The 72,089-nt window shown below is 40.5% G+C and overlaps 1 protein-coding gene across 1 annotated transcript; it reads right to left on the bottom strand.

Moving 5' to 3' along the window:
- Positions 1-13,155: 13,155 nt before the first annotated feature.
- Positions 13,156-57,899, bottom strand: LOC148036313 (uncharacterized). The gene is made up of 11 exons (XM_087678307.1): positions 57,472-57,899; positions 53,802-53,889; positions 53,601-53,717; positions 53,398-53,475; positions 53,206-53,297; positions 52,989-53,070; positions 52,811-52,884; positions 43,257-43,353; positions 22,992-23,090; positions 22,585-22,662; positions 13,156-13,683 (listed from the first exon to the last, which is right to left on the bottom strand). Exons 1-11 carry the CDS (start codon positions 57,897-57,899, stop codon positions 13,672-13,674), a joined length of 1,245 nt encoding a protein of 414 aa, XP_087534433.1. The 3' UTR covers positions 13,156-13,671.
- Positions 57,900-72,089: the final 14,190 nt, after the last annotated feature.

Genomic DNA, 72,089 nt, shown 5'->3' with positions numbered 1-72,089 from the left:
CATTGAGGTGTGCTACCACTTTATTTGAGAGGTCATTGAGGACAAGTCCATTGAGCTTGTCAAGATCTCAAATGACCAAAATTCTACAGATTTGCACACTAAAAGTCTCTTAGTGTAGCATTTTGCCTTCCTTAGGAAGTTGATGGATGTTGGATGAGATGACATCTTTTCTCATCCTGTTGTACTTATGTATATTTGTACTTTGTCACTTTTTTCTTATTCTCTTCTTACTAGAGGCACATTCACCTATAAGTGGAAGGTTTGTCAAGAATCGCGTGGTGGAGGGGGTTGCTCAAGATGCTGCGCCGAACACACACAGAATGCACAAGGAGAAGCTTACTCAAGAGACAAGAAGAGAGATGGAGGCCAAAACGTTTTCTTGCTGGTTTCTTCTTCTTCTTCCATACACTTTACAATGTACACAAAGTATACATAAGATACAACATAAAAGGAAAGTGGCCTACTAAGTCAAACAATGCATAACCGACTACACTAGTCGACTGGCGCTATAACTATGCCAGCTGTAAATAGGTGTAACAACCTGAATATAATAAGTAATGAGTCAGTGGCCATGTGAGAGTCATAATGACCACCGACGTGCTAAGTGTAGACGTGTGAACCCATCTAACCAGGCGGTCCATCATCAATGTCCGCATGTGTTGTTGAGCTTGTCATCTCAACACTCCCCCTCAAGCTCAACTGCATCTCTGTAACTCCAAGTAAGCTTCGAAACTTTTGAAGCTTCTCTGTACCCAATGCCTTCGTGAAGATGTCAGCTATCTGATCCTGTGTGCTGACATACACCAAGTCAATCTCACCTGCTAGTACCTTCTCTCTCACAAAGTGGTAGTGTACCTCAATATGTTTTGTCCTGGCTTGGAACACAGGGTTCCTAGCCAACTGTATACTGCTCATGTTGTCACAATAAATGACAACTGAACCTTCCACCTGCACATCCAAATCAGCCAATAGCTTTTGCAGCCATACTACCTCACATGCTGCAACAGCAGCACCTCTATACTCAGCCTCTGTACTCGACAAAGCAACTGTAGATTGCTTTTTGCTGCTCCATGCAACTGCTGCACTACCAAGAGAGAACATGTATCCATTGGTAGATCTTCTATCAGACATACTACCAGCCCAATCTGCATCTGTGTATCCAAACACCTGTACATCTGTACCTGCCTCATAGAAAAGTCCATAATGTAATGTGGACTTCACATATCTCAATATGCGTCTGACTGCATCCAAATGTGGCTTTCTAGGTACTTGCATAAACTGACTCACAAGACCAACAGCGTAGCTCAAGTCTGGCCTTGTAATGATCATGTAGATCAAACTCCCCACTATCCTCCTGAACATAGTAGGGTCTTCTATCTCATCCCCAACATCAGCACTCAGCTTTACATTCTGCTCCAACGGGACTGAAAGTGGTTTGCATGCAGTCATACCATACTTGGACAACATATCCAAGCCATACTGTCTTTGGGACAGCCATATACCATCATCACATCTGATCACCTCAATGCCAAGGAAGTACCTTAGCTCACCTAAATCCTTCATCTCAAACTTCATCTTCAAATAGCCCTTAACTTCAGCAATTCCACTATCACTGTCACCTGTAATAATCAAGTCATCCACATAGATGACTATGATGACCAAACCTGCATCTCCCTTTCTCACATAAAGTGAGTGATCAGCATCAGAAACATAAAAGCCAATATTGACAAGATACTCTCTAATCTTGTCAGACCATGCTCTAGGTGCTTGCTTGAGCCCATAGAGTGCCTTCTTCAACCTGCACACATACGTGGGATGCTCTAAATCTTCATAACCTGCTGGCTGATCCATAAACACTTCTTCTTGCAAATCACCATGCAAGAAGGCATTCTTTACATCCATTTGCTGCAACCTCCAACCTTTGGCTGCTACCAAAGCAATCACACATCTGACAGTTGCCATCCTAGCAACTGGACTGAAGGTTTCATCATAATCTATGCCATATGTCTGGGCATAGCCTTTTGCAACCAGCCTAGCTTTGTACCTGCTAATAGAACCATCTGCATTGTGCTTAATCTTATAAACCCACTTACATCCAATAGCTTTCTTTCCCTTTGGCAATGATACTAGATCCCAAGTCTTATTGGCCTCTAATGCAGCCATCTCCTCATCCATTGCTGCATCCCAATGAGCATGACCAACAGCCTCCTCAAAACATGTGGGCTCAACATCCTCAACTAGTTTCACCATATAAGCATAATGGTGAGCTGCATAACCTTCAAAACCAAATCTTTTAACAGGGTATCTCACCCTGCTAGACCTGCGTACCACTGGATCACTCAATGGAGTCTTTGCATTAACATGTGCTCTCTGCACACCTGGAGTCCTCATTGAAGGAATGCCAAGCTCATCATCCAAGCTCTCTGAGCCACTAGAGTCTCCATCAAGAGCTGCATCAATGCCTTCTGACACTTTATTCTTTCCTTTGTCTTTACCTGTAGTGCTACTAGATGCACTCGAAGATGTAGAGGTACTCCTTAGTCTCCCAGACCAAGGACTACCGGATGATGTCTCTGGTCCACTAAGAGTCCGTGATTCTTGCCTTTCAGCCTGCACATGAGTGTCATGATCATCATCAACATCCAATGCATCACCACTAGATGCATACCAACTGCTCATTTCATCAAAGATGACATCCTTGCTCACTCTGAACTTACATGTGACAGGGTTGTAACAGCGATACCCTTTCTGCTCTAAAGAGTATCCAATAAAGACACACTTTTCAGCTTTTGGATCTAGTTTCTTCCGCAACTCATCTGGCACATGAACATACGCAATGCAGCCAAATACTTTCAAGTGTGAAACATCAGGCTTCTTACCTGTAAAACATTCTTCGGGAGTCATACCATGAACTGCAGCTGTGGGAGTTCTGTTCATAATATAAACAGCAGTATGAACAGCCTCAGACCAAAAATGCTTAGGCATATTCTTTTCAGCCATCAAGGCGCGTGCAACTTCTGCAATATGCCTGTTTTTCCTTTCTGCAACCCCATTTTGCTGTGGGGTATACCTGCATGTGAACTGTCTCTTTATCCCACGCCTTTGTACATTTGCATGTCCAATGCGTTTGTGCCAAATTTCAATGTCTGCAACAACACCTTTTCCTTTGGCATACATAGCAGCATTCATAGTAGGAATTCCAGCATCTAGAGTGAACATACGTCCAACTCTACTTCCCTTTGCTACCAACCTGCACTTGTCATTGAAGTCTTCTACAAAGCAGTCCTTTGCATTAAATCTGACTTGCAGCCCTTGCTCTACCATTTGACCGACTGACACCAAGTTCTTTGTAATAGATGGCACATGCAATACATCTGAAAGACTCTTTGTCTTACCATCATGCAAGGACAAGGGAACTTTTCCAATGTGTGAAATTGGGTGGCATGAGTCATCACCCGTCTGCACATAACCTGCATTCTGCAAATCCTGCATCTCTCCAAACCATTCTGCATGGCTGGTCATATGATTGGATGCACCTGAATCAACATACCAAACATCTTCATGTGTTCCCTTTCCTGTAACAGCATTCACCATATGCTGCATAACGAACAAACGTTCATTTTTATCTTCATTCTGTCGTGAAGACGATGCATAGTTTCCTTGCTGCAACTTACCACTGCGGATATCATCTCTCTTAGCATAACATTGGGCTGCAATATGACCTGTTTTGCCACAGTAGTGGCACACAATACCAGAGTTGTTAGAACCTCTGTTCTGCCATCCACCTCTTCCTCTAAAGCTCCCCCTGCCTCTAAAGTTACCACGACCTCCTGAAACCTGCATATCGCCAAATTGCTGATTCAATCTGTTTTGCTGGTTGTCACTACCACGTCCTGTACCACGGCCTCTTGAAGAGAACCTACCACGTCCCCTTCCAGAACTGGAGTAGAAAGCTTGGACCTGTTCACCACTTCTTTCAGATGTCTCACTCTGCATGTTGATCTCTTCAGTGATCATAAGGGAGACCAATTCATCGAAATCTGGAAATGGCTTTCTGACATATACGGAAGTTACAAAAGACTTCCAAGCCTTTTCATTGTTAAGTCCACCCAAGGTAGACGACACCAAATCATCATCATCAGGCATTGCATCAATCGCTGCCAATGCATCTGCAATGCTTCTTACCTTCAGTGCATACTCATTGATAGACATCTTCCCTTTCTTTAATGTATTCAACTCTTACTTGAGTTGAATCTTTCGTGCCTTTGTATTTACAGAAAACATACTTTCAAGTATGGTCCAAGCTGCATATGAATTCTCTGCATTTCTAATGTGTCCCAGCATATTATTGTCAATTACTGCAGACAACCAATACATGACCTTTTTATCCTTTGCATTCCATTCTTTCCGTGCCTTTGTCTCTTCTGCAGTTGGAGGATCACTCATCTCCGGCTCCTTTTCTTCACCTGAAACGAACTCATAGAGGCCTTTTCCAATAAGGAAGTTCGTGACACGGAACTTCCATGAAGGGTAGTTGTTCTTGTCGAGCTTCTCAATGATGGGGCTTCCACTGTTCTCTGCCATTATCACAAAATTAATACCAAACAGCAAGCAAATCTTCTGCAACCCTTGACCTGTAGTGCACAGCAATACACCAGACAGTCTTTTTCACTGTCTGCTCAACAATACATGCAATCTGCAACCAGTTTGCAGATAAACCTTGTGTTTACTCACTGGTAAACACCTTTGAACTTACAGATCTGAAATCTGTAACCTGCGCACCCACGTTCGGTCAATACAGTCGAAGTCACAACGTACCCTGAAACTGCTGTCTACAACCTTGCGACTCTAAAACGGGCCCTGAAACGGCCTCAGATGCCCAAAATAACTGCGGGTAAGCCCAAAAGGGCTTATTTGCAGAATACACAGCGCTCTTCGCGCACACCAAATCTCACTGCAATCTGAGATTTTTGCTATGCCCTGCTTCCGGTGCCTCCACAGGCACTATCCAAGAGAAAGAGTTGAAGGATGGGAGAGCTTCTTACCCGTGGCTTGCTTGCTTGAACCTTGCTTCTTCTCCTTTGCTTCAACCTTCGAAATCAGCCTCTCTCAATGGCGCGGCTCTGATACCATGTCAAGAATCGCGTGGTGGAGGGGGTTGCTCAAGATGCTGCGCCGAACACACACAGAATGCACAAGGAGAAGCTTACTCAAGAGACAAGAAGAGAGATGGAGGCCAAAACGTTTTCTTGCTGGTTTCTTCTTCTTCTTCCACACACTTTACAATGTACACAAAGTATACATAAGATACAACATAAAAGGAAAGTGGCCTACTAAGTCAAACAATGCATAACCGACTACACTAGTCGACTGGCGCTATAACTATGCCAGCTGTAAATAGGTGTAACAACCTGAATATAATAAGTAATGAGTCAGTGGCCATGTGAGAGTCATAATGACCACCGACGTGCTAAGTGTAGACGTGTGAACCCATCTAACCAGGCGGTCCATCATCAATGTCCGCATGTGTTGAGCTTGTCATCTCAACAAGGTTGTTGGGGGTAAAGATGCCTATGCCTAGTTGCATGTGTATTAGTTACACTAACAATACCCGCACACATGTACACTACAAGTGGTGGGTGCCCATCACTGTTACTTCATGTTGCATTCTTTCAATGACATTTGAATAAAGGGAAGATCAGTCATCACAGATTGTGGCTGTTGGAGTTTCCACATCTTGTCACTCTCCCTCTTGCTCTTACTCCTTCCACTATAGCTCTCACTTTCGCTCTATTGCTTCCATTTCTTAGGGATCGCTCCCTTCACATGATCCATAATAGATAAGTCATTATTTTATGAAACTGATTTGAGCATTGCTCCAAGTATCATATAGCATTAAATCCTCAAAAGTGTGTATTCAAGGTGCCTAATGGGTTAATGTTGGGTCATATTGTGAGTGTGATTGGCATTGTTAATGATCTTAAAAAGGTAGCTATCATGAGCCCACCCACCAGCCCTAGGAAGGCTCACAGCTTTGCATCTTCTGTGGGATATTATTGTAGGTTCATTAATGTATTAGCAAGCATTCACATAAGGCAATCAAGGCATAATACATGGTGCATTTAAAAGCCAAAGGCAAAGTCAACTTTGTGAGCAATGGAGGAGGAGTGTCGAGCCATCATTTTCTCATTAAATCTATGCATTCTCAAGGCAAGATTTAATGTCGAGACACCTCTATATGCATAGAAAAGCAATGAGGGCAACCAAAATTACCAAAATTTGGCTACTGCTGAGAATTGGGCATGCCCAAGATTGAAGAGACACGAACCAAGATGGGAAAGGGCATGTAAAAAAACATGGGAAAGAAAGGAGGAGCATCAATCATGCAGTTTGTAGGCACCATATTCATGTCCTCTTCTTGTTCATCTTGCACACATCTTGCCTCATCCATCACATGTGATTGAAGAAATGGAGCCTTCTTTCCATTCTCTACATGCTTATGTATTCAATTTTTTATATAATGACGAAATGGAAAATCAGCATTTCAATCTTTCTATCTCCTCCAAAAACCTCTCTCTCTCTCTCTCTCTCTCTCTCTCTCTCTCTCTCTCTCTCTCTCTCTCTCTCTCTCTCTCTCTCTCTCTCTCTCTCTCTCTCTCTCTCTCTCTCTCTCTCTCTCTCTCTCTCTCTCTCTCTCTCTCTCTCTCTCTCTCTCTCTCTCTCTCTCTCTCTCTCTCTCTCTCTCTCTCTCGTCACAAACATAAGTGGTTGTTCATATGAGAGAAGAGGAATGGTGAATTGAGAACGAGAGATAAGTGATGGGTGGAAATGAAGCATTGGAACATGTTGCTAAGACATAATGGACGCCCTCCAAATGAACTAGCAGTTGTGGGAAGCATCGTCAACCTTGGAGCATCAACGTTGTCACATACATGTTTCAATAGTGTCTAGCTATACACATAAAATTGTAAATTTGGTGCATAGTTTAAATGATCTAATATTTTCTCATGGATTAAATGAGATGTACTTCTCTGGTTTCATGAGGGTTTTTGGTTAATTATAGGTATGCTCTATTTGTCATGTAATAAATTGTCAAAAAATAAGAAAAACACCTCAAAAGTTATCTTTAAATGCTTTAAAATCAATTAGGAAAAATATCATTGAATCCAAAATAGATCATCTTAAATATTTTCAAATCATACATCATGAAAAACACCATTTTATTTAAGAAAATGGTGATTCAATAGCTGGATGTTGTCCCATCGTAAAGAAGGAATGCTAGAAATTGATTATTATACATTGAAAAGATTCATTTTTTGATGCAATAGCATATTTAGGTCAAATATGTGATATGTGTTTACCTAATGCAGTACGAGGAGATAGAAGGCTCGATACCTTAGAGTTATGTGAAGCAAGAACAAAGCATCATGTAGGTTTGCATGCATATGGAAGAGAAAGGATTGTTTGCTACACACAAACACTGATTTCCATAAATCTAGGGTGTGCACATGGCATACACTCCATGCAGTAAAAGCATTTTCATGCATACACCATTGCATGGCCATTGATTTCATTATGACCAAGTGTGTGAGGAGATGCCAAGCCATGATAGATTTGAGTGTCTAGTTGAGTAAGAGTGAGCTTGAGTGGATATGAAGTGTTGCAATTATGAAAATATACGAGGGCCATGGGGGGTTGATGTGGGAGGTCCAATAGTGTGTTGAGTGTGAGTGTCGTCGTTGAGCCCATTTTAGGTCCAAACACTGACTAATGGAGAAGGGCTAGAAGTGGGTCCTAGTCGATTGACAATAGACTAGAATTGAGATATCCACTAGGAAGGGGTGTGCACATAGAGAACATACACCAACAATCTACAAAATATGGATTGGTTGAGTGGTGGGGATAGCCTATCTATTTTTACACCAATGGATCCTCTCAATTTAGGGTTTGGCAATTTTAAAGAGATAATCGATTTGGGATTTTGCTTTTGCAAAACCTAGCATATCTCCACATGTAGAAGGTGAGCTAATGGCTAAATACTACAACACAAGCGTGAAGATCCACAAAAAAAAGGGTGGATTGAATGGTGGGAAACATGTCTATTCATAGAAAAGTGGAACCTCCCAAATTAGGGTTTGGCTTATAAGACACATACACTCTCTAGGACCATGTTTATTTTTACTAAAGATTTGGTAATCAATATATTTGGGGGCCATTTTAGAGAGCTAATCACTTTCGAATGCATTTTTTAGCTCAACACAAGTCACTCAGTACTTAACTTTTGTTCCCTCGACTCTACTTTCTCTATTAGAGAGAGTTTGGAAGGATTATTTGTCATCGAACTGTCAATGGTCTTGATCACAACAAAAATCAATCAATGGGCTGAAAATCAAGGTGTCGACTAGCATGAGTTTATTGCTAATTTTTCTACTATAAACCTTCATTACATTTTTATGCGCACTAGCAACAAGTGCAAGTGCATCAAGTATGACTATGGAAAATAGTACAATGTGCATGGCTATAGTGAGTTCAACTCTCAAAAAATAATACATGAGTTTGTTGTTGCTGATCAATGGATTGAAAATTCAGGTGTTGACTAGCATGACTTTGTTTCTTTATTTTTTCTACTATAAACCTTCATTACATTTTTATGTGCACTAACAACGATTGTGGGTGCATGAAATACAGCTACAGAAAATAATACAATGTTCATGGATGTAATGAGCTCAACTCTCAAAAGATAATACAACCAAAATAATGGCATATCTATGAAGTAGTATAAGTACTTGAAATAGTATGTTGAGCTCCAAAAATAAGAATCTTCTAAAGAATTAATCCCGCACGTTTGCTTTGACATTTCTTTAACCTTTATTGACTTTGCCTTTCAAATTTCTTGTTAACAAGCATGCAACAAAAAAAGATAGCTTGCCTCAAAGCTTTCTTGAAGTACTATCAACACAACTAGAAAGAGAAAAGAGGATGATAGCTTCTTTCAAAATGACCTTATAAAGATTGAGAATAACCAAGGTATCCTTGCAATCTAAACACCACCTTGATTATGGCAATCCACTAGCAAAGCAAAAAGAAAAATAAATATGCAAATGAAAATATCAAATATGTTGAGAAAATCAATTTGATAAAAGTAAATTAGAGTTTATATTGCTTAGTTTTTGAAGCACTAATGAGGACTATTGAGATGTCAAATCATATTTTTTGAAAATGGACCTACTTAGGAAGAAAGGAAGGAAGAGATCATTCCTCTACTTGTAATATTGTCTATCCCCCCTTCTCTACAAAGAATCTTGATGCACTTGTTCCGCCCCACACACCCCCCCCCCCCCCCCCCTCGGCACCTCTTTTTCCCTTGTTTGTCCCATCATTATCTCTTCATTGACGTTGCAAGCTTTCCCATGTTTGCTATACCTCCTTCCATCGCCTAAACATGGACTTGCACACAAAAACAATGTAAACAATTATCAACATTACATGTTACAACAATAGGCAAGAAGTCAAAAATGGAGGCCAAAATTAATAACAACCTTGAAAAGGCACTAAAGGCACCAATCAACAATATGAAAAGAAGAGAGAGACAACACAATTATCTCATACTAATCCAACCCCAAGTCTACGTTAGTCATATTCAACAACCTATACATCCATCATTAGCAACCTAGAGACCTCTCATAGACTGACATCCTATACATCCACCATCAATGGTTATGAACCTCCTCTAGCATTTCCATCTATTGAATTTTTAACAAGACCATTGTCATCAATGAGTGAGCAACCTACTCAATCACATCCAATATAGTGGAGAGGCAAGAAACATCCTTGCACCCATCCCAATATGCAATGTTGAGGCATATCTCTATTCACCTCATGTTATTGAATATTCAAATATGCCAACTATTTCTACAATGAAGCCACACAATAATGATTCCACTAAAGAAAAGGGAAACTATGGAAAGATATGGAGACGATTATTTTATTAAAGCGCTTTGAAAAGCAACATGCACATATATACAATGGAAATTTTCGCCAATAGAGAATATTAATGTGGAGTGAGTCCTACTTTCATGAATGACCAATTTAAGGACAGAAGTAAAACCCTAGTAAAAAGGACACTAAAGAGAAGGCCTAAGCATCTTCTTCAATAGGGGATCCTAGTATTTTGACATTTTAGACACCTTGTCCTTTTGATTTTGTCGATTATGGTGGGTTATAGTACTCCCATTTTTGGTGATAATGTTGCACTCATGTTGATTTGAGACATTCAAGGTCAAGGCCACTCATTATGCTTACTAGCACAAATACTCAAGGCGATTGCTAGATGCACAATAGTTGTGATGCTTTCTAAAAGGTTTCGATTCCTTGAAAGTTCTTTAGTATAGATTTAGGAGCTTAATAGAACAATAGGACTAATGTTTAGTTTAGTTAATGTAACCTAGAAAATTATCTATAAAGTAGTGTATGTTTGATTTGTTAGTGTGATGAACCTACCATGGCTCCATCTTGGGGCAGGGTTGACCCGTCCCATGGAACAGTCTTCATGGGGTATTACCCACTAGTTGGCAATCCCACAAGCACGCGAAAGCGTAACATGACATAGCACATGTAAATGCCAAGTGACATGAGGTCAAAAAACAAGGGCCCCTCTTGAAGGGCCAAGATTATATTGCAAGATGGCATGAAGGCAAAGGAAGCTTTATAAGATAGCTGATGGGCAAGAGGGCCTTGGTTTCACAAGTGAGGGTGGCAGTATCAACATCCGACGCACTCGGCTCACCCACCACTGATAACAACGCCCTCTCAAATAGCCTCATTGACCGTCCTTACATGATACATCACGACCATCCATGGCACTAGCCACACGAACCTTAATGTGACCCTCTAGCTCACACCATCGACATATGCATGACTGGCCTCAATCTACTATCAATCTTCACTAGAAGTTTCAAATCCCTTATACCCAAGACGGTCTTGCCACATAGATGTTTGCCGCACGGCCCCCCCCCCTCTCTCTCTCTTGGTCTATTGTCGCTAACAATTACTGCACTATCATGTAGATCTAGACATAATTTTGTTTTCTTCTCTGATGAGAGATGATACTAGTTGTATTGGTTTATGGTCTCATAGGCCATCCTAGCCTTCTAGAGACGTTAATAGATCTTTATTTCTCACTCCCCCTTGTATAAAGATCTTGTAGAGCCACAATGGTTGCATGAATGTGGACACGTCCATGACATAAGTCCCATGGATCACATTATACTTAGAACCTTATTACATCTTGTCTCAATTAACAATCACAAATAAGCAATTTTTACTTGGGGAACGTTTACAAAGAAAATGGTTGATTCACTAAGTAGCTTAAAGATGTAAGTAAACATAATGTGAAGCATGTTCCACATAGAGTTTAAGCGCCATATTTGTTGTGTTGTTACAAACCCTTAAATTAAAGCATGTTGAGAGAGCATAATATTGGAAATCTGTCATTTTTAAGCACCACTATATAATCAACCAACAAGGCTTGCACAAAAGATACTACACACCAATAGCGAACGTAGAACCATGTCCAAGCGAAATATGGTATACCACTTTAGTTTAGATGAAAATTTGTCCACATGAGTCAAACAAAAGGCTATCGAAAAACTGTTTGGATACGTAGGGCAAAGCAATGAGTGTTGCAGAGTGAAGCTATGGCATTTCCTTTCCCTCCCATGTAGCAATATTTGAACTCAAAGCTCAAACTGCAAATGCATGTAGACATATGTGCATGCATGTAGGCATACAAAGGTGAAGAGGCACATTTGTGCATCATGAAACAATCAAACATAAGGTGCATGTTACATAACAATTGACCATGTAGACACATTGTAACAACACATTGAACATGTTGATTTCCCACTTTCGTGTATGGCCCAAGGAACTTACAACCAAGCAAGCAAGCATGTGGGCATCATGAACAAGACTTGGATACGACAATGTGGTCATGACCCAAAAATGTGTGGGTACATATAAATATAACATACAATAACCATGATGTCCTAAGGCTCTTCATCTATGGTGTGTATGGGCACATGCACATTTAACATGGCAATCCTGATGTGGTAAGGCTTTAAGGGCAAATTCGCAATGGTTCAAACAAACCTCTCCTAGAAAGAAAGTGGATGTGGTGCTCTCACACACGCTTCATATGACAATATTCAAATATGACAAAGCTCTTAATGTCATTTGCATTGCCAAATGTTGGCACAATGGTTCACCTCTCTCTATCCACATAGTACGCAACATCAAACACTCTGAGCATGCAACACTTTGAACACCCAACATGTATAAAGATGTATGTATATATGTATACATAACATCTACCTACATAGGGTACTTTACGTATAATATCTTTGCATGCATAACATAGACCGCGTATAATATCTTTGCATGCATAACATACACCGCTTTGAGCGCAGGGCTAAGGCGGCCAAATTTATGTTCATCCGAACAATTTTTTCTATGCATGAGTGTGTGCTAGCTATACAAGCTATTCTTTCCTTGTTCGGACTATTGTGAATTCAATCTGATCTACAAGCCAACTAAAAATTGTCTCATGCTTATGGAGATGTTGAGACTGTATTGCCAACTTAGTATAAATACAAGGTCAAGGTGAAGATGAGAGATGAAGCGACATAGGGACTAATGCAAGGGTAAGCTTTGCACTCGAGTATGAGTATTGAGTATGAGTAACAAGAGAGCGATGTTCTTGTGTAGTTTAAAAAGGTATACCTCCAACTCGGCATGAATATGCATATTCAGCTCCCTTGACACGATTGTAAGGCGTTTCACGTACATGATGCATGTCCTCTCTCTCTCTCTCTCTCTCTCTCTCTCTCTCTGTGACGATTGACCCATTTGTGACTTGTTTTGCAAGAAAAACTGAATCAAAACTTACAATGTGAGGGAACGCCCTAATTGTCTTACTACAACCCATTTTCTATTTACATCCTTGAAAATAGAAGCAATCACAGAAACACAAATCCGGGTTATCTCCTCCTCATACATCTTTATAGGAATGCAGACTATGTTTGACAACACAAGAGATGATACAACCCATTTAACAAAACTGAAGAAACCTATTATTGACGATGTCCAATACCAAGATCAGTAACAACTCACGAAAGAAACACCAGCAAACTCATTCAAACCTGTATTCATTCCTTGAAGTTGTTATACACCAAGAAAATGTCCAAATCTAATCGATGGCTAAAGGTGCAGTCATATGAGAAACGATTGCAACATTCCTAGATACAAAGCAACAAATCACTTGTCACCATAGCTTAGCCCTGAGCTCAAAACCATGATATTCAACTGGGCATGTTCCTGAACTTCACTTTCTATATGTAACCTTCCCGGTATAAATCAAAGGTACCTTCCACTTGCTTTGGTACTGTTATGTCATAAAGCAAGCAAGGATATATATGCGCTCAACTTTCCTAGAGTCCTCTGTATTTACAATTGGATCCGCATTTTGCTTCCCACGACCGATCAAGTGAACCTCATGCCCAGTCCTTTTGGTGCTGTCTTGGCATGAGCCAACATACCTGCTCGTCAAGCATTCCAAGCCTAACATGAGGCTGGTGTTATTTTGTGACTTGTTGAACTATATTTTTTGGTTTCACCTCAGTAATTGACCTGCCCATTCACACTCAAAGGATCAGTTCCAAGCGTTACTCTGAAAGTATACCTTTAAACTACAAAGAGATGCATTATCTGGATCGGAAACACCCCCCCCCCCTTTCTCTCTCTCTCTGATTCCTACATTACAACAATAAACACACGAGGACTTCTTGCCAACATGAAAAGCCCATGTATTCTGAATAACTTTGAAGAATCTCAGGGTAACGCTACCACACTATTATAAATCTCAGACAATCTGAATCCATACCTTCTTTTCTTTCACAAAGACTTTGCTCCCAAAGAAAAAAATTGTTAAATCTTAGGGCCTTGCCAGCCATGAGAAAATGTTTAAAACAGATTGAAGATGAAGCCATTCCTTGTCAACCATATACTCCATAAAGTCACCATGAAAAGGGGTCTAATACTCCAATGCACCTCTAGGAGTGCATGTGTGAATGTGTGCGCATGTGTGTGCATGTCAAACCGGAGATCTTCGTCCTCAATGAGGTGCTCCTGATAAAACCAGGGCCTTCCACGTGTGCAGGCCAGTCAAAATCTACATTCCCAAAATTCTCATCTCTCTCATCCAAACTTGGAATCAAGTTTTGAAGAGTCATAATCAAGGTTTTGGGGCAATCTGGAGCTGTTCAGATCATCAGCTTTAGTCAAATTTTGGAAGCAGATTTGCTATTTGTCAGCCCTTTAATAGCAGCTATTCAATGGTTCAGACGTATGCAAGAAGAGATTTCAGAAACAGCTCAGTATCTACTGTATCATCTTCTTGCTTCAGCATTGAATCTGTATACGCTTTCAGCCATTTCTTAAATGACTGAAACTTATCCACACACTGATTCAAAGGATCCTAAAATTGACTAGAATGGAGCTAAGAATGCTTAAGTTATTGTGGCGCATGTAGATGTCAAAAGTCTAGCATATGAGGATTTTGCAGCTTTGCTTAGAGCGAATCGTGCAGGCAGATAGATTGGCCCTAGAATGCAGATCATGTTCCAACGTAGGCGTGCATACGCTTTCAGCCATTTCTTAAATGACTGAAACTTATGCGCACACTGATTCAAAGGGTCCTAATATTGACTAGAATGGAGCTAAGAATGATCAAGTTATTATGGCTCATGCAGATGTCAAAAGTCCAGCATATGAGGGTTTTGCAGCTTTGCTTTGAGCAAATCGTGAAAATGCCTGCTCCCTTGAATGTTGTGCAGTGGTTGAAAGCCGTGCTGAAGGATGCTTTGTCATGGTTGCTACATTGTAATCATGAATTCTATGAAGCCATCTTCATGGATGTGCAATACAAATATTGCTTTTGGAAAGATCGCCTCTATATTATGGACCACAAATGGTGTGTGCATGCTCATGGTCAGTGAGTGACATCTTATTCAACATAAACGTTGTGTTTGGGTGCAGATGCCAGATTTGCCAACCAAATATTGAACTTGTAAGGCAACCTTCTATAAATATGGTTTGAGTCTTAACATTTGGCAGATGCTGATTAAAACAGGTCAGATTATAGTGCCTATATGAAGGATCTGGAGAAAATTAACTCCGCAAAGTCTACCTTCTTTGTCACCTGATTTTGATGTGGCTCGGGATACTTCTATGTTTGGGAAATTCGAACCTTTGTTTTGAATGAGGATTCATTGTATGAAAATTAACTCCACAAAGTCTACCTTCTTTGTCGCCTGATTTTGATGTGGCTCAGGATACTTCTATGTTTGGGAAATTCGAACCTTTGTTTTGAACGAGGATTCATTGTATGAAAGATCAATGCAAATGTTTGATGTCTTAATGTAAGTAACAAAAATGATTTCCGTATTAAAAAGGTTGATGATAACCAGGCTACATGTTTTTCCAAGTATGTACTCACTCAGGCTATTGGCACTGTAATCCAAACGGAAACTTTATTTTGTTGCTATATCATCCTTGGTTATGTGGATACATATATACTACTTGAATGTTATATATCACGCCCATGGCCTTTGTGAAGTGAATAAAATGAAGGTGGTTTCAGAATTACATGAATCAAGAATCAGCCTCGTGTTACAAGTTTGCAAGACCAGAATCACAATGCTTTTGATGAGTGAGGTTTCTTTACTGGATATTATAAATTTCGATGTTGGTCATACGCACAAATCAATAGTTACCATGCTGCTTAGGGAATAATTTCCAGCATCTTTTGTCATATAATGATACTAAGGCCAGATGGATAGTCATTCAATGCACCAATAAACTAAGAGTTTGCTAGTATTTATGCTCCCCCAAAGGAGCTTCTTTATGGTAATCTTTACTTTTGTATCCATGCTTGACAACTGCTTTCCATACGGAGATTATATCATTACTCCAGAATTACAAAATTATATTTCACATATGCTGGCTTCTGAAAAGCAACATTGTGTGAAGAAGACTGTGGAGGCACCGCTAGGGTTTGCACTGAGGGAAACACAAAGTGTATGACCACGACAGAAGCACAACAAGACAAACACAAACACAGAAAGGAAAACTCAAACCCTAAACGCAAAACTCAAAACTCAAACACGAACAAAAGAAGGGAGAGAAAGAACACAACTGCTGTAAATGAATGTAAGAGTATACAGTGTGCCCAAGGACAAAGTAGAGTGTCGAAGAGTGACATCCATCGAAGACGATCCCAAGTCTATGACCACCAGTTGGAGTGTAGGATGAAGAGGATGCCGCAAACGCAAGTGTCAAGAGGGCTGGAGCACAAAACGCAAGCTAGATAGGTGTAAAAGAGGGCTGTCAACTGTCACCTGATGTGGAGGAGCCATCGCCTGATGGAGGAACTGTCACCTAATGATGTTGATGGACACCAAACACAAGCTGTAGAGGGATGACACATGCAAGGTATGCTGTCGGCAAGTTGTGGCAGCTCCAAAACGCACACACAAGAGGGTTAAAAACCTGTCACCAATGCTAATGAGAAGCGCTAGATGCATAGAAAGGTGTGGCAGCAGTCGCTAGGGCTAGAAAGCCACGTATCTATGGACTCATGGCTAAAATCTACACTCAAGGATGAGAAACCTACACAGAAGGGAATTAGACTGAATGGGGGCACCCTGTCTATTTACAGATGAGGATGGACCTTCCCAAATTAGGGTTTTACCACTGAACTCCCTCGAACTGGTCCCTGTTTAGGGTTTTCATTAAATTAAGCTTGTTTTGGGGTTGTTTAAGTGGCTAATAAGCATGGAATGCATTTCTTAGCTCGATCGCAGCAGTTCCTAAAAAGACTCTGTATGAGGCATTTTTTGGCTCTCGACCTGTTATTTTTCAGGTCAAAGTTTTCGATAGTCATGCTTATACGCACACTCCTAATGACAAGATAGGAAAGCTCACCCCTCGACCAAAACTCTTGATTTTTGCGGGCTATTCTTTTGAAGCGAAAGCCTATGGTTTGTATGATCCTCGGATGAAGGAGATCACTAGGAGGGATGTCATCTTTGATGGGACGAATATTATGCAATCCTCTGCACTGGACTCTTCATCCTCCCCTTTGCTCACATCATTCGAGATCGTGCCTACTGAGCTGGGTCTACTGCCTACTAATCTTCCTGCAAATACTTCAGCTCCCAAGCCTCTTCCACAAGACTCGTTACCTCGCTGATACCAACAGACCATACAAAATTTGGGGATCCTTCAATCGGATCTCACTCTAGAGAGCCCTAGACGGTCTACTCAACTTGCCCCTCATGCTTCATATGCACCGCTATTTACACCTGATTACATCGCACGTTCTGAGCCGAACAGTTGGCAACAGACTCCAAGATTCTCTGTGGCGTGAGGCCATGGAAAAGAAACTTGACAATATTGACCGGAATGAGACTTAGACCCTGGTGGATTGTCCTACTCACAAGAAGAACATCGAGATGAAGTGGATCTTTAGGACTAAGCTAAAGACTCATGGTACTTTAGACAAATACAAGGCTCACCTTGTAATGCAAGGTTTCAGACAAAAGCACAGCATTGACTATCAAGAAACCTTCACACCTACTGCTCGGTTGACATAATTTCATCTATTAGTTGCGCTCGCCGGTCACCATGGTTGGCCGATCTATCAGATGGACGTCAAAAGTGTCTTTCTGCATGGTTACTTAGAGAAGGAAGACTATGTGGAGCAACCTCCTGGATTTTCTTCCACTGACAGGACTGACAAGGTATTTTGATTGCAGAAAGCTCTTTATGGGCTAAAGCAAGCGCCCAGGTCTTGGTACCACAGGATAAACGAGTTCTTACGGACTCACTGATACAATTCTACCCCCTATGATCCAAATCTATACGCGCGCATCACTAGCGCGGAGATCAACTATATCCTGCTATATATTGATAATATACTACTCACTAGCTTAGATTATGCGGCTCTTACAAAATTAAGACAGCTTTGCCCTACTTTTGAGATGACAAACGTAGAATTAGTGTCTTATTTCTTGGGAATAGAGATTGTTAGATCCAAGGAAAGTATCTTTCTGTCATAGCAGAAGTTCGCCCTACAACTGGTGGAACAATATTGCACTGATCAGACACGGCCTATGGCCACACCTCTAGATCCCATTGTCCATCTACACAACGATACCTTGGGTTTGCTTTTTGATGCTCATACTTATCATTCTGTTGTAGAGAAATTACTTTGGTTGATTGATACTAGATTAGATATTATATTCTCAATTAGTTTTGCTTAGTTAATATTTTAATGCACCTAAAATGTCTCATTGAATTGCTTGTTTTCGTTGTTAAGATATGTAAGGTGTACTTATAATTTTGGACTAACTTATAGTCATGGTTTATGTTTTTAAGGATATATTGATTCTGACTGGGCCAGAGATCCCGACACTCGACGTTCTCATGGAGGTACCTCTACACGACACCCATCTCTTGGGCTAGCCATAAACAAGAGACGGTGGTGACTTCCACGACCAAGGCAAATTATCGGGCTTTCTTTGATGGCATTATGGAGGCCATCTATCAGAGGAACTTGTTGGCTGCACTTCAATTCCCTTGCGAGTCGCTTACAGTTATCTATTGCAACAACCAAAGTGCCATTGCCCTTGCGGGCAATCCTATCATCTTCCCTTAGACACGACACATGGCGGTTCACTATCATTTCACCAGAAAGCAGGTTGAGCTAGACACCATTCACCTAGAGTTTGTGCTATCAAGCGACAACTTTGTAGATATTTTGAGATTGAGGTGATCAACCGGCCGATTCTACAATATCTACTACCACATATCAACTTGGATACACTCTCTCCTACTTCTTTAGATTGAGCAGGGAGAGGGTACTTTCCTCTTACTTCTCCTTCTAGTTTGAGAGGGGACAATTTTTTTCTCTTGATAGTGACAATGATGATGTTTACAGCTTTTTACTTTCATACATTCATTTATTATGTATTATGTATTATGTATTATGTATTATGGACATTTATAACTTCATCCGCATTGTCGGAATGATAAGATTGTAAAAGGATGCTTGGACAAGTGAACAATTCCCCTATGAGGGCACTGTCTAAGTAGCACCATTGCATCGCATTCTGCATAAGCATGAATATTTGCATCCTCCTTTGTATTATTTCATGCATTGGCATTGTGTTCATGTAAACATGCATCTATACGCACTTATCCCTTTTCGGTCACCCTTGGAGTAGTCAACTCTAGATCCACTATAATCATAGCATTGCACATGGCAGTCTCCAAAGACACTCTTTCCCTATACTTGCATGCTAGCTTTGCTTAGTCTTGCTTGCTTTCCCGTTTTGTCTCTCTCTCCCTCTACATATTCTCCATGTGATTCACACACACACACACACTTACGAATCCCCAGGCACTTACCCTAGTAGTGTGTGGAATTGTGTTGCTTGTTTTCTAAAGGTCATTGGGCTATCCATCCTTATTTTTCCATACTTCGGGACACAATCACTCAATGGAACGAAAACTGATTCAAATCCTTCACTTAAAGCTAGATCTTAGCTTTGGGAGCGGAGGGGAGAAGATCACACCTATTCTTTTTTTTTTAAACGCATACATTGAAAAGTCCATTGTTAATTCCATATGCCTTTGTAGGACTTGGTAGACCCTTAAATAGCCAACGAGTACCCATGATTCAATGCTTTGGCCTTTCTAAGGCAATCGCTTAGGCTCCCTTGATAAGATAACTACCATCTTTGTAGTCTTGGTAGGTCACTAAGCAACCGACGTACACCCTTTGTTTGATACCCTGGTTGCTTTGGGATGGAATGCCTTGGGATACAAGAAATTATATACGAAGGACTTATTTCTCACGGCTTAGTTTTGGGCCTAAGAGGGGATGTTGAGCCAAAAATACATTAGCCTGACTTACACAACCCCAAAGCATACTTAATTAATGAAGAAAATCTTTATTTTAAAAAGAAACGCGATCATAGAGAGTTACTATGTCCCACATGCAAAACCCTAGTTTGGGTGCCCTAAACTTTCTATAAATAGGCATGCATCCCACCCACTCCCCCTCGATCTAGTTTTTGTAAGTTTCAAGAGCCATAACTCTGCTGCCCACACCTCGTTCGCAGAGGATATCACAATCAAAGCTTCCACCATCTACTTGCTATCATCTAGCACTTGATTTCAACCTTCTTCGCGTGTTTGCTGATATCGCCAAGTCCCAAGAGCTGTCACCTACAATTGGATGTCGCCATCATCTTCTCTCTTCTCTGAATGCTACGTTTTGGTTTTTTGGCTGCCGCCCTGACATTCTCTCACCTCTATCTACTGCGTTTGCACCTAATAGCTATTGTGCAGATTTTCTCTCCTCAAGTACCTGCGCTTTTAGTCTTTCTCTCTCTTGTACTGCCATCTGCATTAGATCCATCCTTCCTTGGCTGTGTTTGCTGGTGTTCACTTGGAGGCTGCCTTTGCTGCAATTCGAGATTCATTCGGAGTATGACACACTCTACGACTCATAACCTCTGCCCTGATCCCGGAGATATGAGAGTTCGAGGTTCAATATTCACTGCATAGTATGTTTGTTGCATGAGCAATGTATATTCATTATTTATTCACTTTATTATTCATTGTGTTCACTGTCTCTGAGTTGCCCTAACCCTAACCCTAACTGTGTTCTGAGTTTATCAATCTGTGCTTTGTTGTACGATTGGTTTCATGCTTTTTGTGTTTAGAGCATTTCTTCACAATCTCGTAAAGTGGCACATTCGGATGGGCTCGCAGCAAGTTACTTTTTAATGGAGAGAGTCTTGCAAATGTCGATAGATGCTTCCTTGGCAAAGCTTTGGTCCTCTATCATATACTCCCTTCACAAGCACTAGGAGCAACTTCAAAGGAACTTGATGCATGGACAAGCATGTACACAAGTGTTTTTTCACACTTGGGTAAGTGGTCCTACAATTCTCCCCTTGACTTCTTCCTCCATTTCTCCCAAACCACCCTCAAAGGCCTTGTATTAATGTGATGTAGACATTCTAGCTCCAAGCTATTGAGACCATGTGCTTCTTTGATTTATTTCTATTTGATTCTTGTACTCAACCACTCCATTCTACTAGCAAGATGATAGTGATTTAGAAAACATTGGCATGGATCAAAGGCATGCAAGTGGATACAAAGGCTTTATAAGACAATATATCCTATCAAATTTCAAACCAACAAGACATCATGCCCACTCTCAACATTTCTCAAGCAAAGTGGACAGCATGCTATTGTCAATATAAAGGATCTTCAAAGATCATTGGTAGGATCAGTGCTTAGTATATCTAAATAGCCACATGGAGCAAGTCCATAGAGCAGCAACACACTTCAGACACACTTTCTTGCATCTAGACTAAGATATTCATGCCTATACATATAGATGGAAGAAAGAGAGCAAAGAGACTTTGATTGCATAAGCAAGAGGCATGAGGCCTTTGTGCCTAGGAGACTTGCACTTCCTTCAACCTAGGAGCCCCTCATATGATTTGATATGACAACCCACCCCAGTGCTTATTTCATGAGCCCTGTACTTGACACCTCCTTTAAGCAAATAGCCAAAGAGATGGTGTTTCTTTTGATTCATTTTTCTTACTGTACTCCATGATATGGGATCTTGTACCTCTAGTCTAACATTGAGGGTTTCTACTTGTATGTTAGGGATAAAAGTGTGGCAGGCCTTTCATAAGCACATACTATGTGCCAAAGGAGGCAAGCCCCATACCTACAAAACAGTATCCAGACACTCCGTGATGGTAATCCTGATGATAGAGTGAAAACCGCAGATAGTGAGGATCGTAAAGAGAGCAGTATTTCACAATAGAACTCAAGTTTTGTCTTCAGAAATCCTGTGTAGACTGTCCCTCCATTTACATGCTTTTCACAGCAAAGTGAAATCCTCTAAAATTTTGCAGCTCATTAGAAATGATAAAAGAACATCTTGTTTATGCAATGATACCAAGCTGCAAATAATGATAAAGCAATATGCTGTACATCAAGGCAGGCTGTACTTTACAAAGTCCCATTGGACCCACCTTTGACATTTGAGGGAGTTTAGCTTAAGCAGGGATTGCTCTTTGATTGCCCAGGGTATTTCAGTGCATTGTTTCCACAAACTCTTAACAGTTATTATCCCTCCATCTGGTTTTATGTAAATATGCATACTCTCTGAATGTTGACTGTACATTTCTCAAATGTCATCATGATGCAAAGACAATTGTAGGTCATACACTGAGGTCAAACTTTACACCAGACTTGGCACTTTTAAAAACATTCCACGTCTTGAATAAGGTTAACCTAACACTAACAGTCATGGCAACAACAAACAAACCAACACCACCCAAAACCACCCCCCCCCCCCCCCCTCCAAAACCAAAAAAAAAAAAAAGGAAAGAGGGAGAACCATAATGAGCAACTAAACAAAAATGCATAGCTCACCTTCAGACGACTCATGAGCTGCTTCAATAATATAGAAGGATTTGCAATTTGCTTTGGTACTTCTCCATTTAAATAAGACTACCATACACAAGAAAATGTCAGCACTGAATATGAAACTTATTTTGGCATGAGAAAGAATAAAAGGTAATTCAAAACACCTTAGCTGATGGATCAGATAAAGATACATAATAAACTTTGATTTTGTATCGGATGTGTACGTCTATACATGATAAAATATTTCTACTTATGCACTTTCAAGTGATTAATACAGAATGATTAATGACATGTATTTTGGCTGATTACAGCAACTGGCGGCATCAATGGAATATACAAGTTTGATAAAAATCTCTAGAACTAACTGCAGGTAAGTTCTCTTATTACTGTATGCTTAGAAGTAAAGTGAGAACCTGCTTTAGCCAAGTCTGAAGGCATTTCCAAAGACTCAGGAGCCCTTCATGTTCCCAGTGACTTAAACCAGTTTCTCTTTTACCTCTTTGTTTCAGCAGCTGCAAGTAGTATGCACCAGTATGCCTGAGAGCAATCATCTCCATCTTCAGGCATGTCTCAATTATATCCAGAACTTTGCACTATTAGGACTAGTGAAATATCTTCCCATAACAAAACATACCACATAAGAGATTTGTAGAGAGGAAAACGGAATTTGGATCGTACTTTTAAACGCTCCTCCATTTGCCAAGTTATCTTAAGTTAGGGAAAACAATTTATAAGCTGGGATGGTAGCTAAATCTTCCCTTCCTACATTGCAAAGGAGAACCCAGCTATCATCCCAAAGAAAAACTCAGAAACAGCACATTCTCCTCCTCTCTTCGCACACCCCACCCTACACCCTCAAAAAAAACCAACAAAAAACACCCAAAAAACAACAACAACAACAACATGGCAAAGTCCTAGAAGAACTTTGATAAATGAATTTAATTGAGCAAAATGAAAATACTAATTTCACCCACCAAGATGCAAGGGATCATTGGTCCAAAATCTTATTTTGTTAGAAAATAATTGTAGACATCTGCATCTGATAGAAGTTTCAAGCAATGACAAGGTCAAACAATCCCACATGTAAGAATGCACTGAACTATATATACTTTAGATCTCATAGAAGAGATTTCAACAAACTGAATCCTTAGAGATGGAACTCTTTGTATCAGTACACAGCAGTAGTTCTTAACAAGATACAAGACATATATACAATATAAGCTCACACCTACGAAACAATCCAAGAGCTTAGGTGACGATTCAATGAATTCGATCATTCAAGATGAAATTGTGAAGTAAGCACAGCAGTACTTCATAATGAGGTACAAGACATCTATAGAATAAAAGCTCACACATATGAAACAATCCATGCTGGTGGATAATGTTATAAGTAGAGACCAAGTACCATAAAAGCTCATGGGGGAAATCAGGAGAAGCTAACATTCTAGAGCCAAACATAACTACAATGCAGCCTCATTAGAGCGAATGGGACCATTATAGGCATGATTGAAGGACAGACTACCAAATATCACAATCTTGTCCCATAATTGCTAGTCTAATGTTTAGGACTTGGGCTTTTCCTTCCGTAAAAAGAAAACTCTATTAATAAATCTCCTCGATACAATGCTTCCCAAGGCAAAGTACAGTATACAAACAGCCTTGTAAGGATTTCCTAAACAAAAAATAAATGAATAAGTAGTAAGTCTATTACAAGGCCCAAATAAATAACCAATCAAGAGGTCTGTAGTACCAGATCATTTGTGGCTAAAAGTGAAAGAACATGCCAAAATCCAAGGTTTTGAGAAGAGCATCACTCCTCCTTCTCATAGTCTCCAAGCTACCCTATATCCTCTCCTATCTCCCATGGAAAGTATGAACGATCTAGATTCTTGAGAGAGTCTTCGCAATGGAAATATCCAATAGATGTATAGCATGGCGGCACCTTGCACTTCATATACCAAACAATCATGCTTGTTCACACCCTATTCACGGAGGATGTCTTAGTTGGAGCTGCTGCCCATTATTGTCTACCATCTAACACCTGCTATTCAGCCTTCTGCTGCTGTTCAGGACTCTTCTACTAGCTGGTGACTGCTGTCATAGGCTGGAACACCTTGTGTTTACTACTTCCATACCTCCTCCAGCTGCCATACAACCTGTCACCCTGCGGCCCTGCTGTTCACATCAGCTGTACTGCAGCATTTATCTGCTTCCTGCATTTGCCCTGCCTGCCATGTCACCAAATCTGTGTTTTGCAGCCTGCAAGGTCTATATGACTGCCACATCATCACTATTGACTGGATTTGCAGATTTCCAGCATCTATCTGTCCATCTATCACTAATCCAGCATCCTACTATTGCGTTTGCTGCTGCCAAACATTCATGGAGTTTGCCTACTCCATTTCAAGATCCATCAAAGTAGAACACTCTTTTCCACTCATACACTTTGCCATGGTCCTTGAGACAAGGCAGTTTGGGGGTCAGTTTTCACCTTGCACAATGTGTTTGCTACATTGAGTGTTGTATCTATTCATTCACTATTCAAACTTTATAAAGTTTTGTGTTCATTTTCTCTGTGTTAACCATGAGCCTAGCAATGTTTCTTTATCGATCTATGTGCTTGTTACACAATTGTGTTTGTATTTTGTAGATGAGCGTTTCTTTACAACCAAGAGGCAGGATATTATTGCATTACTCCACAGTTTCAGAGGGGCAATGACAAAGGTGATTGTGATCTCTTGGAGGACACTATGCAAAGGATGGACTTTCCAAAGAAGTAGGTGTCACGAGGACGTGTACTTTTAATGCTTAGCTTTGAAATTATTAAGTTGTGCACATGTGACAAACATGTGAAATGTAAATCAGTTAAGTGATAGTGAGACCTTAGTAAACCCGGTGATCAATGGCTGACCTTAGCAAAAGTTGTAATAAGTTATGCTTCACACGTATTAGGTGGTACATGGTATCGAAACTTAGCCTAGAACATTTAATTAGCCATGAGTGTCGGTGGTGACACCAAGAGATTAGCATTAATTAATTCATTAATGCCAATTCTGAACTAATGAATACTCATGATCACTTGGGTGATAGATTGGCCTCGCCAATCTAATTGTTAGCCAATCAAATTACTTTTTGAGCCATAAAGAAATATTTAAATTGATTTTTAGAACTAACATTCTGAAAATTAATTTGATAAAGTTGGATAATGCTACTGGAAATTGTTTTAGAAGGCTAGCACTTGGCAAAACTTACCCATGCAAGTGGTAAAAATGTTTTTGGGATAGGGAGAGAGAGAAAGGGTCATTCCAGCCTTGTGCAAGCTATGAGAGAGAGAGCAAGAGCGAGCAGATTGCCATTATTGCTACAACAATTGACAAGCCATTTCCAGCCAATAGAAGACCCTCGAAGACCTCATGACATGCCCACAAGAGACTACAGCTATAGGTGACAATAGTTTGAGGGTTGTTTCAACCAAGTAACGTCATATTCGAGGTGTTCCATTAGTGGGGACAACTTTCATGGCTGTCTAGATAGGGCAATAACTGATTTCTTCCATTTTCCCGTGATGGAAATTTGAATTTTCTCTCTTTAGCATTCTCTCTCATCATCTAGCATACTCTCATCCTTGCTCAACAATTTCTAGAAAAATCAACAATTGTGGAGATTTTAACTAATCTCTATTGTAAACCCTAATTTAAAGTAAAAATTAGGGCTCAATAGCCACCTCAAGAAGCATGATCATATGGAAGGCCTAGAGACTTAAATTTCAATCACTGAAATGGGGCAATTTCAAGAGATTCAAGTGGCCATTCAACCAATAAACATTTGGGGCTACATTTGCCACCCAAAGAGCACAATTGAAGGCCAATCCAAGAGCAAACCAAAGGTCAAATTGATTTGAAAGCTTGCTGGCCATTTATGACAACAAGAAGCAATTGAAGAACAAAGGAGATTCAAGGAATCTCATTGTATTCCATCCAAATTGCAATTCAAGATAAAGAAATACCGCAAGGGACACCAATTTTAGGGCCAAATGGCTATTTATTGTCCAAGATTAAGTGGTAAGATTTGCATTTTCAGTTTGTGTGAATTTTATGCTCACTATAATTGTTGATTGATCAAGTCATTCCCACCCTCTCCGAGAAATTGCAAAAATGAAAGCTAATTGCATGGTTCCATTGCCAAAATACCAACAACTCCCTTGCGTAGGTGGGCCCAAGACACTTGTATGCAAGTCTATGAAGATGCATATTGTTGAAATTGTAATCAAGTAAGTATATTTATAACAAGCATGTCATTATACACTGATTTATGAATGGTGGAGCAAGAGTAAAAGCACAAACGGAAGTAAGAAGCAAGAGCTATAAAGATTGGAGTAAGAAGAGAGAGCAAGACCATTGTTGGGAGTAAAGGTGCCTCTGTCTAGCCGCCTATGTATTATTACACTAACAGTATCCGCCATTGTACACTGCAGGTGGCGGGCGCCTGTCACCGTCACTTTATTCTTTATTCTTTTAGTGACAATTTGAATAAAGGAAGGCCCGGTCACACATTGTGACTGTTGAAATTCCCATTTTGTATCTCTCTCTTTCTTGCTCTTGCTCGCCCGCCATAGCTTTTCCAAGCAAACTTTGATCATTCTCACCTTTCAGCTGATATCAGAGCGTGGTTACTTGAGCATTCGAGCTTTAGTCCGTGACTCCTTCAGCTTTCTATTGATTACCTACACTCATTGGGTCTCCTTCCCGACAGCCATAGCCGACTCTCTCGAGCTCCTATCACTCCCCGGCTTCCCGAGCACCTACCCTGCCCATTTGGACACTCTCAGAGCATTCCTTCAAAGGTATTGAAGCATTCTTTTGAGTGTTCATTTCAGTTTGCAAGGTACAGCAAGAAGGGACTGCAAAAAAATTCGTTTTTTTTCTTCAACCCTCACTTAGCACTCATTGGCAGCTTGAAAACACTTCATTTGGCACTTGAGAACACCCTCTTGATGCTTGGCATTGGTGGTTATCATTGGCATTGGTTTGGGACTGATTTACCTCAGTCCAAGACTATTTTCCACAGTCCACAGGCAACCACAAACAGTGTTACATCAGCACTTTATGTTTATGCTTGGTTGGCATTGACATTTGATGCCCAGTTGGTCCCGAATGCTAGGGGAATGTATACTTATGATGTGAGATGCTTTTGGGGCTGAATTTGCTCAGCCATTGATTGTTTTACACAGTCCCACAGATAGCCCAAAACAGAGCAGTCCCCTGTCATTACACTTTATACTTATGTTACATGGTCATTTAATGCCCAATTATGCCCGGTTGTGGTCCCGAGTGGTCCAAGAATGTTTGGGGAATGTACACCTATTGATTGTCCATCATTTGGAGCTGATTTAGTGGCCTGAAATACTCAATTTTACACAGTAAATCACTGCCGTACACTCCAAAGCTGCAGCTTGTTTAGTCAGTTTATGCTCTGCCTATTGGTCACAGGTGCTTCTCGAGTGTTTCATATGACTATTGGGATGCAAATGAAGGTTGGAAAATGCTTTGGATGGTTTCGGAATGTATTTTGAGCCTTATTTGAGCTCCATATTGGTTGGCATTTACTTGACATTGGTCTACACTGGCATGCTTTGTGACAAAGATTATACCTATGGTCTATGTATGACCCGTTGGTACATGCTTGATGCTTATGCTACCTATACATGCTAGTTACATTGTTTGACTTGAATGCTATTGGAACTTTGTTTGGGCTTGACTTTGGATATTTTGGAGCTTATTTTGGTCTTACTTTGTCTCGTCAGAGATTGATTAGGATTGTCTTCATGACATTGGATGCTATCATTAGATACTTGACTGCTCATATGCTTTGGATGTCTTACTGATGTATGATCTTGGATACTCCGTCATTGGTGCTCTTACATGCTTTGTTTGAGCTTATTTGCTTGATACTTACGGCTTTTGTGCTAGTGGGAGCGTCTTTGTACGCTTATCACACATTGAGCAGTGTAGGGTTTGCATATTGAGCTTTTGGATCTTTGAGACTGGGATCTCCTCGTGGATGATGTATAATTGATATACCTTGGTCCGTGTAGATGTACTTGGGCTGATTCAGCTTTGTATTCACTGAGCAGACACCAACTTGTGTCGGGTCTTGGCAGTGGTATGTACATTTTGCCCAGTTGATTGGGGGATATACCAACTTTACTAACAGAATTTGTCTGACATGCTTGGGTGTTGGCTCATGTCAGTTTGACTGTTACATGCTTGTTTAAGCCCGTTGGATGTTGGTTTTGCATTGACAATCAGTGATTGACTTTGAATATTGGGTTTTGCCTACTGTTAGCTCTCATTGTACACTGCTGTCATAAATTACAGCAAGCATATATCTCCGAACTGTCATGTATTTTTCATGCTGAATCATCCTGGTTTGATGTACTTTTGATGGTACTTGGTGGGCAGCATCATTAAATACTCATTTCTCGCCATTTTGCCTTGGTTTTGGTGGTTTTTTTATCGTTTTCTACAATTTACAACAAGCAGTTTTTGAACTGTCTGCACCATCTTGGACTACAGTATGGTATTTTCTTCCACTGACAGTGCTATCTTCAACATCACTAAGCTTGATGGTACGAATTATGCCTATTGGAAGAGCCAAGTTTGGTAGGTATTGGTACAAAAGTCGCAAATAAAGCCACTAAGGATGCATGGCGAGGAGCTTGAAACTATGACTAATGACGAATGGGATGAGCTTGATGAGTTATGCAAGTCCACCCTCATCTTATCTCTCACTGAACATGTGCATTACAATGTGGTTGAGGAAGCAAAGAGTGCTTGGCAACGTTGGGATAAAATCCAGAATCTCTACGACAAGAAAAGTCCAGCAAGTTAGATGTATTGGCTGAATCAACTTATGGATCTACGCATGAAGGAGAATATGACAATGTTTGCTCATTTGAGCCAGTTCCATGCTATTCTCAAGAACTTGACTTCGCAGGGCATTACTTTCAATGATGAGGTTGCTCCATTGTTTTTGCTTGGGACTCTCGGTGAGTCATGGGATGTATTTCGCACTGGCTTATGTGGGAGCTCCTTGTTCAACCATATGTGGGAGCTCCAACGGTTATAATATGACTTGCCTTACCTTATTCTATTGTCATAGTAAGAATAAAAAATAAAGTGACGGTGATGGGTGACCACCACTTGTAGTGTACAAGTGTGCGGGCAATAAGTACAAGATAAATGTAGACGGTTAGACACAGGCAACCTTTAGCCCCCAACCTCCAATTTAAAAGCAAATGTGCCTAAGTGAAGAGAAAACAAGGAAAAAGTTACAAAGTATAATGCGCACATGTAAATACAACAGGATGAGAAATAGATGTCATCTCATCCTACGCCCATCATCCTCCTAATGAAAGCCCACTTGTTTCACCATATAATCCTCTGAATATGAAATACCAATTGCCACTTGTTTCACCATATGCATAACCTACTAAAGGATATTGGTAACCTATTGAAAAAGACGCTTTTAAAATACTAAGATACCAAATATGCCTTTAACTTATTGATGCTAAGCAGATTAAGAGAATGTAGTGATACTTTGAGGCAATTATTTCTTAGTAATGAGTTCACCTCATCCGCATTGGTAGATACTCCTACAGGTATCTTATGCTTGGAGAAAGCAAATAACTCCACTTTTTGGAATAATGTAAAGCGGGTAGATGTTACGGTATCACATATTGTGTATTTATTGAGGGTTATGGATGCTATGCAACCTTGCAACATTGGCAAGGTATATGAGGCTATGGATAGGCTAAATGAAAAGCTGCAAGATTTGGCACCCAGTTGTGACGAGGTGGAACTCCTATAGCTCACATATGCATGCAACTGCATTTGTTGTGGATCCTAAGTTCCAACAAGGCTCAAGAGAATGACACTGAGGTTATGGATGCATGGAGACTTATATTGTCTCGTCTAGTACTTAATCATGGCACTAGATAAAAGATCAAAGACCAACTTTCATGTTATAGGACCTTTTGGGATTCTTTTAGTTGTGGGGATACACAAAAGGATCGCGTTGTAAGTTGGAATGGCTTTGTGGTGGGAGAACTATGGTTCGGATGGTCCTAAGTTGCAGTAGTTAGCCATCCATAATTTGATTCAATCAGTTAGCTCCTCTTGTTTGGAGCAATTACGGAGTATACATGCTCACATTGCTTCAAAGAAGAGAAACCGTCTTGATGTGGAGAGGGCAAACAATCTAGTATTTGTTAATGCTAATTTGAGGATGTTATATAACAATATGACAACAAAGCCTGATCCATTTACAAAGTGGGAGATACAGCAAGATGAGGAGACACATGCTGATGTTGAGGGAGATGCAACAGTTCATGGTAGACATGACGATGAGGTTGGAGTTTGCTTAAGCTTGCAGAAATTCAATTCTCGACTGACTTCATAGTCATGAAGGGAGAGGACTACAACATCCTGCTAGGCCGATCTTGGATGCACAATGCAAGAGTCGTAGAAGACTGGGGCAATGGTCTTATCTTCTTAGGCAATCGAACAGAGGCCATAAGAGTAGAGATGGACACTTGGAAGACTACACCAGTCAACCATATGATATTATGATCATTGATGACAATACAACACTTAGGCCGTTGTGCCATTCCGACATTATTTCTGTACTTGCAATCTTGCAATTGTCCATTGGGCTATTTTGGCATGCCACATTTTACTTCAATCTAGAGATTAGACTTCATATCTAGTCTTTTTTGGGGCAATGAGCAACTTTTTTCAAAGATTAGACTTTATATTTGCAGTCTTTTTTGACAATGGGTATGTTCTTTTAGCTTAGACTTTAAAGATTAGTTCATTGCTCATTGTTTTATGGCAGATGTATTATGTGTTTTATAATTGGCTATTTCTTTTTACCTCATGACCCATTCAGCAACTACACTCCTATGGATTACTTGGTAGACTCCCTATGTATACTTGCATTGCAAATTGGAGCAAACATTGAGAGCTCGAAGTGTATAATCCCGACAAAAATGTTGAGGTATCTGCTATTTGGTTTGATATGGAAAAGGGGATGGCATACAACCATGTTTCTCTATTGACATCACCGATAGCACAAGATAGTTTGCATTAGTCCACACTAGTGTTTTACTTGCTTGGTTTTGTAGGCAAGAGGAAAAATCTTTCCATATATTTGCAGATACCAATTCTCCAAGACATCATATTTCTTTGCTATTGCATTATTGATACCTTGGTATTCTCAGCAAAGGGCTTGACTCTTAAGCCTTGTAAGTTGTAATTCAATTTATAATGACTAGTTTTAGAATGATGCATGATATCTTTAAAGTTACAACTTAAAATGATTTGTCCTTGTGGATTATATACCTTGGTTTTAATACTCTATATGGATTATGAGTAAAATATTAAACTTTTTTCATAAATTTTACTTTTTAAATGTTGTTCCCGTTCCCTAGGTTTAACATCCCCGCCACTATCGCCATTTTCATTTCCGTTCTCGTTTCTTGTTTCCCGTTTTATGTTTCTATGGCATTTCTACACCTTAAACATCCAAGAAACAACACCTCCTGCAAAGGTAAAGACATAGCTAGAGATGGACTTCTTACTATTTGTATGTCCTGCATAATCGAAGTTTGTGTAACCCATGACTCCAGTGTCCTAGTCACCATAACAAAGGCACAAGTTTATAGTGCCCTTAAGGTATCGCATGACGCCCTTCACGGCATTCCAATGTCATTTGCCAAGTTTCACCATATAATGAGCCACTACTCCCACTACAAATGCTATATCAAACCCAATGGCTATCATAGCATAGATAAAGCTAGCCATTTTGTGGATGCATATGGAATCTTTGCCATCTCGGCTCTCTCATCATCTAATTGGGACAATCACACCTTCAAATGAGAAGATAAAGGGATGCTAATTGGCTTACCACCTTACATATAAAACCACTCAAGTACTTTGTAAATATACTCCTATGACAAGTAGAGGAGTCTCTTAGAGCAATTGCACATAATGCACATGCCATGTATGTGAGAGGCATGCCCCATGCTCTTTATCTCAAAGCTCTTCTTCTTCAAAGCATCCAGCTCATCATGAGCACTCCCAACAATTAACATATTATCAATATATAGTACCAAAATGATAATGCTACCATATCATTGTGGAAATAACCATGTGAATACATAAAAGCATCAAGCTTGTGATATCACTCCCTTAGTGTCTACTTAAGTCCATAAAGACTCTTTCTCAACTTGCACACTGGGTGTTCCCTGTCCTTTTCCACAAAACCCTTAGGCTGTTGTATATAAATGTCTTTATGCAAGTCCCCATGTAAAAAATCCATCTTAATATCCATCTAGTACAAGTTGAGATCCATCTATGCAACCATGACTAAAACCAAGCAAAGGATTGTCATCTTGACCATAGAGAAGAATATCTCATCAAATCAACTCTCTTTTTCTATTTAAAATTTTTAGCAACCAAAAGGGCCTTGTATATTGGCTTAGGGAGACAAAGGATGCTCTTCAACTTATACATCCACTTGAATAGCAATGTATATTTTCCATTGGGCAATGAAACCAAATCCCACGTATGATTCTTTTATAGTAAATCAAACTCAAACTGCATTGTCCTCTCCCAAGAGTAACTATCACATCTACGCATAGCCTACTTAGTAGTAAGCCGCTCACTACAATGTGTCACCATGACATAATGCATAGAGGGCTCATAACAATCAAGAGGATGCGAGGCTCTAGTAGAGCAGACTAGAGGGCTATACAGCCTATTCTCTCTATCCAACATCATAATCCTATACAACAAGCGAATCATGGATCACTATATCATCAGCAATTGCAAGTTGTCTAGTTGAAACTAATTGTATAATAACAGGAGGCTCCTCTTGAAAGATCATCCTGCGTACCTCAATCACTGGCTCTCGTTGCTTATGCATCTTGCCCTCATGAAAGGTAATATCTTGGCTGTGGATAACCTTGCAAGCCTATGGATCCCAAAGGCAATAGCCCATCTCACCTACGTCACCATATCCAAGAAAGATTCGATGGACTTTGGATCTAGCTTGTTACGTTTGTCTTTGGGAATATAGAAAAATGTCTCATATCCAAAGACTCGCAATACACATATGAGAAAGGCTTTCGAGAACTTACCTCCTTTGCCACTCTACAACCAAGAGTAGTGCACATGGATTTATTAATCAAGTAAACAGCAGTGGCAAAGCCTCATCCCAAAATGTATGTGGTAAGCTAGCTTGACTAAGCATACTGCGGACACCCTTTCTTGAATAGTCATATTCATGTGCTCTCTGCACCATTCTCGGGTGGAGTGTAAGGAATGGCCAGCTGACACTCAATATCCCTCTCATCACAAAACTGCTCAAAAGCACGTGAGACATATTCACTCACATTATCAAATTGTAGCCATTTCAACCTATACCTAGACTGGTTTTCAACCATAGTAAGAAAGCGCTGCAAAAAAAACAGATTTTCACATCTCTAACCAAGATGAAGTTGCCATAAGTGATTTTCCATGCAAAATCACCAAAGAAAACACGATACCCAGCATCATTTAATTGTCCTGTAGAGCTAAGATTCTTAGTCGAAGCCGACATGTTATACATCATACAACACAAATCAAGTATTAGTAGCAAACTGCAAGCGAACATCCCCAATGCCAACGATATCACAAATATAATCATCTCCCAGTCTCACTAAACGTGTCATAAGACAATAGGTATAGAACCAAGTATGATATAGGGTCATATGAAAGGAGACTCCCGAATCAAGCAACCAACACTAGCAAAAAAAAGACTACAAAAGAAGCAAATTAGACCATTGAAATGCAAAGGCATAAAGTTCGAAGAGTTTGATGTAGAAACTTGGGCTGGTCTTGATGAGTTATGCAAATCCACTATTATCTTGTCTCTATCAAAATAGGTTCATTTTAATGTCATTGAGATAGAGGGTGGTGCTTGGGAGTCATGGGAGAAAATATGTTGTCTTTATGATAAGCAAAGTCTTGCATCCTAGTTGTATTGGCTTGAGAGTATATTTTTGATGAGTACATTTTGGCTGCTTCTCCATCTAATACTCAGTTGATTGATACGGAATCCAACACTGCTTGTAACTAAAAAAGCTCCAAAGCAAGTAACCACTTCAAGTATATAAATATCCAAGCCTAATATCAAGGCTCAAGGCTCAACACAAGCATATCCATAAATATGTATCAGTGGCAAGCATCAATACAACCATGTGGCATACCTCGAAAGCCTACATGCATCAAATACATAAGCATTCACAGCATATACTTGCTGTCCACAAGGTATAGCAGTAATAGACCTTCCAAATGTCAAGCTAAACAAGCTCTAATCAATCGAAGAAGCTTTTCCGAGCATCAATACATCAATCCAAGTGGCACAAACTTGCCCCATAAGCATCATGAGAGCATTAAACAATCAAATGTATGCTGCCCCAAAGAGTAAACAGCAGTGTACCCTAAACAGTGAATCAATGGCTGACTTCAAACTCTCCAAATGGTGCTCAAGATAAAACCAAAAATACCCTGCCAAGATGTGCCAAAGCTTGAGCAATGTCCAGAGCAGTAGATAGGGCTGAAGAAGCTGAAGCAGATCAAGGATAGGTGCTATCCAAATTGGTGTAATCAGCATGGGCTGATCTGGAACGACTACCAGCTACTTTTGAGATCAATGATCACTCGGGGAAGCTCAAACAATCCCGAGAAAGATCCGGTTCAAGCCTAGAAGGTGTGGGACTGATCAGGGGAAAAGGACTGATGCATACCTCAAAGAGTGGCTGCCATGAGAACCGTGAATGAAGATCTCTTCTTGAGCTGAAGTGAAGGTCAATAAAGCTCCTCGAATGCCCACTCTGATACTAGTTGAAATGTGGGAAGGATGAGCCAAAGTGAGCACAAGTGGAAGCAAGAAACAAAGCTATGGAGGTTGGAGCAAGAAGAGAGAGCAAGTCTGTAAAACTCCAATAGTCACAACATGTGATCTGCCTTCCCTTATTCTATTATCGTAGTAAGAATAAAGAATAAAGTGACTATGATGGGTGACCATCATGTGCAGTATACACATGTGCGGGCAGTAAGTACAAGATAAATGTAGGCACCTAGGCATAGGCGGCCTTTAACCCTCGACAAATTGGGTTCAAGTCATGTTAATGCTTCACCATCGGAAGATATTACAAAGCAATAGAGGAAATGTAATGTCTAATCTTGGAATAGATACACAACTTGGGCAGCAAGGAGAAAATGTGGGTTTAGAGCAAGAAGTGGATCCCTCTAGGCAACTACATGCTAATGATCAACAAGAATATGAAAATTTTGATGACCAATTCAAAGATCATTTGAGGAGAGCAGCTGATATGTTTGCACAATTGGCAAAGGATCCTCAATTTACTCTATTTTTAGATTCTTCCAAGAAGGACAACAAGGGCAAAAAGAGGAAGTCATCCTCTAGAGCTTTGGGACAACAAGATGTACCAAAGAAAATACCAAAACTATCTCAAGATGCTCCCAATATTGTCAATGAGTAAAAGTAACTAGTGTCTGTGGGGCAAGACACACAAATGCAAGGCCACCTTGCTAGTACCAATGCAAAGGATTTTGGACAAAAAGATATGCATACAAGTATGGGCAACCGAGATACTTTGGTGGTGGTACTATATTTCATGCTATGGTGGATTAAGGACTGCATATGGGGATGCATGGTACAACCCCTTATGGTATGTGGCAACCAATGCATGGAATGCAAGGCCCAATGTATTCGGCTATGGCAAGTGGAATGCAAAACCGCATGTATAGTAGTATTGGCATGATTGTCTAGAACACAAAGTGGCATGTATGGTAATGCATTTGCACCTCCTACTATGTATGGGGCTCAAGGAATTAATGTTGGCAATGCGAATTCTTCTTATGGTGCTGGTTATGACGCACATGCAACAAGTGCATCCTTTTTGCAGCAACCAGTTTATGATAATTTGACTCCCAAGGGGGTAGCAACAAAGGACTATGATAAGGACGGAAAATGGGTGAAGTTTGAGGCCTTCAGGATGCAAAACACTACGTGTATAGCCTTGTGAATACATAAAAGCATCAAACTTGTGGTACCATTCCCTAGGTGCCTACTTAAGGCCATAAATGCTCTTTCTCAATCTGGACACTAAGTGTTCCCTACCTTTTTCCTCAAAGCCCTTAGACTGTTGCATAGAAATCTCCTCATGCAAGTCCCCATGTAAGAAAGTTGTCTTAATATCCATCTAATAAAGGTCCACATCTAACTGAGCAACCAATGCTAGTACCTCGCATAGGGTAGTCATCTTGACTACAAGAGAAAAGATAAGTGAGAGACTCACCTGCATCTATCACCATTACATAATTAACGGAGGGCTCAACCCGCTCAAGTGAACGTCTATCTGGCTCTAGCAGAGCATCTCAAGGCAGGCTGAGGAGCTTGCACATTCTGTCTAACATCATGGTCATGGGCTACTAGAGCATCAACTGCTATTGCAGGCTGTCTAGCTGACTGTACAGGAGCAGGAGGCTTGTCTTGAAAGATAACCCTACGTATCTCGACTATCCGCTCAGGCTGCTTATGCATTATGAAAAACTACATCATGGCTATAGATGACTTTCCGAGCATGTGGATCCCATAAGCAATAGCCCATCTCACCTATGTCCCCATAACCAAGAAAGATGCATTTCAAGGACTTAGGATCCAGCTTTGTGCACTTGTCCTTGGGTACATGGCAGAAAGCCTCAACCAAAGATACGCAAATAATAATACGAGGGAGATTTTCCAAACCACACCTCCTCTACAACTTGAAAGTTAGTAAAACTACAAGGAGATCGATTGATCAAGTGTACGGCAATAGTCACTGCCTCGGTCCAAAATTGTTGTGGTAAGCCTACATGGCTAAGTATACTACGAACCCTTTCATGTATGGTCCTATTCATACGCTCAACCATACCATTCTGGGGTGGGGTGTACGGGGCGGTCAACCAACGCTTAATACCCATTTTATCGCAAAACTTCTCAAAGGCTTTAGAGACATACTTAACCCCATTATTTGATCTTAGGCATTTCAGCCTATACCCAGACTGGTTCTCAACCAATACAAGCCAACGCTAAAAGATATCCAAAACATTAAATTTCAGCTTTACGGGATATGCCCAGATCTTATGTGAGTAATCATCAATGAATGTGACAAAGTACTTCGCACATCCCAACGATTAACATGGCATAGGTCCATAGACATCAGAATGAACAAGAGCCAAAGGCTCACCCATATGCAGAGTACCAAACTTCTTATAAGTACTACGTGTCTGTCTGCCATACAAACAATGATCACATGACTCAAAACACTTTTATTCAAGGGATGAAAGATACTGCAAACAAGTAAGCATTTTCATTCCCTTTAAGGACATATGCCCAAGACGACGATGTCAAAGAGATACATGTGAAACTACAGCCACAAATAAAACATGATCTATGGATCTAGATACAACCAAGGGATATAAAGTCCCAAACTTGGCACTACATACTAGAACAAGGTTTTCACGGGTGATATTTCAAGAGGAATCCCCAAAAGAAACAAAGTAATCCTCATCATCCAATGTGTCAACAGAGATAAGACTCTTTGTGAGAGCCGGTACATGTCAGACATTATGCAAAGTAAACATACTATCCGAACCAAACTACAGCCGAATATCACCATTTGCAATGGTAAGTCATTCCCTAAATGGAAAAATCTAGGCATACTGCGATAGGAGTGGAACCACTCTCTATGAGGGATCACATGAAAGAAAGCCCCTAAATCCATCAACCAACGCCGAGTAAAACCACGCAAGGCATTAGACAACTGTGACTCATCCAAAGAAGAAGCTGCAAGTATGTAATTATCATCAGAGTCAAGTTGTTGCACTACATTGATCTCTTCGATCTTAACACTGGACTTAGCAGGGACAATGTTGCGATCATCAAACTTGCCTTGTGCTTTCCCTTTGTCCCTTCCTTGTGCTTGCCATTGTGCATTTATGGCACTGTGGCTTGATATGTCCTGCTTTCCCACAATAATGGCATGTCAAATTGGACTTCGTCCACAAGACTTACTGCGAGATTGTCCACAGGACTTAGAATGAGACTTCTGCGAGTCTCTACCATGACGGTCATTCCCGCTCTTACCATCATGGCAACCCCGAACAATCAAAGCATGAAAAGTACAAGAAGCATCCACATTCTTCCTATTGATCTCCTCTGTCAAGAGTGCATCCTCTACATCATACAATTTCAACCCATTCTTGGGTATATTTACATACATAGCAGTACGGAATGTGTCCCAAGACTCAAGCAATGTGACCAACAAGAACAAAGGTGGAAGATTGTCCTTAAAGTCAATACCTTGCGATAACAGCTGGCCAATGATAGCATGAAACTCGCTCAAATGCTAAGAAACATTAGTACCTTCCTTCATACGAAGGTCCATAAGCTACTTTAGCCAATATATCTAAAAAGCAGGGCTCTGCTTATCATAGAGATTACAAACTTTCTCCCAAAGATCCCATGCAGACTGCCCATCTGTGACAACATTATAATAAACCTGCTTGTTGAGGAACAAGATAATCGTGGACCTGCAAAGCTTATCTAAGTCATCCCATACATTTCGATCGTGACCTTCAGGCTTAATGCTTTTACATTTGGTTGGTCTAATTGGAGATTTCTGCACCAAAACCTATCAAATTTGGATCTTCCAATAGCCATAATTGCTGCCATCCAACTTTTCAATGTCAAAGATGGCACTGTCATTTGAATGACCAGCCATACTGCAGGGAAAAGAGGCACAATAAAGACAAAACAAGCTGCTGTAATACCTGCAAACAACCCCAAAACCACTGCCAAAACAAGTTAAAAACAAGATGTATGGACCAAATAATGAGCTATCCACAAACTATGACCAAAATAGCATCAAATGGAGGAGACTTCTCTCATAAATAGTACAACATTCTACAATTACAGCATGCTGAAAATGAGGTATAGCAAACTCAAGCTCACTGTAAATAAAATCCAAAGCTCAATGTAACATCCAAGTATGAAGTAACTAGCTTCCACTAGAACAATAGTCAAACGCCAAACGCGCAAACAAAGCTCAAATCCTCATGTGAGTGGCATCCAAGCGTCCAAGATACATAGCCAGGAGCATAAGACCCAATAAAAGCTTCAAGTCCATAAGGTCATAGACCTCTAAAGCATCCAATGAAGTAACTGACAACATATATCAAATGTCATAAGCTCAAATACATTCAATAGCATAGCCAAGAGCTTCAATGTCATGCACCAATACATCTAATAGAATGACCGAATAGCATAAAAGAGCATTAGGCATGGACTATCCCTATTAAAAGCTTGTTGTCCACTGTATGTACAGCAGTAAAATGACAGTCAAGACTGAGCAAAAGTGAGCTCAATCAAAGCCCAAAAGCATTCCGGGAGCATGGCTAAGCATGTGGCATCAACCATAGACATCAATGTATCATCCCAAGTAGCCGGGAAGCATCAACAAGCAATAGGCATATGCTTTCATTGGTAAAATAACCTTCAACCCTGTTTATTACAGCAGTAAAAATGACAATAAAATTGAGCCAAATATGGGATCAAATCAGTCCAAAAGCTTTCCAATACATTGACCAAACATTCCCCAAGTGTCCAGCATCAAATGAGCATCCCGGGAGCATCACATAAGCCAAGAGCATGACATTTCCCAAATAAATAACATTCAGCCCTGTTATGACAGCAGTAATGTCTATGAGAAAACTGAGCTAAAAGAGTGCTCAAATCAGTTCAATAGCATCTCAAACCAATGGCATATGATCCCCCAAGTATCTAGCAACAAAACATAGGTATACAAGCATCCCGAGAAGTATATACGAGCTCCAAACACTGAAGATATGGCTGTCCCTGTTTTATGACAGCATGTTGCCCTATTTACACAATTAATAGCTGAAGCTCAATGACTCAAAACCAATGCTCAATGTTAATGGTCAATGCCGGGAGAAGTGGTAAACAATGCCAAAGCCTTTGTCCAATGCCCAGGGGTGGTTGAGCAAGCACAAGTGCTTAAAAGTGGTCACAACTGGATCACTGAAAAAACGTGTTTGTATTTCCAGCCCTGAATATTGAGCTAAATACTCCCTAAAATAAACTAAATGTAGACTCAAGATTGCCTTGAGATAGCCCCAATAGGTCCTACGAAGTCCTAGAGTAATGAGAGCTCAATATGAACCTCAAGAGATGGAGCTATGGCTACCAATGGTGAAACCCTTTTAAAGGTAACTCGAATGAGAGCTGAAGCAATGCTGAATTATGCTCAAGCTCATGGAGAACAAGCAAGTGGAAGCAAGAGAGATGTGAGCTATGGCGGATGGAGTAAAAGAGCAAGAGAGAGAGACTCAAGATGTGGGAACTCCAATAGTCACAATGTGTGACCGACCTTCCCTTTATTCAAATGTCACTGAAATAATAAAGAATGAAGTGATAATGATAGGCGCCCACTTCTTGCAGTGTGCATGTACGCGTACGGTCAGTGTAGTAATACACGGGCAGCTAGGCATAGGAGCCTTTACCCCCAACAATCGAGGGCGATTGCAAGGATTTCAGGGGGAAGATATGTCATGACATGTATTTTTAATGCTTAGCTTTGGCATTATTAACTTGTGCATATGTGCAATACACATGTGAAATGCAAGTCAGTTAAGTGATAGAAAGACCTAAGTAACCCGGTAATCACTAGGTGATATTGGCAAAAATTGTAATAAGTTATGCTTGGCAAGTACTAGGTGGTAGCTGGTGTCAAAACTTAGCCTAGAACATTTAATTAGCCAATAGTGTCAGTGGTGACACTAGGGAATTGGCATTACGTAATTGATTAATACCAATTCCAAGCTAATGAGTGCTCACGCTCACATTAGTGATAAAGTCGTTTTTTTCTTGATCCATAAAGAACTATTAAATCAATTCTCAAAATCAACATTTTGAAAATTAATTTAATAAAGCTGAATAATGTTGAAAATTGTTTTAAAAGGCTGCCATAGTCCAATTGGCAAAACTTGCCCATGCAAGTGGAAAAAACGTTTTTGAGGCTAGGAGGGAGACAAGGAGAGGGTCATTCTGGCCTTGTGCAAGCTAAGAGAAAGAGAAGGCTGCCATTGCTGTTGCAACAGTTCATAGGACATTTCTACAAGACACCCTCCAAGAGCTCATGACATGCCCAAAAGAGACTACAACAATAGATTATGGCAGTTTGAGGGCTATTTCAGCCAAGTGGTAACATTTGCATTTTCAGTTTATGTGAATTTTATGCTTGATGTAATTGTTGATTAATCGGGCCATTACTGCCCCTCCAAGAAGGAAGGCTGGTTTCAATTGGTCAATGGAGTTTTAGTTCTAAAGTTTTTGGCACACAATCATGTGACAATCAACTTTTGCTAAACGAGAGAGATTCAACATGTAGAGATCGGTTAGACAGGGTTGGACATTAGCTCCCTTTCTCTTCCGCTTTGAGGTAGAGGGCATGAGGGCTTTCTTGAAAGGAGGACAGATATCCATTAGAGGGATCAAGCTGTTCACCATGATGAGCTCCTAGGTGTGAAGTTTGATGTTGATACATCACTTTACTTGGATGGATATGCAAGAAACTTTACGGCCTTTGTGACAGCCATGAAGATATTCTACTTGGCTTCAAGTGTCGTCATTAATTGGCACATTTTGGGTTTGTGATATCGAACAAAAAGACTGAAGACTCATGAGCACTTCCCTTGGGTTCTTCATGGCACTTGTGAGGTATCTAGGCTACAACACAATAGACATTCTTTCACAACAGCAGTTGGTCCCTCTCCTATTGAGCATCATGGGAAACTCTCTTTCAAGGAGAGTAATGGTGGCTAACCGTGTTCTTTTAGTGACCATGCGGTACAGCATGACAGCCCAGCTAGAAGAGAGTTCAAGAGCAGTGCAAAGCTCATTTAGAACTTGTGCTTGCTCCCAAGGCAAAGGTCTTAAACCTTTGGTCCTAATTTGGCACCTTAACAAAAAGGTACATCCCAAATCTATCTAAATCACCACCAAAGCTTGTAGGACAGCATATGTAGATGCAATCAGCAACTATAGGTTGTATAATCAGTTTGGTAAACAAAATTGTTTCTCCCTCCTACTATCTCTTTTGCAATTGTGTTCGTTCTTTTCTTATCTTGTGTTTCCTTCACAATATGATTATTAAAAATTTGCTCTCCATGGAATTTCAATTATACGTTCATGTATGGTGCTCAAGTTTTATTTCCCATGGAAGCTCCATGACATACAGCTCTCTTTTACACATAGCATCAATAACTTTCACTATCAAATGTATCTATACTTATAGAATATGTCATTCAAGTCATACAACAATTCTCATTCATGACCTTCTTACTTAAAGTGAATCTCTTTGGATAATTATGAAGTGTTTAGGAAACTTGTTGGGGATTTGCTTTACAAGTATAATGCAAAATAGCGCGAGTATGTTTAAATTAGAGAAAATGAAATGCTTTAATATAAACAAAGCATCAAGGATATACTTCAAGCTGTAGAGACAAATTATATCCAGTCAAAAAGTTTCCCCCGATCACTACAGAATCAACCGGTGTAGCCACACTATGTGGCCATGCGCCAGGCCTGCAAATCATGTATTGCAAGACAGGAAAGTTACTTAAGCATATAAAGGACCCAAAAGTTCTGGAGTTATAAAAAGATGAAAATCCAAACAAATCTTTCTCAAAGTTTTCAGTTTGATGCAATAATTCACAACTCAAGGAGAAATGAAACTGGCCTTCGGTGAAATTACAGGGCAAACACAATTGACTTAAAACAAAAATTCAACAAACAAATACAAAGGTCCCACACTTGGCCCTGTCACTCAGGGTACAAAAATCTCATATTCAGTGCACATGCTATTGCTAAGTTGTGTCAATGCTTTCAGGCACCCAATTTGTTATGGACCCCTAACAGCTGTCATTTATTCCAAGAGCACTATTCTCTGTGAACATTAAATGTACAATAATTCCAGACACATAATTCCCTATGAAGTCTAATTGTACTGCAACAACACAGTTCTTAAAACCCTGATTTGCAGTAGTTAATCGTCCTCATTTCTGCCCTGAAAGATCCCCAAATACTCTATCCATCCTCTTCCAAATCAATCCCACTTTGTCTTCATGCATTTGCCAGTTTTTCCTCCCACAAACAACAGGCTTTCATGTGACAAAGCTGTGCAATGTAAAGTCTGCCTTATCCAAGTCCTTTCTCATAAATCGGCCATCCTGCTCCAAAGTGACAGTCCAATCTAACTGACTTGATTCTGACCTTCTCTTCATATTGAAATATTGCCTAAGCCCAGATGCCTATTATGGTTCATGTGCATTGTCAGCTCAATGGTAGGTGCCCCTCTTGGTACATTACTACTCTCAATGGCAATGGTTACCTTACCTTTTCCTAACCTTCTCGGCCTTGTCAAATCTACAATATAGAGCATTAGAACTATATTGGCATTGAGGTAGATTCCAAAAGATGCCCTTGACATGTGCTGTATGAGAACAAGTAAATTGTAGCATATGACCTGTAGCACTTATGAAACTTAAATACTCATGCACTTGTGTTGTTTGAGAAAATTTTGATGAATTGTCTCTTGATGGAAGGGACTACATGCTTGCCGCTACTAATTCAAACCATAAATTGATCACATCATTACATACTCTAGCTTGTTATTGTCCTTCACAGCTATATCTTTTAGTCAGCTTCACTGTAAATAGGTTTCACGTTGCTGTGATACTAAAATAACATGCAAAGGTTGGGGAGAAAATATGTTGTTCACACAGGCAGTAGGCCTTGGTCATGTTTCCTGCAGGCTATTCCTCATTGAAGATGGATATGAATTGTTTTGCTGTGTGATATACATCTCTAAAGTCTTCCATACAAGTCCAAACATCTTCTTCATCAGCTCTATTTTATCTCATTCCTACCTCTCCCTCTTCAGTCATTCTTAACCACCTTCTTCAATCAACACCACCACTTCCCTTCTCTCACCAACCCCTTCCACTCCCCTCACACCCCTTCAAGAGGACATTGTGGTTCGTGTCTTGTGGCTGCCTTCACCCCTCCTCTTCTGCTTCAAGAGCCCTATTCTAACATCAGGCCTTGCCTTTGAAGCATCTTCCACCTGGCATTACCATCCTCTCCTTGGTGTCAGCACCCTTCTCCTTCAAGCTCCACCATCACTCCCCAACATCAAAGGACTGGTTCACTCCCTCGACGGCTCGTGATCATCTTCCACATCTCCGACAACATTAGAGGACTGCAGTTCACTCCCTCAATAGCTATCCTTCACCTTCCAGTGAGATTACTTCGATAGCCCACTACTTGAAGGATTGCATTTTGCTTCCTTCACTATGCAAATTTCACACAAGTGCTTCCGCCTAATTCAAACAGGATAGTGCAATTATCTTCTAAGCTTTGGCTCCACTGTATCAGCTTTTCTTCTCGTAGCATGACTCAGTGCATCATCACCATGCTCTTCTTGTTTCTAAGTTTCTCTTCTCTCTCAATGTTTGTTGTACATACTCTATGTTACTCCCCACAAACCCTACTATCTCTTTGCACACTCACTTATTTTGACATGGTATCAAAGCATACATGTTATTTTGACATTCCATACATGCTCGCAACCTTGCAAATATATAGTTTCAGAGCCTAGGTGCAAACCATATACATCTGCATATCAATTCATAATGACTAGTACAATGAATAGTGATCCCAATGGTAAAAATATTGTCAACATACAACACCCTAGATACAAACCAAGTACATCTGAGATCCACTAAATAAATAAGATGTCCATCACTAGGGAAGTGGAGATGCAACCTCCCCATTGAGCATCACGCAATATTCTAGACCTTCAATGCTCTGCTAAGCCTGAAAGAGCCCAATCCAAAATCGACTCTAACTAAAACACATCAAGGCTAAGTGCAACATTGAGGATGATCTACCAAGTCACCCTCCTCCATTGAGTTGTATTTTTCCATAGGTGAAGCGATATTGAAGCTTCACCAAGAAGCACATGAAAACTTTAACTTTACTTGCCTCAAAATCTTCACTAGATTCTAGGCCTTTCTCTTTGGAGCGCACAGATCCTTGGAACTTTCACGTTATTATAATCCTATATTAACCAACATGAAACCTCCCATCCTGTTAACTAGCCCCTCATGTATACTTGACATGCTTGAAGCACCAAATCTTAGAATAGACATATAGCATTAATAGTTGCATTTCCCTCATGACCAACACTATATGGGATATTTGCATGACTAGCATTAATACCATGAGTCCAAAACACAGTGAGTTACATATATGCATTGCCAAACTTGCCACTTTATACCCCAACATCATGCCAACATTGCTATACATGGAGTTATGTATATTACTAGTCAAACCCAAATGCATTAGACTTTGCACACCATGCATTGGTTGTTGCATACCATAAGAGTTGTGTTATACACCCCCATATGCGGTCCCTAACCCACCATAGCATGAAAACTAGTACCACTACCAAAGTACCCTAGCCACCCCATAATTACATACATGCCCTACTGTCCAAAAAGCAATGAATTAGCACTTCCAAGTCAACCTTGCAGATGCATCAATTGCCCCATTGGCATCATTTGCTTATACTCACTACCCATAAACATCATGCTACTATATTGGCTCTTCCTTCAATGCAGGTTGTTGTCCTGAAGCTCTTTGAAGACGATTTCCTTATCTCGCCTTTCCTCTTTTAAGGGGTTCAAAAAGCACATGAATTAAGGATCATTTACCAATTGCACAAACATTTTAGCTACTATCCTCGGCTGATCTTTAAATTGGTCATCAAATTCCTATTCTTATTGCTGATCATCAACCTTTTTAGGCCTACAAGGATCCACATTTTGGTCTAAACCAACATTATCACCTTGCTGTCCATGCTATATGTCTATTCCAAGATTAGGTATTGCATTTCCCCTTCATTATATGCACTTTCAAAATTAGATGCATTATCACTGCTTGATCCCATCTCACTATCTAGAGACATTCTTGCTATAATTGCTTGACTGAATACAATTTCAACACTAAAGCAATGCTTTTAACCTTCAATCAAGTACCTCAAGTCTATCAATTCAAGGGAGTTAATGATACCCCGATGATGGAACCTTCTAACCAACCACCTCTCAAAGAGGATCGCAAATAACCTAATTTAATAATAATTACAACAAGCATAAAATTCACATAAACTAAACATGCATGCTTTGACTACTTTGGATAATGGAAAACCTATTGACCCCCAAAACCGATGCCTCTTATGGTATTTCTTTCTCTATTACAAATGGATGGAGTACAACTGAGATTCTCTAATCTCCTCCGCTCTTGTTATCGAAACTCACTAGCAAACCTTCAAACCAATTTGCCTCTTAATTTGCTTAGGAATTAGCCTTCACCCTGCTCCTCGAAAGAGAAATTAGACTTCAAATCTAATATGGGCTAGCTAGCCTCTTGAATCTTCCTAAAGTTTTTCAATTTCAACTATTGGAATTCAAGACCTAGATCCTCAATTCTAAGCATACATCCTGATCTGGCTATCAAAACCCTAATTTCTAATGTAAATTAGGGTTTACAATAGAAATTTTCTGATCTCTCCATCTCCGATGACTCAAATGGCTACATTTTGCATGATAACCTAAGAGATGGTTGTAGGATGAGAAAGAACGTTGTAGAGAGAAATTTTAGAGTTTCATCGTGAAAAAAGCTGAAAAACTGCTATTGCCTACTCAAACAACCATGGAAGCTATCATCTACAATTTAGGATCACCATAAAGACTCTTGCCCCTCCTGTATGCCATCATCTACACTAGAAGAACCTTAGGCTGCTGTCAACTGCAAGCATTAATGAGGGTATTGGACTAAGGCAGGAAGTGATGATGATGTAGACAAAGAGAGAAAAATGGAGGTGATGATGAATGAGGCACAAAATCAGTCAGTCTATATATAGGCGAAGATACTGAAATCTGTTCCCCAACTGCTGCCATACAGGGTCAACCTGCTGATTTGTCCGACTGCTGGCTGAATAATACCATGCAACTGCCTCATGGCATTCCAGAAGTAATGTGCTTCATAACCACACTGGAAACGAAGAAAACAGGCTGGAGATACATGCATTGACTGCACCTAACAAATGCACGCACAAGACGCATGTCAGAGTTCATCTCTCTCTCTCAAACTGGAGCCCAAAATCAAGAGGACAGCATCAATACATTGAATGCTAACATGTAATGATTATCCAAATCATATACTCTGTGTAGGGTCTATACTTGTTACCAAAAGCATATAATCTTTGAGTGGAAAGTCGTCAACATACATTAACAAGTGAGAATATCATACAAAACTCCACTAGATCTATAATAACTACACAAGAGTATACAGTCTTCAAGGCTGTAAGAAAGTGATCATAATACCTTGACAAGTAAGGACATCACCCCCAACAACCCACCACCAAAAAGAAAAAAGACCACCTCTGCCAAAATATCAAGGTAGAAATAATATAATACAACCTTTTTTCACATCATTTTCACACTCGTTTTTCACGTCTTTTTGTTTTCCATAGGAATTCCATACCCATTAAAGAGTCAGCATCCATCGCTGTCCACATTTATCAAAGATAAAGGAAAATGAATGTAAGCCACACTATTCTCAGCCTTACACATAAAGGCCATCTGGATAAATTCCCATAGGAGTCACATTCCACTCCTAGCATATGCAAAACCCATCCTAGTATATCCTTACAAGTAACATACCAACATGTCTGATTTGGACCATATGTTAGCCCTTTATTTGAAGTTTGGAAAACCAAGAATGAACCAAACTTAAAAACATCCTCACCCACTAATCATTTATCGTATTCACCTACCTTGCAAATCACTGTATGCAATAAATGATTGCAATTCATGTTTGACCAAGACCATCACGCCCAAAAAAATTTCAAACCTTGCATAAAAGATATCATGAGTGGCAAAATGACCATCTTTTCCAGCTAACCTGTGCTAATCATGTTCCTTCAATGTAAAATATGGGATTGCATACAAAGCATGCATCCCAAATTCTTTTTTCTACCAAACATATGCCTTGCACACTATAGGTTACACATTTGAGTAATTTATACATGATCTCAAGTGATTATTTAATTGCCTTGCATGGTCTCTACCTCACTGGTTTCCTCCTCTGGAATATGCATAGTATCAATACTAACTGCATTATTTCAACTTGCACCAAATGATTCGTTGTCAGCCTCCATGGAAATATATTTTAGTGTAGCCTTGTTCGTATCTGAAAGTATGCAAAAATGATTGATAATATGAAAGGCTTGTGGACAGACAATCTTGCCTAATCTCAAAGCAATTTATAGAAATTGCTTTCTCCATGACCTCAAAAGATCTCTTGCCTCAACCTACATTAGGCACTTGTGCTTAATGAGTCCCTAATAATCTTTAGTACTATTTGGTATTGGAAGATCTCGTGCCTCAACCTACATTGGACACTTGTGCTAAATGAGTCTCAAATATCATTAAATTCCTCCAGCAACAAAGAAACCCCTACCAAAAAATTTAGGGCAGTTTTGGGGGCAAAGAGAGCAGCTAGACCACAATCAGTAATAGACAGCATGATCTAAACCCAAAATCTATACTGCTTTTATTTCAGTTTTGCAAGCTACTCTTTCATCTTGCAAATACCACTTCCAAACACCACACTATGGGGAATTCGGTGATCATGAATGGCTTCCCCTTTGATCAACATTCTCTTCCATATTTTCAAGGCCAAAGGTTTCTTGGATGGAAAGCAAAGATTATACTAATTCTTTAAAGTGATCAATTATCGAATATCGTTCTTGGTAATGTTATTTGTCTGTCTCCACCTATTGATGCAAACCAAAACTTCATTAACACTACTCTTGTATTTTGCAAGAAAAGTAGCTGCAAACCATTTTAGTGGCTAAGGTCCTATTTCACTATGTTTGAAATAGCATGTACATATGATATCAAAATTGGATGCAAATGTTTGCTTTAAAACATGGCCCTAGAAATGCATGAAAATATTAAAACTGTAAATCCATGACTTTGGGACAGCAAGCTCTCTCTCAACATGTGGGACATCTAGGATACTTTGTTGGTGGTTTTATGTTTCATGCTATGGCTAGGCATGGTATTGGTGCTTTTGAAATACATGATACTAATGCATTCGGTCCTCAGCCACAAATGCATGGAACACCTAAACAGATGTGCCGTGGTACGGCATCTAGTATGCAAAATCCCATGTATAGTCACATTGATATGGTACTTAGCAAGTAAATTAGGATGTTTAGCAATGTTTATGGCATTTCTAATACGCTTGATGCCCATGGAATTGGGGCTGGTCCACAAAATGCCATGTTTAATGCTGGCTAGAGTGACGCAACAGCAAATGCACCATTTTTGCAGCCACCTATTTATGAGAATTTGGCACCAAATGCCAAAACTAATAACTTAAGGATGGGGGCAAAGCTGTAAAGTTTGATGCTTTCAATGGCACTCAAGATAAGTTAAGAGCTTTGACTTTCATTCAGCAACTTGATGCAACTTACTCTAGGGGTAACTTCACTGAGTTGTCAAAAGTGCAAGAGGCTGCCACTTTTCTTAAGGGTAATGTTTTGTAGTGATGAACTTCTCTTTTGAAGTAAGGGTAGAGCACTATCTAAATGGTTTCAATTTAAGCAATTATTTGCTTCAACTTGGTTTATAAGCACTTTTGAGGTGGATGTCAAGACTACTTGGAACAAATTAGATACTTCACAGTGTGCTACTTTGGAAGAGTACAAAAAGAAGTTTTAGAAAGCATTGTCGGTAATCACTTCTTATCAATATGTGTCCCTTTCTAAGCAAATTGAGAAATATTTTTGTGGCTTGCCCCAAGGAAATTAGAGATTTTTGCATAAAGACAACTGCAACCAACATGTCTCAGTTGATACACTTAGCACGTATAGCAAATGCTTTATTGCATAGAAAGTCTTCTTAATTTTAGAATGCAAAGGGGGAATCAAAGAAAAAGACAACAATGTTTGAAGACCCTAATAAGGCGTCATTTGGTACTAAAAGGAGGAAGAATCGACCATTCAAGCAATGGAAAGTGATGTTGAATGCAAAGAATTTTTTGTTGCAAATAAATGCTTTATATGTGAATACGAACAGCAGAAAACAAGGGATTGTCCTAACAGGTAGCAATCTGAAAATTCTAAGAATATGGCTGATCCTAAGCAAGAGGACTAGACCTAGTGTGGGTCTCAAGGAAAAGAAGGATAGAGCTAGCACTAGACAGATCATCCTAAGATGTTGCAACCTTACCTCAATGCATTTCAATTGGAGCAAAAGCTGGACTGTGTTCATTCGAGCTCATTAGAGTAGGAAGTCCAAAGTATTGCCTAATACTCAAGGGGGAGGTAGCACCTCCACTCCCTAGGGACTAGCTCGGATATGTAGTGGTCTTAGATGTACTTGGCTATGATTCATTGTAATACATGCTAGTAGTGTTTCTGCTTCGAGGATCACTATTTTAGTGTACTAGTCACTATGGATCGTTGTGTAGATGTGTATGGTTTGCATCGTGGTTCTAGAACACATTAAGCCTTGATTTGCTGGAATCGAGGGAGATTTCAGTTGACAGAACTTGGAGAGATCAAGTTCTCAACCTAGTCACCCAATCTCAGAGTTTCAGCCTTTCCTTGTTGTTATTCATCAACTAAAAAGAAAGGGGCCAACCAGTGTCAGCTTGGCCCTTTTTAAAAAGGCAAAAGTTGATATAAGTATTGAATTTCTTTTAATTATTTATTTTGTGTAACAATTGCTTGCTGTTATCATTTGTAAAGGGTTCACCACCCTTCTCAGCAAGGAAGTCAAGTTCCATACACTATTCTACAAGTTCTCAACAAGGAAGGCTGGTTCTGTAGACATATAGAGCATTCTTCTATCCAACGTTGTCTCTCAATGTGTTATCAATCTTTCGTAAGAAATTGTGTTTGCAAACTTGACCGATGTGACACTACCAACAGCTCCAAAATGCCTCAAAATCTTGAAAAGGCTCTTCAAACAATGAATTCAGAACACATACTAGAGAGAAATTTGGACCCATCTAAGCATGCAAAGGCACAAGATGCTTCAGAGTGTTGACTCAAGTTTAGCACAATGATCCACATAGTCAACACAACTAACAAACAAACTCACACACACAAAAGGGATGTGACAATTATGCAAGTGTGTAGGTCATGTGGATTCTTCCACGTCAGCCAGAGAGACTTTGTACTTGAGCATGGTCAAAGGGGCCATCCCAATCTTCCATAAACTCTAATGTAAACCCGAAAGAAACCTCATTGAAATCAAGAAGATGATCATAGGCTGTCTATGCTGCTTTGGAGACTCCATGCTCCCTAGGTTGCAACTTGTTGCAGAAACTTCTATAAGAAGGTCCTAACCAATAACACTGACAATGGCTCCAAAATACCTCCGGACTTTGAAAATAACTCTTCAAACATTGAATTCAGAATTCTGCACTAGAAATGGGACTTCTAGATGCACACAAAGACATGAACTGCTTCAAAGAGTCAATCCAGGTCCAACACAATAAGCCACACAGCCAACAGCACTTGCCATGGCTGAAAGCACATGTGCAAGGTTGTGATGATTCTATGTGTAAACAAGAGTCCCAAAACACCTCTAAACTTTGAAAACAACTCTTTAAACACTGAATTCAGAGGTTCAGACCAGAGAAATGAGATTTTCCTAAATGCAGATTTTTCCCTTCCTGTGCACGCAAAGACATGAACTGCTTTATCAAAGAGTCGATTCAGGTCCAATGGAATAAGTGACACACCAACAGCACTTGCCATGGCTGCACATATTCACCCACACACATGCGTGCATGTATGCACACACACAAACACACGCATGCAACAATTCTATGTAAACTCAAGAGTCAAGAGTTGATAAATAAAAACACAAATGCTAAAAATATAGTACCATTGACTTACAAGAAAAGAGTGTCGCCAGCAGATAGTTCAACTTTCTGACAATCATGTACACGCTCAGCAAAAAATACACTTGCCTACAACAGCATATGACTGTGCAATAAGGAGCACTGCCATTGGATGGGCAAATGCAAATCAAGTACATTCTCCTCAACTAGCAATGCAAGCATGTGAACTATACCTGTTTCTCAGAGGATGCCCATTCTTCAAACATCAGAAGGTTCCCCTTGCTTGGAGGGACTAGAAGGAAAACCTTTCGACCACTATGAGAATGAAAAATGAACATCTTATTAGTGAGGGAATCTAGGCCTACGCCAAGTTCATAATAAAGCCTTAATTATCCTCGAAAGAGAATTATGAGGTCAATACATAGAAGGTCTGGTTGTAAATATAATCACCTCAGTACATGATACCAAACGGATGAGCCACCAAAGTCAACATGGAAGTCTGTGAAGCAATCAGCAACACTCATGAGTGCATACAATTGTACCTGCCACCAACAAGAATATCCTTAGAGTGATCGTGCAAAGAATATGTTTGCTTTCGTGATACAAAAACATTTTGAATCAGAAATACAAATAGTGCACTACCTTAGGGCCATTCGGATCGGTTGGGGGCCACACTTTCCCAACCAAGTCCAGTTCTTTCACCAGAGTCGGTACAGTTATCTAGTTTTCGTACAACATTACAAGTAGACATTTCAAGGCTCTTCACAACAAATTTACAAGCAATAATTCAACGCTCTTTCACGGAAACTTCAGAAAAAAGTCACTTGCGCCAAATCGGAGCTTACCATGTCTTTCAACGGCGTGTCTGAGAGCTCTAAAGAAACAACATTCAACAACGGCTTCCGTGAACGTGATGAGAAGTACGACACCCATTCCTGCATGGAATAAAGAGGGCCTTCTGACTGCTACACAAGGAGAAGCTGTCAAAACAAGAAGTTGATGGCGAAGCTGCAGCTGCAATATGCAGAATATAAGCTCTAACTTACCTGTGTGGCGACATCTATTGTGTTGACGAGCCGGTCCAGTCCCACCAGTTGTCCCAGACGTCTCACAGTCATCTTCCCTCGTGGCAGTCTGAGGAAAATAAAAGTCTTGTGTGCGTGAGACTGTGTGTATGCGCGTGTGTGCGCGTGTGTGCGCGTGTGAGAGAGAATCCAGAACAACCTCCGCAGGTTTTGTATTGAGCTGAGATAACCATCATAATAGTATAAGGATCACGTAACATGGTAACGTTGACAGGACGATGAGCGCGCGCACGCGAGAGAGACAGACAGACAGAGAGATTAACGTCTGCAAAGGCCACGATGGCCTAGCGAGCAGGGACGCGGGGGAGGGGGAGGGGGAGGGGGGAGGGGCGAAGACCAAACCTCTCAAATTTTCGTTCCACAACGCCGCCAACCCGTGCGCGTTCTGGCAACTTCTTACACGACATTACATATCAATAATAATAATAATAATAATAATAGTCCTTCTTACACGACATTACATTACAAAAACAATAATAGTACGAATACCACTACAACTTCTTATATAGCATCACGTCACAATAGTAATAAGACTAATACTAATATTCCTTCTAAGAGGGGTTCTGCACAGGCCAGAGCAGTGCTTTGCTATGTTGATTGTATGTACTCAAAAGAGGTACAATTCGAGGAATCGGGCACAATTAACACGTAAAAAAATGCGTCGTATTTTTAATAAGAAGACAACGGACCATAATTTATGTGTGAAACCCCTCCAAATTAATAATAACAACTCGTAGGCATTAGTTGTCACAGTTTAATTTGAGTTATGAGTTACTAGGTTAAGAAGCATAAGTGTGTGACATGCCCAAGGCTCGAAGGAGTCTTCACCCTCTTGGGGCACTAGCAAAGGACCCCCAAGAATGCTCAACCTAACTAGCATATGCTCTTTCTTGTTAAGATTTTACAAGCCTCTCACATGTGCTTTCATGATATGATGATTATTCACCTCTTCATCAAAAGGCACAAACTCGGGACCCTCTTGAATACTCAAGAAAGGTCAACCTAACTAGCATATGCTCTTTCTTGTTAAGATTTTACAAGCTTCTTACATGTGCTTTCATGGCATGATGACTATTCACCTCTTAGTTACTTATGAAATATATTGCTATCTATAGTGAGACAACTTTTGATGTGTATGGTGAAACCAATCCATGAATTGTTAAGTGTCAATCATTGGCCCCTTTACCCTAATAACAAAATATGTGAGAAATGTGAAGTGTTTAAAGTTTCCAGCCAAAGGTTTGTGAAAAAAGTGTTTATACTACTTCTACAAAACATATTTTCACAATGGCCCCATAACTTTTCTTTTTTAATGGCCCCATAACTTACAAGGATCCTAGTTGACCAAACAAACTTATTAAATACACATCATGAGCAAGACTCAATCCATATTGAATGTCACAACTCTAAGGTGCAATCCATAGACTTTAGAATATCAATATTTTTAATGTAGAAAGACATAGAGAAACTATTTAAAACTCAACTTTTAGGGTTTGTGCTCATGGTGCTTTAAAAACTGGGTGATATTGGCAAACAAATATTACTCAAGTGTTACTAGTCATTGGAGTATATTTCGTGGGATGTTCTACACTTATAAAATAGATTATCTAGGTGACAAAAGAGTTGGAATATAATAGAAGTTGAAACAAATAATGTTGTTAATCTTGTTAATCTTAGTGTGTTATCATGATACTCGCTTGTTTTCTTAATACGAGTTTGTAACCAAGTTGGAGAACCAACAAGAATGACTCACTAAAGTATTATCTTAAATTTATAACTTTGTTACTAGACTAGTTTATGGCATATGACTTATAATGGATGATAAGTAGACGCATTTAATTTTTAGTGTAGGTTTTCTTACAATTAGGTTAGGATTATCGAAGTTTCATTGAATCGTGTGTACATGGAGTGTAAGTTCTTATTTATCATTGACTCAAAAATTCATGTCACTTGCTTGTAAACCCAATGCACATTAACTTAATTATTAAAAAATCAACGATGTGAAAATTGCATTAACTAAGACATTTAGTAATGAAAAACTTGCTTTAGCACCCAACAAAACAAAATCTCGACTTAGAGAGCCCTTTGAGATCCATCAAACCAATGAAGAAGAATTATAGACTATCCAAAGCTAGCCTTTTTTTTCAAAAAAAGAAAGATGATATTAATAAATCCCCTCACAATAGTATATCCCAAGGCAAAGCATAAAAACTTTGTGGGGAACTTCCAAAACAAAAAATATACAACAAATGGGAAGTCTATTACAAAACCTAAGTGAATAACAAATCAGGAGGTCTATAGTGCCAAACATGTGTGATTAACAATGAAAAAACATGTCAAAATTCAAGGTCATAAGAACATATGAGCCATCATTGTATCATGTCCCCGCCGTCTCCTACAATGAGTATAACCAATCTTTGCACAAATCCTAGATAGTCTCTTTGGATATAATAGATTTATAGCATGGGTATATCTAGTTATGTCTAACAACTCAAAACAAACTTCGCATAAGAGTGCATAGGGGAAGTTTTACCCCAATTTTCATTTATGGATCACTTGATATTTTAGGGATGATGCCCCCTAGCCTTTAAGGTAATCTCACTAAGTTGGAAAGTGTCTTAAATAAGATCCAAATTTGGCATGTGGAGATTAAAGAAAATGCCTTTTTCATGACTAATAGATTGATTGGAAACATAAAGTTGGGAGTAAGAGTCAAAAGATAACTAAGTCTATTCACATTATATAAGCTTTAGATTTCCTTTTCAAACTGCTATGATGAAGGGGTCTATAAGGAGGTAGCCCTAATTTATGGCTATCTCCCCCAATTCTAACCAAATTTTTGAGACAATGATAGTCCATGTATACTCTAAAACTTTTCACATGGCCTTCTTATTGGCCCCCTTTTTAGTTGTGTCTACTCAATCAAAGATCTTGCGATGCTTTGATGCTAGCTACATCAAAACAAAAGCCTTTTCCTGCACCTTTACATTACCTTTAGGGAATTTAATAAGAAATGGTGAAAGCGAAGGATGACAAGTAATCGCCATAGTGTTGGCCCAGCTTGGGTAAATAGGACAAAACTACGGAGGGCCAATACACTGTTGAGGTAAATAGGACAATGCTATGGAGAGCTAGAACTTTTCTAAGTAGCAATAGCAATAGTTCAAGAGGAAGAAAGAAGATACAACAGTGATAAAGTTGGGGGCAATTCAAATATGTGAAGAAGGAATATGAACTTTTGATGAAAATATCGCAACCTAAAAAGGCGAGTACAAAAGTCATACTTGTGCCGATTATATGGCAGCCATGATATTGCAAATTTCTTGTCCAGAGTAGGGCGACGTGTATTGGGGGCTATGGTCTCGGTGCTCCTTTACTATTAGCAGGCTTACATGGCATGTGGGAGCTCTATGGAGGAAGGGTGATGCCGCATGCCTTTTCTGCATGACCGTCGCCGATGGGGGTAATAATATATTTTAGTGCAAGGGAGGCCCCCACTGCACAAACCGCTGAGCGGGTTGGCTCTCTCTCTCTCTCTCTCTCTCTCTCTCGTTGGTTTGCTGGTGTGAGGAAATTGGATGGAGGGCGGTGGGGCAAAAAAAAAAACACGAAAAGAAGACGTGATATGCACCTGATTCCCAGGGACTGGGCGGCCGCCGTTGCGTTGTTGGAGGCTGTTTCCGAAGGAGAAGAAGACGCTGCTGGAGGAGAGGCGCGCACCACGCAAGGTCGCCGGAAGCCAGTGCAGTGCACGTGCGCCGAGAGCTGGGCGGGCGACACCTCCGCCACCACCACCCGCTCCTCCTCCCCATCCCCACCATCATTATCGTTCGCTTGCTGCACGCCCAAACCCCACTCCATCACCGCCTTCACCCTCTCGTTTGTAAACGCCCCGCTCCCCCTCTTCCTCTTCTTTCTGATCGCGGCCCCTTCTTCCTTCTCTCCTTCCTCCTCCTCCTCCACCTCCTCCTCCTCCTCTGCTGCCTCATCTAGCAGCCTCGCGTAATCCACCTCCGCCTTCCGCCTCTTCGATCGCCTCGCCGCCTCCACCTGTACCATCCCCTCTCCCTCTCTCTCTCTCGCCGCCTTCAGAAATTTACCCACCACACAGAACGTTCTTCTTTCAAGCGCCCCCCCCCCCCCCGGGGCTCCTTAATACCTCCTCCCTTTACCCCTCCTTTACCGCACCTTCAACAATTTTCCCCTGTACAAGCCTATCCATCCTTCCACCAGCCTTTCGCCTCCCTCGGAAATTTTATTTATCTATCCAACACCCCAGGCAAATTCCTTACGAGACCCGCCCCCCCCTTCTCTCTCTCTCTCTCTCTCTACTGTTAGCACTGATGATGGTGATGGTGCGCGTCTCGAATCTCTCTCTCTCTCTTCCTTTATTTCATATGAACTCTCGGCAAAACGAAACTGCCACCTTCTACCTTCAACGGTGAACGAAAAAGCGCGCACATCCTGGACATCACGCAGGCCATAATCAGTCGAAAAGAAGTATCATATCGAATCCGATCGAAGGCAGCCAGCAAGGCCAGTTCTGTCAAACGGATCCATGGCCGCCGTCTGCAGCCCTGGGCAGCACACTGATAGAGAGAAATAGTTCGCCTGTATATTCACTGTAACTTCCTTCCCTGTCTCGTGCTCAGAAGGGACTTGGATATATATATCCTCAAACCGGAGGTATTATCGGGTTCCGCTGCTTCTTCTGTGGACGCGAGCTGGCTCGAGAAGCAGGCCATGTACAGAGGCGGCCATTGAGAAGAGTCCACAACCACGTCAAAAAAAACAACCTCGTTATAGGCTACCTAACCTTTCTAGCATCGTCTTGTCTCAAGAAGCTGGAGAGCGGATTTCTCTCTCCCCCTCCCCTTTCAGACTTCCACCCTTATCGCATGCACCCAAAGGTCACCTTAAAGGCCTCTTCACACCCTGGTCCTCCGAGATACTCCTGTGTAGTAGTAGTTCCACACAAAATGGTCCAAAGAAAGCGACCACTTTGTAATAAAAGGAGAGGATGAGGCCAAGGCCCATCCCTCAACTGCACCACCATCCATGATCCCCATATGTGTATGTACATGATGTACATTTTATAGGGTAACCCTTTGGCCTCCACCAAAGGCATGGATCACAACCACCCACACATCCTTTCACTCTCCATGACAATCATGTGACTTGAAAGGTTTTCTCTTGCATCTTGCATCCCACATCCAAGTTTAATCTATGCCTTCACAAAGCCATCAAATTGGCAATGTTGAATGCCAATGCAACTTGACAAGTACAAACAAACTTTGCTTAGGGTGATCTTTGTGCTTAGGTATAACATTTATAAAGGCCACTAGTGGTAACAATTGTGAGATCCTAGTCAACACTCTAAAGAGTAGACTTCTCATGCAACCTAATGGCATTTCTAAGGGACCCCCCAACTTGACTCTTGGAATAACCCTCACAAAGAAAATCTTATTATGTGCTCTTTTGTAGACTCTTAGCTCGAGTGATCACATGTGCATTGTTAATAAGTGTGAAAGGTTTGATGTAGGGTTATGTTGATTTCAAAAAAGAAATTTCAATAGTAGTGCTTTGCATTCTTCCAAAAAATATTCATTTGGTCAACTTTACTTTCTTACATCAAATAGTTTAGCATTTTCGTTGTGTATAACAAATTTGACATCACCTATAGTTACAACAACAATCTTTTGTATGAAAACTTTTCTGATTAGTTCTCGATTTGTGTTACAATTACCTTAAATTTTCCCTTTTTAGGTTGAGCTTGAGAAGTTGCCTAGATGGCACTGTGATGTACATATATTTTCCATTATTTAATATGATCTCACAACCACATTATAAAGAAAACTTTGCCTTATGTTACACCACATTTAGTTCCATAACATAAATTAGGGATCGTTGCCTTATAGCAAAAACATCACAATATTCTATGAACCAGTAGTCTTTTAACTCCACCCTCTAAGTTCCCAAAACTTGGGGGGTTCGCTATGAGCATATTCAAATACCTTTAGCACATACACAACAAGTGTGATAACCATCATCGTCCTCTTGCAACTTTTGGGATGTCCCCCCCCCCCCCCACACACACACACGCACACGCACATGCTCTCTCTCTCTCTCTCTCTCTCTCTCTCTCTCTCTCTCTCTCTCTCTCTCTCTCTCTCTCTCTCTCTCTCTCTCTCTCTCTCTCTCTCTCTCTCTCTCTCTCTCTCTCTCTTTGCTAAGTTATTTAGAGTTTGCATGCCATAAAAACTTTGTCCAGATAGTCATAATAGTCATAACATTATCCTTTACGAATACTTGAAGATGATTTAATAGAATATATACAAAAGAAATCGCACTCAATATAAGGAAATGATTTTGTAACACCATGCAACACCTATCAAGCCCCCTAACCACACTTCATGCGATGTTTCATTGTGACTAGCTTGTGCCATGTAGTTGTTACTAGTTGTACATGTCACATTTGGTGGCTTCACTACACAAAGGCCCACGATAAATGCATTGTACCGTTTTAATGCATTGTATTGGAGAAAATAGGACCCCTCAAAGGTGCCTTTAAAATTTAATGTTCTAAGAGGTGGCATTTTGGATTCACAAATACAAGTTGGATGTTGACATCCATGTGAAGTGAAACTTCTCCTCGAGTTTGGATAGTTATTCATAAAAGAGGCCAATGACATGTTTTAAGGAGGAGTCCCCATTTTTATGCATGTTTAAGCTCGACCTTCCACTTACATATGATCAAATTTTTGTCTTAAAACTCAAGAGTAGCCTACTCTCCTTCTCCTCTCTCACTTGTTGAATTTTCAACTAATTTTCTTTCTCAATTTAAGATAATCCAAGTTTTGAGCATCACACGAAACTAGAAGGTTTCTTCCATTTACAAATATTGATTTATGCTAAAAGTGAGACTTCTTATATATTTGAAACATCCTTATATAACCTTTTTTTTTCATATATTGTTTGTATTTGTAAATAATTAGAATTTGATTTCAAATGCATTATATTCTAACATGCATTATCTTTAGGTAAACTAAAACATCATGGTCCCTTCTCAAGAGATCTTTGTTGAGGTGAGTTTAAATCATGTTTTGCTCATGTATAAATGAGAAGGATAGCTTTATTATTGTAATAAATTTGAAAGTGAGGCGTAGCACCTATTCAAGTTGTAATATATTTCATCGAGTAGAAAGACCCTAACTCATTGATAAGGGCGTGGACATCATCTTTCATTCACTTTTGTGATGATGCATTGGAATAGAAGTACTACTCCAAAATAGAATAAGAGCATAGACTCCTAAAATGGATTAGGAGCAGAGCTCGAAATGGGTGTGAGGTAGAGTAGGAAGGATAGAACAGGAGAAATTTGAAAATTTTTAGATCGAAAATTTTGATTTGGAGTAGATTAGGGAGTTAATACAACCTTAGGAATAAGTCTTAGACAAGAATAACCATTAAAAAATCTAAAATAAATTTTGGTCTTTGTTCAATGCCCTATGGGAAAGATGAGGTGCATGCTTGTGAGTCCAAGCAAGGGGCTTGCAAAACCAAGGGGTTTACATAGCCCTAGAAGTCTCTAGAGCTTCTCTGTTATGAATGAAAGGCTACACTCTACATGTTTTATTTGTTTTCTAGTCATGGGGACATAAGAATTGGCTTGGGTGAGATTGAAGTGTAGGAAAGAGAAAGGGAAGAGGTGTGATAATATAACAAAGGAAATGAAGGCACATTGCGGCAACAAATGCTCCACCTTCTTGGCACACATCATCACTATGCCTTGGTTAGGCCTCTAGCTTCAACATCTCAATAGTTGAGGCACTGGACACATTGACTTGGCCCCATAGGGCCTTAATCCTTCCTCATTGCCAAATCTCATTAGTTGAACAAGTAGGCCTAAGAGCAACAATATTGGCTATGTTTACCTTTGGAAGAGGGTCAATGGACCTTAGTAAACAAATTCAATCTTCCATGCCAATAAGTCTTAAAGCCTTTGATCATTGCTAGTTTTGATCGACCTTTCACAAAAGGCTATAAAGCTTAAAAAGACTTAAGGTTCCAACCAAATTGGCCTATAGAAGTGGGCTAATAGGCCTTTTAACTCACAATCGGATGTTATGGCTAGTAAATCCATGCATAAGGCTAAAATGCATTGGGTGTCCTAACTTAGCCAACCCCCTTGTCCCCCTCCCCTCTCCTTTCAACCGCCACCTCACTGTTAGGCCCATTAATGATAATTCAACTACTTGGCTTTTGTGTTCCCAACTAGGCTATGAGGGCCCATCCAATTGGCCTTAAAGATCATGATTGGCCGAGGGCCAAATCTTCCAAGGCTAATAAGGCCACATGGTTTACTTGGATGACCATAATCATCAAGCAATAATTTGATGCCATCCTACATTCAGGCCATGACTTACCATGCCACTCTATGGTGGTGCGAATTGGCCAATTTGGAGCCACCAACCTCCCCCATGTCACCATCATTTGGACAACTTCTTGTGGCACATCTCCATAAAACTTTAAAGGAGTTCACAATTAGTAGATGATAGACTGACAAAATACAAGCTTATAGAAGGGCTATAGCTTTTTCTAAATTCAGAGCTGAAGTTTCCAATGCCATTAAGAGGTCATTAGTGAAACCTTAACCGATCAACTATTTACGTTTGTACTTGATCCTCAACCAATTGTTTACTTTTATACTTGATCCCCACCAACTCGTTGTTCTTTGCCAAGTTTCCAATCATGGAGACAAAGGGATGTATTGCTATAGGAAATAACATACGGCTAATTGGACAACCTTGCCAAATGCTCCTTTGTACTTTGAAACGTTCTAAAAGCCTTCAATTGATTGCCATTTGTGCTTGAGATTTCTCTATAAGCATATATGGGAGGTTAGCAATTTTCTCATAATAACCCATTTTAAGCATTACCTATCTAATACTTCCCTAGCACACACAATCAAATTCTTTCTCAACATCTAGTTGAAGAAGTACCACTTTGATATCAAATTCTGGTCCATTCCATTGGCACTAAGGCATTTACCATAGTGTTTAGAATAGAACAGCCCTTAATAAAGCTATATTGATGGTTGTCTATTGTTCTTTGGATGACGAGGGCCAATATATTGGCCATGGCTTTTGGGAACACTACAAGAATACGTAGGCATAGCGACGGCGCTTTCCGATACAAAATAGCGGTGTCGCTATTTGCGAGCGACGCACATAGCAACGGTGCTCAGACGAAAAAATGCGGGCCGAAACCTGAGCGTGTTATTTTGCACGAACGAACGAAAGAGAGAGCGAAAGGGAGAGCGAAAGAAAAACTACGAGTTTCAAAGTTGATGTTTATGTTTGGTTACGTATTGAAAAACAAAGATTACAAAGTGTTGACAAACACCCTGTTGTAAAGTGAGCTCCTAGATTTTATGGACCTTTCAAGATCATTCACAAAATCAATGACAATGCATTTAAACTAGAATTACCACAACACTTTTCATATTAGTTTGTTACGACCTTTTAGAGGCCAATTACATGTACATCATGTCTATGAAAACCCTCCTTTGCTAGAAGAAGAAACTGAAATCCTTGAACCTGAAACTATTCTAGATACTGATTTTATGACCACTAGAACTCGTAGATATTCTAGATATTTGGTTAAGTTTAAAAATCATCCTGTTGAAGAGGCCCAATGGATGCACGCTCGAGACCTAAGTGCTTACCCCTCACTGTTGGCTCCACATTGAGCTAATAGCAATTGAGGACAATTGCTATCCCACCTTGGGGGTATGATGCTAGGAGGCATATTCCACGGTGGATTTTGTGAGGTTTTGCAGTGGATTCCATAAAATTATATTTGTTGCCGGGGCTCATACACAAGGTGGATTCCTTATGCAAAAAGTCGATAGGGACGCGTGTCCTTTTCGGGCGTCTTGTTAATTTAATGTGCAAGTGGGTGATTCCATAGCAGGTGATTCCGCAAAATACATATTTAAATTAATGAATGTTTATGAGTTTAGAGTGCGCACTCGTAATAAATTAAGGTTAGGATTGAATTCTAACCAATTTATTTATTTTGTAGCTGAAGACTACTAGGTATTCACTTTTGTCAGTTTAATTTTATTTTTTTCTAACAATTGTGAATGCTTCAGTTGATGTGTAGAGCAGGCAGCGGTGGCGTTGGGAAGCACTGGGCGATAGCATGTATTCAAGTTATTTAGAAGAAATTATCATTTTTGATGGGTGTGCATCTTAGACATGGCGCCAATATTTATTTTAACGTGCTTATTTATTGAAACACTTAACATTTATTTATTATTTTGTATGCATATGGACTCACAATTTAAATATTTGTTATTGAACATTGTATTTGGGCACAGCTCGACTCTTCAGGCTCCCAATCGCTTTAATTCTTTAGTGGGACAAAAGCAAACAAAAAAGCTAAAGCATGCTAATTGTAAATTGGGCTATTTTTGGAGCTTGGAGATGAATAATATATCAAATACATGCTTTGTGGAGCGCTCAAACAAGGCATGGGGGGAGATTGTGTCTAATTAGTCTTTTGCTTCATGTCGTGCAAGTTTTCTCTCTTGTTTTTTGTGCAAAAGTAGAGTTCTTTTGTTCTTGAGGACCTTCCGACGCTCACTATGCACGCATACAGCATCCGATCTGTGCACCAGGCACCCCTATGGGTGCTACTCCGAGAGATACTACACCGATAGACACACCAGATGTATAGGGGTCTCCTGGATATGCTTAGAAGCATGGTTGCAGGTGGAAGATGACCCATCTTAGGCATATCCCAGAGGGGTATGCCTACCTTGTCGATGATAGGTCAGGAGCCATCATCATGAATGATGAGGGGAGGAGGGTGATGGCTCGCATGAGAGAGTTGTGCCAACAAGTTTTTCGTCATAATGTCTTGGATCATTGGAAGAACATACTGGAGGGGAGCAAGGACTACATAGTAGCATCCTTGCATGAGGAGTTTTTGGTACCCGCCACAGCAGATAGGTTTTCTACGGGCTGGATGATGGTGTGCATGTGTGCATACATGTCACACAGACGATTGAACACACACAAGGCACTCAAGAGTGGGGCTTTAAAGCTCGAGTGGCTAGACCACGCGGACGACTGGCACCGACTCAGGGAGGAGGCTATAGATTCTCTAGGATGTTGAAGACAACAGCGCGAGGTGGCGAGGGCACGACTAGAGGCCAGAGTGGTCCATCATCTTGGGAGTGGTGGCCACAGGACATATCTAGAGGACTTTGTAAGTTTTTCTTTTGTTTTGCTTGTTTATTTTTTTGCAATATCCTTTGTACTGACAATCGTGTTTCTAACAGTTGTATTTTGTTTTCTTTGTAGCACTCCATTACAAATCGCTATCCCACCGGCCTTGAGACTCGATATGCAGAGAGGCACGGTCTCACTGCATTGATCGACCGATTGTATGGATGTGGCGGCCCTATAAGTCACTCATCTTTCTTGTCCGTAGTTACTATGTTTAATTAGAATACATTATTGTATAGTGGGCTGATGTGTAGTTGTTTCTTTTTTTGTAGAGTCCGTTCGATACGCCTTTGTAGGTGGACGAGGTTTCAGATGGCGAGGATCTATAGCTCGCCCTTGGATCCCTGGAGCTCATATACCCTCACTACAAGATATAGGCCTTATACCGACGTTTAAAGCGTGAAAAATGCAAATAACAAAATTTTCCCCCATCATCGCAAAAAACGTCGTTATTGGCGATGCCATAGAACAATCAGTATCACCGTCGCTATTAGCGTCGGTGTTGTTGTTAGTATCAGCGTCGCAAATATTGGCGTCGGTATTGCGACGCTGATACCGATGCCAATATCGACGCTGATAGCGACGGTTTGTGACGTAAATAATGATGCGAGTAGTAAAATTTGCGATGCTAATAGCGACGGTAATAGGGAAAAAAAATTTGTGGCAGGGCAGCTTGCTGCACTGTGTGCTTTGTTAGAGCCATACAAAATAGTTTCTGCACTGTGTACAATGCGCTTTCAAATAAAAACAATGTATAATGAAATCATAACACTGATACATGAAATAAATACATGATCACATAATAAGCGATTGGTACAATCATGACAAGATATCACTAATACATAAAAAATGTCTACATAGATCAGGTGACTTAAAAATAAAGGTGTGTGAGCTCCAGGGATCCAAGGGCGAGCTACATATCCTCGTCCCCCGAAAGCTCGTCCCGCCGCAAAGGAGCATCGAACGGACTCTGCAGAAAAAGAAACAACACATCAGTCCACCATACAATAATGCATTCTAATTAAACATGGTAACTATGGACAAGAAAGATGAGTGACTTACAGGGCCGCTGCGTCTATACAATCGGTCGATCAATGAAGTGAAACCATGCCTCTTTGCATATCGAGTCTCAAGGCCAGTCGGATCGCGATTTGTAATGGAGTGCTGCAAAGAAAATAAAATGCTAACTGTTAGAAACATGATTGTCAATACAAAGAATATTGCAAAAAAATAAACAAGCAAAACAAAAGAAAAACTTACAAAGTCCTCCAAATATGTCATGTGGCCGCCACTCCCAAGATGATGGACCACTCCGGTCTCGAGTTGTGCCCTCGCCGCCTCGCGCTGCTGACTCCAATGTCCTGGAGAATCTGTAGCCTCCTCCCTCAGTCAGTGCCAGTCGTCTACATATAACCACTCGGGCTTTGCAGCCCCACTCTTGATTGCCTTGCGTACGTCGAATCGTCTATGTGACATGTATGCACGCATACAATCCATTATCCAGCCCATAGAGAATCTATCTACTGAGGCTGGCACCGGAAACTCCTCGTGTAAGGATGCTACTATGTTGTCCTTGCTCCCCTCCGGTATGTTCTTCCAATGATCCAAGACGTTGTGCCGAAAAACTTGTTGGCACAACTCTCTCATGCGAGCCATCACCCTCCTTCCCTCATCATTCATGATGATGGCTCCTGACCTACCATCGACTAGATATCCATATCCCCCTGGAGTCTGCCTAAGATGGGCCCTCTCCCATTTGCGTCCACGTTCCTGGGCATATCCAGGAGACCCCTGTGCATCCGGTGTACCGATCAGGGTAATATCTCTCGGAGTGGCACCCACAGGGGTGCCACCTGCTGCTGCTGATGGCTGAGCAAAAGCCAGAGTAACTGGAGTAGACGTCCCCACAGGTGTGACAAATCCCTGAGGTGACGTAGCTCCAGCTGAATGATGAGAGGGAGACATCGCGTCCGTGCCTCCATAGCATCCACCTGAGCCTGATCCATGCTCCTTGGAAGGGCCACGAGAGCGAGGAGTCGCCCCTGTATCCCATGTCAACCGCAGGCTCACTGCCTCTGTATCTCTACAGCATCCCCTTGACCCCGAAGCACTCCCTCCCTCTGGCCCAAGTCGTGAGCGTCGAGCTCGTCTACTCGAAGCCAAAGCATCCAATCGCGCTGAAGTAGATCTAGCAGAGCGCCCTGACGAAGACCGAGACATCTCCTGGTCTGCTATATCTTGAAATCTCGCGATCTAGTCTGGAGACATGCGTGTGAAAATGTCCTGTAACTCCCCATCGCTCATCCCTCGACTCATCCTGAAAATGTCACATGCGCAGATAAAAAATGATGTTAGAATAATCAATTTAAATCATACAAAGCACAGTAATATAAATCATTTTAAAAAAATCTCACTTAAAATGCATATCTTATGTACCCTTATAAGCGATTGGTCAACGAATTGAGTAAGCGGATACTCCAAGTATGAAGTATCCTATGGTCCCATGTTAATCTCTTGACACAACTCCGTATACACTGGAAGGTCGATAGACATGTCACCACAAAAGAATGAGTCCACCTCGTTCTCAAAGAATTCTTGGACTCCTGTATTTCCATCATTGTTAGCCGATGCTAGCTCCAAGCTTTCGGCCTCCACCCCTTGCAATATCGACCCCTCTATTTGTATATTATCTTCATCTATGCTCAGAACATCGCTTTGATCATATACTCTCGCACTTCGGGGAGTTGAAGGTATAACATACCACCATCGAGGTTGTCGGGGGTTTGGATAGAAGATTACCTGTTCACAAACACGTACAAGAGAGTTCAAACCATTGTGACATAAACCATGTCATAATACAATTAGCAAACAAATGAGTCCATGCACCAGTTCACAATGGGCCGACAACTCAAAGGTGTCGCACAAATCCATCCATTTTTTTTCGGAATCTATTTCGAGAAATCCAGATGGACCTCGTCGAACTGTTGCTCCAGCTCCTCCAAGTACCACTTTGAACCACTGCACTATCATGGAGAAGCTACGATAATCCACCGTAACAATACTTTGCAAGTTCCCAAAATACTCCATCTCATCCACAACCATGTTTGGATCCGTTGCTCATCACCGGCTCTCTTGCTCGAACCTTGCCATAATACCACAGTCCATTGTGGAGCGCATTTTGTCAATACGCTCCACGCGAAAATGCCATCCACGCGACCACACTGCACTATATATTTTGTACAGTACATTGAAACACTCAAATTAGATGTCGCATATAAAATTTAGATACGACAGATTCTAAACCCCTCATCACCTTTGGACTACATCCCCTCGAGAATTCCCACTCCTCCATTAAGACCTCTGCCCCTTCGCGAGACGCTGCGATCAAAGCTCCCATGAACCGTGGCATCTCCTCCCTCTCTCATTTCCTCTCCCTCCCTCACCCTCGCCCTCACCCACACCCTCTCTTTCTCTCTTTGCCTATTATGTTTAACATCTTATCTCTTTTTCTCTCTCCTCTCATTCTCTTTTTTTTCTCTCTCCTCTCATTCTCTTTTTTTTCTCTCTCCTCTCCCTCTCTCATTTCCTTTTGCTCTCTTCCTCTCCTTCTCTCATTTATTCTCCCTCCCTCTCCCTCTCTCATTTCCCTATTATGTTTTCGTCTCCCCCCCTCTCCCTGATGCCAGAAGGCATATTCCACGGTGGATTCCGTGAGGTTTTACGGTGGATTCCGTAAACTTAGATGACCGGGGCTCATACACAAAGAGGATTCTTTGTGCGAGAAGTTGATGGGGACGCCTGTCCTTTTCGGGCGTTTCATTAATTTAGTGTGTACATGGGTGATTCCATAGCGGGTGATTCCGCAAAATGCATATTAAATTAATAAACGTTTATGAGTTTAGAGTGCGCACTCGTAATAAATTAAGGTTAGGATTTATTTCTAACCAGTTGATTTATTTATGTAGCTGAAGACTGCTAGGTATTCACTTTTGTCGGTTTAATTGTATTATTTTACTAACGATTGTGAATGCTTCAGTTGATGTGTAGAGATAGCAGCAGTGGCGGAGGAAAGCATTGGAGTTTAGCGAGTATTCGACCTTTGGACTATATTTTGATAGGCGCTACGCCTATATTTTGTTATGTCTATTGAGACATTGATTATTGATTATTATTTTGTATGCGCCTATGCGCACGGATATGTTATTTCTATTTGGACATTGAGATTGGCCGTGCCAGACTCTATGGGCACCGTCCATTAGTTTTATTTTCCTATTTTTGTAGAAAGCAAACTCAAAAGCTAAAAGCTTGTTATATTTTTGTAAATTGGGCTATTATTGAGCATAAAGATTGAAATATACATAAAATACATGCTTTGTGAAGCGCTCACACAAGGCATGGGGGAGATTGAACCCAATTTGTCTCTTGCTTCTTGTCGTGCATGCCTTTACATTGTTTTTTTGTGCAAAAAGGTAGAGTTCATTGTTCTTGGGGACCTTTCGGGATTCACTACGTGAGCATTCTGCGACCGATCTGCGCACCAGTGGTATCAGAGCGGAGCTGAGATCAAGAGCTTCCAATCGCTACCAATCTCGGGCGAAGGCGGAGCTCCAGGAACGAACGGGCTCTACAGTCAATCTCATCGCGAACCGTCGATACAGGCAGACTTCTGGCGATCAAGAACCCCTGTTTCTACTGTCAGATCGCGAAGGACCAGGCTCTGTAGGCGGAGGACCACGCATCCATCTCCTTCATCAAGTCGTGGTTATACAGTGAGCAAACTCTTAATCTATCTTTATCAAAAGCTTAATTGTAAAGCTTATGAGCCTTAAAGAAGCTTAATAGCTTCAAATTCATAATCGTGGTCTCAGAAGACCCTTCCGAAAATTCCGCGCGGCCAAAAAACGGCCCCCCCCCCACGAAATTTCACGCCACCTGTTATTCCTCCATTAAGCTTATTAAGCTTAAGCTTAATCACTTAAGCTTAAGTCATTAAGCTCTCATCAAATCACACAGGGCAGACAAGTCCACAAACTCCGGGTCCTGCACTGCAAAAGTCAAGTTCTACAAGTCAAGTGGAATCAAGTTCTGCAAGTTCTGCAAGTCGGCCTAAGTTCAGCAAGTCAGCAACTCTGCAAGTCTACTAAGTCTGCAACTCTGCAAGTCAGACTAGTCAACTGGAGTCAGAACTGACTAGTGCTTAAAACTCATAGAAGACTTGTTCCTATGCAAAAACTCTGAACTGGAAAGTTGTTCGTGGCAAGCTGTTCTACCTATCTACAAGTTCGTTGAAGTACTTTCAGCAAACGGCTACAGAAAAATTGCAGATTTTCTGAAAATATACAAAGAAATATCCAAAAATACATAGCCTTGTAACCTCGAATTTGAGCTACGCTCATCCCGCTAACCTGATTTTGAGTGAGAAAGGTTTATTGAGTTTTACAGGATGACTACCCCACATATGGATGATCCTATGGCTGAAGACGACTTACCTGAGCCTACCATGGAACAAAAGCTGGATCTAATCATGCTGCAATTGGAAGAAGAGCGAAGGGCTAGGCAAGCATTGCAAGCGCAATTTACAAAATTACAAAGAGCATCCACCGACAAAGAAGAACCTCAAGCTGAAGATTTGATTCGCCGTACCATCGACGCCACTCTTGAAGCACAAACCATTCGCAAGGAATCAAAGATAAGTAAACGAAGTTTCAAGTTTCGCACTTTCAATGGTATACGAGAAGGAAAGACTGTTTTATCATTCATTAGCCAGTTTGATGACTATTTCCATGAGGAAACTTATCCAGAAAAAGATAAAATCAAGTGTGTTACTAACCATCTGATAGACAGAGCATCACTTTGGTGGACTGTAGTACGCAAGAGCATAGAATGTCCTGCTACTTGGGAAGATTTCAAGAAGAAGTTCATGCAGAATTTCCTTCCACCGCAATTTCATGAAAAGGCTATCAAGCAATGGGATTTACTTCAACAACGGGATCGTGAGCCTATTCCACAGTATACAGAGCGTTTTTGGAATGCACTCCTACAGCTACGCATGCTTGAAGACGTACCAGAGACGACACATAAGCGGAAGTATATGTCTGGACTTCTTGGACATTACTACGCTGAAGTGAACATGTTCAAGCCTGCTACCCTTGAAGACGCCATCTCCTTAGCTCACGACACTGAAGATAAGTTACGCGGAAGAGATAGACGACCACAGCAATTCCAAGTCAACGGTAATTATGGATCTAAACAATTCAATTCCAATTTTAGAAGGTTTAATCCAGGTCATTTCTCATCACCATCTTTCCGCAAGAATTGGCCTAAACCACCTGCATTACCATCCACTGTCAATCCAAATCCAAAGCCTATTCCACAAGCAAATCCAAATGTACCCAGACTTCCAGCCATTGCAAATAATGTAACTAAAGCCAAGCCAATAGTATGCTATAAGTGTCACCAGCCAGGGCATCTCGCAGCAAATTGTCATTCAAAGAAGCCACCAGCACATATCAACTATCTTGGAGCCATGGACGAAGACGAGCATGAGGATATGCTAGATTTCACTGAAGATGAGGATGATCCTACTACTACTTCCGATACTTTACCAGGTATGCCTACTCCACATTCATTGTTGACTATGAAATGTATGGTGCATGGAAAGGAAAGAACTATCTTGCATGATGACGGTAGTACTCATGACTTTATTTCAGCAAAATTGGTAAAGGAATTGAAATTGCATACAGTACCTACGCATTATCGCATAAAAGCTGCATTTTTAGGCACTAGGTACAATGGCACACAAGAAGTACAAGATTTAGAAATTCAAATTGGTGCATACATTGAAAGAAGAAATTTCTTAGTTGTCCCATTACAGTCAAGCGACATTATTTTAGGAATGCCTTGGAGACACCAGCATAATCCAAATATAGATTATTCTATGCACACAACGAAT

Source organism: Lygodium microphyllum, chromosome 5 (assembly GCF_053477565.2).
Source record: "Lygodium microphyllum isolate KBCC chromosome 5, Lygodium_microphyllum_v1.1.10, whole genome shotgun sequence".
Classification (NCBI taxonomy): domain Eukaryota; kingdom Viridiplantae; phylum Streptophyta; class Polypodiopsida; order Schizaeales; family Lygodiaceae; genus Lygodium; species Lygodium microphyllum.
Note: the sequence above shows the minus strand (reverse complement) of the source record. Positions and strands in the feature narration are given on the sequence as shown.

Excerpts from the sequence above, each read along its gene's own strand:
- LOC148036313 (XM_087678307.1), bottom strand. The coding sequence starts at position 57,899 with ATGGTACAGGTGGAGGCGGCGAGGCGATCGAAGAGGCGGAAGGCGGAG. Across the intron at positions 53,890-57,471 it reads GCCCAGTCCCTGGGAATCAG|ACTGCCACGAGGGAAGATGA; the intron begins GTGCATATCACG and ends TATTTTCCTCAG. Across the intron at positions 43,354-52,810 it reads GCTGGCGACACTCTTTTCTT|GCCTGGCGCATGGCCACATA; the intron begins GTAAGTCAATGG and ends CATGATTTGCAG.